Genomic DNA, 72,089 nt, shown 5'->3' with positions numbered 1-72,089 from the left:
GTCCAACACAATCAATCCCCCATTTTGCAAAGGCTCTTGCTACCATCATTGGTCTAAGCGGCATATCATCTCTTTTCAATGGTACTTTTGTCCGCTGACAATCATCACATCGTTTTACGTATTCCTCAGTGTCCATGTGTAATGTCGGCCACCATATTCCTGCCGCTAAGACAGTTTTTGTTGTCTTATCACCTGAGAAATGGCCTCCACCTACTCCTCCATGAGCCTGCTCTAGGATTATCACATACGCTGACTTTGATGCACATATCCTAAGCTAGTTGTCCTTTCCTCTCTTATAGAGTTGATTTCCTATTAAAGCGTAATCCCGCGCTTCTATCTGTACAGCTCTCTGACGCGCTTTTGAGGTTCCCTCTGGAAAATTTCTGTTTGTTGTGAGATATTCAACAATATAATGACTCCATTCAGGAGAGATCATTATCTGATACAATGTTGAATACTTAGTGGGCGGTTTTGACGAACATGTAATACATACTGTGACATATTCATGTACACTCTCTTTCATTCCATCCTAGTAGACTCCCAGTTGTAACAGATTCCTGTACGTGTTTCTTCTTGAAGAATGAAATGCACAATCGTGAACATGTGCTTCTCGCAGATATATGTTATATTCTTCAGGATTGATGCATAACCTTAAAATGTTATCGGTTTCTAAGTGATACTTGTACCTTCGTGCAATCAACTGAAGATTTTTGGATTGCTGAATAATAACTTGTTTCTGGTTGTATTCTTTTCAATCAAACTCTCCTCCACAGGTTAATAGATTAACAACATCCTGAGACCACTTTGGTATCATTTCTATGTTGAATAAGTACGCATCGCGCATGTCGTAATCTACACCTATAGGGTCTTTTCTATCCGTCAACCTTGAAAGGTGATCAGCTCTGAGATTTTTCTTTCCTTTCTTTACTACTACCGTGAAGTCAAATTCTAATAAGATGATGAACCATCTTACTATCCATCCCGTATTGCATGGTTTGTTCACTAGGTAGAGCAAGGCTTGATGATCTGTGAAAAACACAAACTTATTGGCTAGAAGATAATGCCGAAATTTCTTCACAGCATAAATCATTCCTAATCCCTCTTGCTCCATTGTTGTGTAATTCCTCTCAGCATTGTTGAGCTCAATGCTAGTCGACAGCTCAACAATGCTGAGAGGGATGCATCCTATTGCATATGCCGAAGCATCTATATGCACATGGAATATCTTCTCCCAATCTGGTGATTTCAAGACTGGAGCAGTGATGAGTGCCTCTTTCAGTTTCTTGAAGGATTCCTCACACTCCTCTGTCCATTCATAATTCACTATTAGCCTGTAAATTGGTTGGCCTATTATAGCGTACATGTAAATGAATAGTCTATAATACCCACAATGTCCCATAAAGCTCTGCACTTGTTTCACGTTGGCTGGTCTAGGCATATCCACTATTACTTTTATCTTTTCCATATACGTGGATATTCCGTTATGTGAGACAATATGTCCCACAATTCTGCCTTGTCGGACCATAAACACACACTTCTCAGGATTGAGACAAATGCGATATGTCCTACATTTCTCGAATACCTTTCTTAGGTGTTCTAGATGCTCATCTCTCAGAAGAGAGTGTACACACAAATCATCCATGTATATTTCTAGAAACAACCTCAAGTACTCTTTGAAAGCATGAGTCATCAGCCTTTGGAATGTTGTAGGAGCATTAGTTAAACCAAACGGCATAACTCGATACGCAAAAATTTCCCACTCCGTTGCAAAAGCTATTTTGTGTTGATCCTCTGGCGCAATGGCAAGCTGATTATATCCTAAAAATCCATCTAGAAAGGAATATTCTCTTTTCCCCGATACACGTTCTAGAACATGATCAGTTATTGGAAAGGGATAATTGTCCCTGATTGTCACAGCATTTACTTTCTTCAAATTGACACACACTCGGAGTTTCCCATTTTTCTTAGGTACTACCACAATCGGAGATACCCAGTCCGTGTATTCAATCTCATATATGAATTCAGTTTCCATTGGCTTGTCTATTTCCCTTTGATTCGCTTAGCAAACGTGTCATTATACATGTACGGTCTCTATCTGCTAGACTTAATGTCTTGTTTCAAAGGAATTGTATGTGGGCATATTGATGGATCAACTCCTTTCAAGCCCTTGTACGACCATGCAAACGCATCCTTGTATTCTCTGAGAAGACTCAAAAGTATCTCTTCTTCTTCCGGAGACAAATCTGTAACTATGTATACAGGTCTCTGTTCCTCTCCTGGAGCTGCTAAATAAACATTTTTTGCGTCCTCCGGTCTATCATATGATTCCTTCTCCTTTCTTTCTCTGATAGACTGGGTTAATATCACCTTCCTATCTTCTATCGTAAATTTCCTGTAGTGAGAGGGAACATCCATGTTCCCCTTGACATTGGCCTTTTCGTCCTCGCCACTCTCGATTTTAGTCATCCAAACTTCTTTCAGAGTTTTCTTTAACTCTCTGTACTTGTTTTGGCGTTCTAATTTGGACTCTTTGTTTTACTTGTTTCTAATGTTCTTTTCCGCTTTCTCTGTTTCAGTTTTTGTCCCACCGGGTTGAGCTCAATGTCTTGAGCTTCGTTTTTCTTTCCGTGAGCTCGTTTCCACATTTCCTCTCATTCTTCTGGAAATCTTGTCATCTTCCGCCTTTACTAGCATTAGGAATTGGTTTTTACCTTTTATCCTAGGCATCGGAGTGTTTCTAACTCCTTTCGTTTTTCTCTTTTCTCTGTAGAGTTTCTGGCGTTTTTCAGTCTGATTTGGAAAGTCATAGAATCTGACATCCTTTATGGTTTCCTCGTTCTCGCTTGAGTTGTCTATGGACTCGTTGTCAGCTTCATTTTCCCATTCTGGATGATCGGGAATGTCGTGAAACATCTCCTCTTCCTCTCTGTTGTCTGGTGTATCAATCTTTTTAGTATCCTTTTCGAGTACCGCTCTCATCATGAAGTACGGAACCACATCATATCCATCTTTATCATAGAACTTCGTTGTGGGACCATCTTGAATTGCACGGGTTTTACAAGATGGCGAGTGAGTTTTCTCGAGCGACCAAAAAAACGAGCAAGTCCCTCATTAAAGTTATTTGTGAATTAGAGAGATTTGCAAATGTGATAAGGAAATACAGACATGATAATTGTGATAACTCTGTGATAAGCGATCAATTACTTGTTCTCTTAAGGGTAAACAAAACTTACAAGTCTGTGTGGTTTTGTTAGATGGAAGAGGATGGGAGGGTGGATTGGCAAGATCCACGAGAAAGGACAGAGGGATATATGTCAACAATGCTCCCCTAAACTGCAGATCATCTCTCTCTCTCTCTCTCTCTCTCTCTCTCTCTCTCTCTCTCTCTCTCTCTCTCTCTCTCTCTCTCTCTCTCTCTCTCTCTCTCTCTCTCTCTCTCTCTCTCTCTCTCTCTCTCTCTCTCTCTCTCTCTCTCAGCTATTGACACAACCTGGACTCACATCGTTCGGAGGAAGTCTCTCTCTCTCTCTCTCTCTCTCAATTTTATAGCACAAGAGAAATGGAATCCAAATCTGTAATTTCAACATGCAAAATTCATCAAGTTGAACATAACACCCTTTACAGAGTCCAGAAGCTGGGAGCTCTTAGCAGAAAGAAACTGTAAATGGAAAAATCATTAAATCTCTCCATTTGACCATGAAACTCGACTACAAATGCATGCAAGATCTCTAGCTTGTGACCATGTAGTCCGCTACTAAGAAGCCCTTAGGCTCTCCAATCAAACATTCTTCTATGGTTCTCCAATCAAGCTTATTTTGAAGGGCTCATTGCCCTTATTTCATCTTCACGGTTCAGTGAAGAGAACCTGCTTCTTGACAATAGGATTGTACTTGCGAAACTCAAGCTTATGTTGAATCCTGCAGGGTTTCTTGGGCAGTAGAGCCAGTGCATCCTGCAAAGAAGAAGAAGACCCCAAACTTAAATACACATATGCAGCTATGTGGGCAGCCAGCACAGGTCGGAGGGAGGGGAATCTGTGTGTGTGTGTGTGTGTGTGTGTGTGACACACACACACACGTGCCCTCTATATGCCCAGTCATTCTTCATGGAGGTAATAAAAGAAATCGCCACCGCCTACCTGCTGGTACAGGTTCGATCGGCACGGAAGTGAGGGAGAGGGAGAGTTGACTATAGTTTGAAGAGGCAGTGTACGTTGTGTAGCTCTATCCATCACTCTTTTTTTTCACGTTAGTAGGCTAGGTGTCTGGGAATCTCTCTCTCTCTCTCTCTCTCTCTCTCTCTCTCTCTCTCTCTCTCTCTCTCTCTCTCTCTCTCTCTCTCTCTCTCTCTCTCTCTCTCTCTCTCTCTCTCTCTCTCTCTCATCACCCTTGCAGAGGCCATCTCTCCCCGGATTTCTCCCCTGCTTCTGTCATCACCCACGTGATCTCTCTCTCCCGCGGCACCTTTGGTGTCCTAGATTTTGCATTGCTCTTCTGCTCGACTCTGATTTGACTTGCCATATGCAGGGTTTCCATTAGCAATCTCACGGGCCTCCTCTAGTTCAGGAGCGTCATAATCATCTTCATGGTCATCGTTACGTTTGTGCTGCTCACTACGCTCTCGACTCATCGTTGTTTTGGTATGCTGGCCATCATCGCGGTTTTAGCATACCTTGTGAAACCTGCTAGAACCAGTCCGCGCCGGCGCGGACTGGTTTCAACAAGTTTTGGTTTTCAAAGACAAAGCCTCCATGCAAGCCTTTTTGTTTTTGTTTTTTTATAAAAGCGCATCTCTCACTTTGTCTTTGCACTCTATTTTAGCATGCTGAACCTATTCAGAACCGGTTCGCGCCGGCGTGGACTGGTTTCGATAGGTTTTAGTAGAAAGAGTCAAAGTGAGGCTTAAAAAACCTCCCAAAAGCAATACAGCAGACACAAAAGGCTCCGACAACATAACTTGTATTTCACTGATTGCCAATGCGTATTCAGGCACTCAAAGAGGAGATGCATAGGATCCCGATGTGTATAGGCCAGTGGAAGATTCTAATCAGAGGTCTGACCAGGATTACTAATTAGTTGCTACAACTTACGGTCGAATCTTCTAAATTGCCTGAGGTGGCCAACTTTATTAAGTAGCGCAGGAAAGCTGAGGCGGAGGCCAGAACAGTGGACCTGACGGCAGTCCGAGATGATTAAGTTCCACTTATTCAGGTGGACTACAAGGTTAGGAAGCAGTGGAAACCTCTCTCAAGTGTTATCTTGGATGGAGGAGCAGGAGTCAACATAATGGGAGTCCATCTCCAACAAAGAATGGGTATCACTAATATGAAACCAGCACCATTCAAAGTACGAATGGAAGATCATAGAGTCGTACAGGCGACGGGTATGATTGAAAATATGCAGATAAGAGTTGGGAGGGAGAAATTCAAAACCAGTTTCCTAGTTCTGGATGTGCAAGGGGCATATGGGATGCTACTAGGGCGCCCATGGTTGAGAACAACACATGCTGTTCATGACTATGCAAACCAAACATTAACCATAGAAGGGGCAAGTGGCAGAATCCAAATCCAGACAAACAATACTAGGAGCTAGAGATAGGAACTAAGGCCAAAGGAGTTATGTCAGAAGTACAGGTCCAAGAAGATCGAGCGAATGCTAGCGGCCATGAACATATTCCCTTTGACAGAGATTGACTTGAATGCAGTCTTGCTGAATAAAGAGCAGACTGACAAGTAGAAAATACAATTCCCTGATCAGTTTACTGAAGTCAATACAGGGGAAAGAACAGTTCAGCTAACTGGAAGGATGGTGGAACCAGCTGATACTAGTATGGTAGAGGAACCAGTACGTTCTGAAGAGTACCCTGTAGATTAGAATACTGATTCAGAAATGAATGGACCATCCTGGGATTACGCTGAAGAATCGACCAAACGAAAAGGAGGCGGGCCTAATTGGTTGTTTCCAAACGACCAAGAAGTGGAAGAGTGGAACCTAGGATCGGAGGATAATCCTAGGATGATCAAGGTCAACAAGCACCTCAACCCGACAAACAATATGTCAGCACCCAATATCGCTGAAACTAGATGCTAGGCCAATACGATTGCAGAGATACCGGATGAACCCCAACTATGCAAAGAAGGTAAAGGAGGAGATTGATAATCTTCTCAAGGCTGGGTTCATCACAGAAGTGGCAAGCAGTGATTGGCTATTTCCCATAGTCGTCGTTCCCAAGAAGAATGGAAAATTGAGAGTTTGTGTCGACTATAAGAAACTAAACACCCAAACTATTAAAGATCCATTTCCCTTGCCTTTTACTGACATGTTGCTTGATGAGATTGCAGGATATGAAATGTATAGCTTCATGGATGGTTATAGTGGCTATAACCAGTTACAGATCTCTCGTGAATATAGAGCCCAGACCACTTTTATCACACTGAGTGGGGAGCTTTCATGTATCTGGTGATGCCTTTTGGCATGTGCAATGCACCAACTACCTTTCAGTGGTGTATGATGGAGATGTTTAATGAATTCCTTCATCGGTTCCTCGCTATTTTCATGGATGACTTTACTGTCTTTTCAGATGAGGAACAGCACCTCCTATTCCTAGAAATGGTTTTCAAACGCTGTCAAGAGAAGCAGATTTGTTTGAAAATCCGCTTCTCCTGACAGCGTTTGAAAACCATTTCTAGGAATAGGAAGTGTTGTGCCTCATCTGAATAGACAGTAAAGTCATCCATGAAAATAGCAAGGAACTGATGAAGGAATTCATTAAACATCTCCATCATACACCGCTGAAAGGTAGCTAGTGCATTGCATAGGCCAAAAGGCATCACCAGATACATGAAAGCTCCCCACTCAGTGATGAAAGTGGTCTTGGCTCTATATTCAGGAGAGATCTGTAACTGGTTATAGCCACTATAACCATCCATGAAGCTATACATTTCATATCATGCGATCTCATCAAGCAACATGCCAGTAAAAGACAAGGGAAACGGATCTTTAATAGTTTGGGCGTTTAGTTTCCTATAGTCGACACAAACTCTCAATTTTCCATTCTTCTTGGGAACGACGACTATGGCAAATAGCCAATCACTGCTTTCCACTTCTGTGATGAACCCAGCCCTTGAGAAGATTATCAATCTCCTCCTTGACCTTCTTTGCATAGTTGGGGTTCATCCGGTATCTCTGCAATCGTACTGGCCTAGCATTTGGTTTCAGCGGTATTCGGTGCTGACATACTTCAGGATATACTCCCTTCAGATCTGTATGTTCTCAGGCAAACAAATCTTTATAGTTCTGTAACATTTTCCGTGCCTTTTCCTTCATTGCCAGGTTGAGGTGCTTGTTGACCTTGATCATCCTAGAATTATCCTCCAATCCTAGGTTCCACTCTTCCACTTCTTGGTTGTCTGGAAACAACCAATTAGGCCCGCCTCCTTTTCGTTTGGTGGATTCTTCAGCATAATCCCAAGATGGTCCATTCATTTCTGAATCAGTATTCTGATCTACTGGGTACTCTTCAAAACGTACTTGTTCCTCTACCATACCAGTATCAGCTGGTTCCACCATCCTTCTAGTTAGCTGAACTGTTCTTTCCCCTGTATTGACTTTAGTTAACTGATCAGGGAATTGTCTTTTCTGCTTGTTAGCCTGCTCTTTATTCAGCACGACTACATTCAAGTCAATCTCTGCTAAAGGGAATATGTCCGTGGCCGCTAGCATTCGCTCGATCTTCTTGGCCCTGTACTTCTGACATAACTCCTTCGGCCTCAGTTCCTTTCTCCAGTTCCTAGTATTGTTTGTCTAGATTTGGATTCTTCCATTGGCCCCTTCTATGGTTAATGTTTGGTTTGCATAGTCATGAATAGCATGTGATGTTCTCAACCATGGGCGCCCTAGTAGCATCCCATATGCCCCTTGCACATCCAGAACTAGGAAACTGGTTTTGAATTTCTCCCTCCCAACTCTTATCTGCATATTTTCAATCATACCCGTCACTTGTACGACTCTATGATCTGCCATTTGTACTTTGAATGGTGCTGGTTTCATATTAGTGATACCCATTCTTTGCTGGAGATGGACTCCCATTATGTTGACTCCTGCTCCTCCATCCAAGATAACACTTGAGAGAGGTTCCCACTGCTTCCTAACCTTGTAGTCCACCTGAATAAGTGGAACTTCATCATCTCCGACTACTGTGAGGTCCACTGTTCTAGCCTCCGCCTCAGCTTTCCTGCGCTGCCTGATAAAGTTGGCCACCTTAGGCAAGGTTTTTCTAATATCCTCTAGCTCTACAATTAGCTGCTGAATTCTATCACAAATTTTCACATGAATTTCTTCTCTCTCTTGGTCAGACTGATTGTCAGAGCTTGAAGAACTGGTATCTTCACACTGCCATTTCTCTTTTGCAGTGCTTCCACTCTCAGTTCATCAGCTAATCCATGTACCACAGCCAACAGGGTCTCATTTATGGCCGGTACTGATTGATCTTTATCAGTCGATTGGGATGGTATCCTCTGAATGACTCTAGCTTCAAAACTTTCTGGCTGCTCTGGCAGCTTCTTGGCTAAATCCTCCGTGATTTTAGCCGCTAGTTCCCTCTACTCTTGCCACTCATCTACCGCCTTCTCTTTACCTTTGGCCTTCCAAATTTCTCTTTGTTGAGCCCACTTGCTGTTGGTAGGATTGACTTGTGTTTCTGAAGTGTCTAGAATTTCTTCAATGACTACACCCTTGCTTCTAGTAACTACCCTGACTGGGACTGGCTCTGGTGCCTTAGCCTCAGTAGTAGTAGTTGCACATGCATCTGGGCATTGGGCTGCAAAATGGCCATACTTCCCACAAGTGTAGCAATTCATGCTCCTATTCTGAAAGTTGCCTCGTGCTCTGTCTCTGCCCATACCTGGTTGGAATCAGACACGTCCCTGACCAGTACCACCAGTACCTGGTCTCTCCTCTTGAGCTACTTTGACTGTTTCTACCTTCACTGGTTCAGTGTAGGCAACCACTGACAGATCTTTGCCTTTCTTAAAGTGGTGGATTGTGATGCCACAATTGTTCCATAGATGACCAAAAGCCTTACAGTAGGTACATTGTGGACATTCATTGGAGATATGGTCCTTGGATTTGGATTTCAAACACCAAGTCTCCATCTTCCGAACTGGCTGTCTTGTGTGGCTAATTTCGGCAATCTATCTAGCCATTTCTTCAATTTTCTTGGTCCAAGATCCGTTCTTTGACTTCTCCTTGGCTCGTTCATTAGAGCTGCTCTCAGAGCTACTGGACATCTCACTAGAATCAGAGCTTTCAGTAGTAGAGCTACTGCTACTAGTCCTTTGCTTCTTGTGGCTCTTTTCCTTCTTGGCCTGTTGTTCCAGCTTTAATGCTCTTTGGACTAGATCATTTAATTTCTTGGTAAAGGCTGGTACCTCTTGTTCCCTAAGCTTTTTTCTTCTGAACCCATTCAGAAACCATGCCCTCAACCTCTTCTCAGATGGCGGTTCCTATAACTGCCTGGTTAGATCCTTGATCTTTTCCACATAACTACGGACTGATAAATTTCTCTGTTTGATCTTATCTAGTTCACAGAGAATATCTTCGTCTCCTCTATTGTCGGAATATTCCAACCTGAAGGCTTTAAGAAAATTGTTGTATGATCTGAGTTGGCAGGCAGGGTACTGGTAATACCATTTCCTCGCTGCCTCCTTCAAGGTTTGTGGAAAATATTCCCCCCAATCATCTTCATCAATATTTTTTAGTTCAACATACTACTCGAAATCTTGTATGTGAACGTCTGGATCATCCTTCTTCCCTCCCTTGAATATTGGAAAATAAATATTCAGGTAAGCTATGTAATCATTCTGATTACTACTGATCCTGCCACTTCTCTTCTTGGATTCAGAATGGCATTTCGGAGTCTTCTTGAAATTGTCAGTGTCAGTATCCCAATCAACCTCTTCTCAGTTTCAGTGTCTTCTTTGGTTTTTCTGCTAGAAGTACGGTGACTACCTTTACTTCCCTTGGTACCCTCATCTCTTTGCCGGGACCGAGAACTCTTGGAACTCTTAGCTTTCCGTGCTTCCTGTTTTGCTTGTCGTCGGCATCGAGAATGAATGGAGTGATGTGAGTCCTGTGGCTCATCAGCCTGACTATGCTTCTTCTGAGCCTTAGTGTCAGTCATCTTCTCTTGCTTCGGGTCAGACTCTCTTCCTGACTCCTCAGGAATGGGATCAAAACGAATGGTGGATTTCCGGCCACGACTGGATTTTTGGCGCCATTGCTGAAAACTTCCAACTGGGAGAAGAGTCTTTCAGTCTCAATGAGCTTCAACTCAAGCCACCGTGATCGCCAAAATGAAATTGGAGCTGATCTCTTGAGACAGCTAATTTCAGTGTTAGAAGATTTCACCTACTAGTGTAGGAAGATTTCAAACAGTAGACTAGACAGGAATCAGAAACTAGACTGGAATTTGGATATTGAAATAAGAATCAAAGTTATGTATTGAAAATAAGGTTCAGATTCAGATTCACAAGACTGGACAAGAAGTAAATGTAACTGGAATATATGCCATGATTGGACTTACAGATCAAGATTACAACGAATATGATTTACAAAGAGAGAGTATAGCCGACAATACTGCCAATGATTCTCAAGTACAAGTGTAGCCAAAGCGCTAACCCAAATGATAACAATTGCCAACCCGATTACAATGTAATGGGCCCTATTTATACACTTCGGGTTTACTGTTGTAATTACCATAGTAACTACTAAGTAATTCGTTACCTATCTCCTAAGAAGACGTTCCCACATAGTGAACTATCCAGCCGTCTACATTCACACACATCACTACCACATGTATATGGTAACATTAACCACTACTCTATCAGTACAAAAGAACCAAGCACAACTCTATGTAATGCCTCTTTGATCAAGCAGCATTTCTAAGACAGATAAGAGAAAACCCAGCTATAGCCTCAATCAAGGGAACAAATGAAGTCTACAAGACTTGAGAAAAGAGGAACAAGGACCTTGAGCTTGAGCTGAAGCTGGAACAAACGCAAAGATGAGACCTTGAATTGATGCCGGTCCAAAGAGAAGAGAATTTTCTCAAAGAAATAGAGGAATTGAAAAGAGTTAATCAGCTGCTAAGAGAGGGACAAACAAAAACTCAGGATGAAGCAAGAACCTCTAAACAACCAACCATTGACATACCCTCAGTCTCTTTTGCTGATATGGAAACACAGTCGTCAGAAGGAGTTGCAGGAGAATAAAATTTTCAAGTACCAATCACGGAAGCCGAGCAAGTGACAATGGTCTAGCTTTCTAAAGGTGAGGAAGATGCACTAAAAGATCAGATTGTCCAAGAAGCCAATGATGAATGGAAAGCAACAATGGATTGGGAGTTGAGAGTTCTCCACTCAGTAAATGTAACTCAGCTCACTCCCAACCAAATCAATGCTAGTGTCATCAGCAATCACTACCCTACCCATTGATAAAGGTGGAGCTACTACAGGTTAAGGAAAGATTGTACAAGGATATGCAGGCAAAAGGCACAGAGGATATCCACTCCAAGTGGAGAAATGACTGGTTGAACAAAAAATCCAGATATCTAGTTCTGTTCACAAGATCACCTGCAGCGCTACAAAAGGACCCTACATTCTATCCTATGTCAAGGGTAAGGACATGGTAGGCACACAATGCACTGAAGAAGAAGAGGCCAACGTGGCTGAATTATCCACGACTACCAGCTCCATAGCAGGGACCAACAATGAAAGAATACATGGTGAAAACCGTAATGGGCGCCATTACCTTCTTCAAGAGCCTCCCTGACCTCTCATATGCAATGATTCGTAAGATTTGCAAGAATGCTTCTCACTTGCATTCAAACTTTTCACGAGCCTGAGCAAGCAGGAGCACCATGAATGTCTTTCCTCAAAGGCAACAAAGGTCTATGTTATGATTTAAGTGGACATCCTTCAAAAGATGTCCTCTATGCCATCTAGCCATATGCTGGCATTTGAAGAGGCATTCTATACAAGTTTCTTCACATGGAGAACGAAGATATTTGGGCGAGTGATAAGCAACCTTACATCAAGATTTGTTGGTTATTCAGCCGTTGAACTTAAGAACAAAGTCACCACAAAAGTTTTGCAAGTCCGAGACAAAGAAAGAAGAATCAAATATGAAACATTCCTACACACGCTTAAAGACCGCCTTGCTAGTCGTCAACACGAAGACTAATTCAGTCCATGAAGGTGTGTCAAGGGATGACACAATCGAGGAGGGGGAAATGTTAGCAGCAAGCTAACTCGGATAACATTTTTTGGAGCTTTTATTGTAAAAACAATTATTATTTTGAGGAATTGGGATTGTTGTAACTCCTACTTTTCAGATAAACAGTGTAATTGATGAGTCACGGATACAAGCTTCCAAATTGTATCAACCTATCTTTAGTTTGAGCTCCCACATTATTAGTTTTGACCACAAAAACCTTGGCTAATGTATAAAAGCCAAGTCTTGTAAGTATTTTGCAAGTTTTTGGAAAATGAAATACAGTGTGAGCTAATGACGCTCCCTTCTCTCCTTCGCACGCTTCCTACTCCCTTCTCGGTTGTCACATTGTAGTGCCGTCTATTACGTTGCAATCACATGTAAGAGCTCTACGCATTTACGTAAGCATTTCATGGTAATACATAGATTTTGGCATTGCCAACCCACAGCCTAGTTTCACTATAAGAAGGAATTTAATCTTAAAATCATAAATAGGCAGGTTATTGGGGCATCATTGCTAAGCATTTAGATGCATTTTGGGTTGAAAACGACTAGGTCAAAAACTCATTGCTATTAATAATTGTGAATTTTGCACTTGACCTAAAGTGAGATTTGAGACCATAAGCAGGTGTGCTTAGGTCTTATTAACATGTCCTAGAAGTTTTTGGACATTTGGATGTCATTGGATGATGTAACTGTTATGATTTGTTTACCGATTAGAGACGAGCTTTTGGTGATTTCTTTCATTTGAGTTAGATGCAAGTTGTTTGTTGTTTTCAAAGAGATTGACACTCTTTTAGCCTTTATGCACTAGTTGAGTCAGCTTTGTCCCATGGATTGACAGTTATATTCGTGGTTCTTGTTATGTCTGCAATAAGATAGGAGTGAGGTTAGACACCCGTCCCACACCCCTGCATGATGGGCTATGGAGAGGTCCAATGATCTTCAATCATGAGCTACAAGGGGGGGTCAACCAAAGCAATGTAGGGGGTTTCTTAAGGGGTATACTCTTCCACACACACTCACACACACTCTTATTTTGCGAAGTGCAAAGTGCAAGAGCTCCATGTCCTTCTCCAAGCTAGTAGAAAAGTTGAGAGCCTACACCAACACTCTTGGCTATGGAATGCAAATCCAACCAAGAGCTATGATTCAATGCTTAAGCTTGCCATGTTTTCCATCTTCATTACTATGCTATTATGTGTGCTACCAAGAGGATTGATGATAAATAAGGAACTAATTCTTTCTCCTATGAAATGTTTCTTCTTCCTCTTCCCTACCCTCATTCCACGCTAGCTCTCTCCACCTTCAAAGGTGTTTGAGGCCTTGGGACTGAGGCTTGAGATAGTTACTGCTTTTGTCAAAGTTTATGTTATGCTCATGATGCATGAAGCTTTCCATATTCATTGCATCACCTAGGTCATAAGGAACACAAAAATGTGGCTCACTTGGGGGGTATACCCCCCCCCCCCCAACACACACACACACACACACATGTTAAGTATGGAGCCTGATTTACCCTTGTAATTTTCTATGGTAAAAGCGCACATTTGTAAGGCCCCCATTATGAGGAGAAGCCATCGTGCGTGAAGGAAAATCACTCACCGGAAACCAAAATTTTCACGGACAAGAATCAAGGGCAACTTTAAAGGCCTCGGGGGCGGAGGCCCCCGAGACTTTTTTTTCGCTGGAATATGATGGCCGGACGGCGGCCGAAAAGTGGTCGGAAAACAACCGGTCGGTTGGCCGGTGGCTGGTAGTCAATGGCCGATGGCCAGTGGTCGGAAGTCAATGGCCGGTGGCCGGTGGTCGGAAGTCAATGGCCGGTGGCCGGTGGCCGAATTCAAAAGCGGACTTGTCTTCTCAAGGGCGGCCACACATGGGTGGATTGGAGGGTTCGATTTGGACTTATTCGCACAAGGGCGGCTACACATGGCTGTCTCTCATAAGAGAGGGCATCCCTTTTGGCCTATAAAAGGAGGCCATTTCTACACACATTTCATAGTGTAAAGTTGATGCAACAAGGTGAGTGTGAGGTGGTGAGAGTGAAGCAAGGCGGGAGCTCCATTAAGGGTATAATCCCTTTGTAAACTACTTCTTGTTTTGAAGACTAAAGCCATTGGGTGGCTGCTTTCCCGTGGACGTAGCCCACATTGGGTGAACCACGTATATCATGTGTACTCTCTCTCTCTCTCTCTACTCTATAATCTCGTGTATATAAATCTGTCTCTCTCCATTAAGTAATCTACTCAATTATCTATTTAGCTACGTCTTATTTCCTAACAACACACTCATTGTGTGAAGTGCAAAGTGCAAAATATCCATCTCCTTCTCCAAGCTAGTAGAGAATTTGAGAGCCTATACCAACACTCTTGTCTATGGAATGCAAATCCAACCAAGATCCATGCTCCAATGCTTAAGTTTTCCATATTCATTACTATGCTATCATGTATGCTAGCAAGAAGAGTGATGACAAGTGAGGACCTATTTCATTCTCCTATGAATGTTTCTTCTTCCTCTTCCTTACCCTCATTCCCTGCTAGCTCTCTCCACCTTTGAAGGTGTTTGAGGTCTTGGGCCTGAGGCTGGGGATGGATAATGCTTTTTACAAAGTCTATGTTATGCCCGTGATGCATGAAGATTTCCATCTTCATTGCATCACCTAGGTCACAAGGAACACAAAGATTGTATTGTACCAAGTCTCTCTTGATGGGAGAATCTATAATACAAAAGGCTATTGGAGGGGGGGATTGGCTCCACAGAATACCGGTCCTCAATTGTTGTCAAGTTCTCTAAACTCTCTCTCTTGCAAAAGTATTGTTCATGCCAAGTTAATGAAGTATTATGGTTAAGTTGCTACCGCTAAATAAGTTCACTCTATGTTCTCAAAGTAGCCTCACAAAACTGCTCACTCTAATTTTATTAATTCCATTATTCTCAAAGTTCATAGGCCATTTCCATTACATGGACCATTTTCTGCACGGCTTATCACGAACAATTTTAGTAGCCAAAAATTGTCAAATATTGAGAACGACTTGTTAAGGTTACAACTGTTGTGAAACAACATTAACGAATGGTTGTTTATGCATATAGAAAGGATATGTGTTGTTTATGAAAAAGTTTCATTGTTTGTACCTAGAAGTGAATTATGTTTCACCTTCTATTATGGTTGAAACGTTTCAACAAGGCTTTGTAATCATGGATTTCAAATGATTACAGTAGAAAGTATTTAGTCTCATTTGAGATCTATTTACACTCCCCTTTCATGTGTGGTAGGAGCATCAAATTGTCCATAAGTATTGGCAAGTATGATTATGGATATACATGTTTGGATTTGTTTAACCTAAATGCATGCACACTAGGTGTTATGGGCCCTAGTGTTTAACAAAGACTAATTTGGAGTGGCATGCATATTCATCACATTCGCTGCTTATGAAGTATTTTTCACTCTTTGTGCAATATCTCTATGAGATTACTTTTAGATCTACCAATCACCAATTGAGGTCATGGCTCAATCTTGGTGCTTGCGGATCTTTCAAGTCAACCAAGATGGTTATTCATGACATTGATGATTCCTCAACAATTTTGTATGAATTGTGATCCCCATTTACCAATCACTTTGGAAGACTGTCTAGAAACCATGGGAAAACACACCTCTCAAAACTGTCATTTTTCCAAAGAGGATAGTGTCATGCCAAGGGTAAGACCAGGTAGGGCCAAAAAGTGCAAAGTCCAAAAAGTGTTTCTTCATTGGCTATGGAGAAGGTGAATTTGGGTATCGCCTATGGAATCCTGAAGATGGTAAAATCTTAAGGAGTAGGGATGTAATTTTTAACGAACAAAATATGTACAAAGATTACTTGGAAAGAAAACAAACAAAAGAAACAGGTGATGAGTACATGGAGCTTGAGGACGGTGAAGACTCAAGGACTACAAATGGCGACAATGTCAACCAAATGAGGAGCCTCAACCTATTCCCCGAAGATCTACAAGAGCAAGTAGACCTCCAGAAAGGTTTGTTCCTTTCTTCAACCATCTCTTGATCTCAGATTCTGGAGAGCCAGAATCATACGAAGAAGCTATGCAACATGAATCCAAAGAAGAATGGACGAAGAGCATGCAAGTGGAGATGGACTCACTACATCACAACCAAACATGGGAGTTGGTTGAGTTGCCTAAAGGTAAGCGGGCACTTCAAAACAAATGGGTGTACAAGCTGAAGGAAGAAGAAGGTGGGAAGAAAAGGTACAAGTCTAGGCTTGTGGTAAAAGGGTTTTCTCAAAAGAAAGGTATTGACTTCAATGAAATATTTTCTCCTGTTGTAAAAATGAACTCAATTAGGCTTGTCTTAAGCCTTGTGGATGCTCATGATTTAAATTTCGAGCAAATGGATGTAAATACGGCATTCCCTCACGGTGACTTAGAGGAGGAAATCTACATGCTTCAACCAAAGGGGTATGAAGTAAAAGATAAGGAGAAAATGGTTTGCAGATTAAAGAAGAGCTTGTATGGTTTAAAGCAAGCATCAAGACAATGGTACTTGAAGTTTTATCGATGGATGTTGGATCATGGATTCACAAGATGCAACTCGGATCACTGCGTCTACACGAAGAATTTGGGAGATGGGAAATTCATCATCCTAATGTTGTATGTTGATGACATGTTGATTGCAAGTGCTAACATGCAGGACATCAAAGACCTAAAAGAGGAGATGTCCAAATCTTTTTCAATGAAAGATTTAGGTGCTCCAAAGAGGATACTTGGTATGAAAATATCAAGGGACAGGACGAAGAAGATATTAAAGCTATCTCAAGAATATTACATCAAGAAGGTACTAGAAAGGTTTGCAATGCAAAATGAAAAACCAGTTTCTACACCTTTGGCTAGTCATTTTAAACTAACGAAGGATATGTGTCCAAAGACACAAGAGGAGATAGCATATATGTCTAAAGTTCCATATGTTGCAGCGGTAGGTTCTCTAATGTATGCTATGGTCTGGACAAGGCCAGACATTGCACATGCAGTGGGAGTTGTGAGTAGGTTCATGGACAACCCAGGTAAAGAGCATTGGCAATCTGTGAAGTGGATACTTAGGTATCTAAAAGGGACAACAACAAATGCTTTGTATTTTGGAGAAACTGATATTTTTCTAGAAGGGTACGTTGATGCAGATATGGCAGGTGACAAAGATACTCGAAGGAGCACTACTGGCTATGTGTTCACGGTTGGAGGCACAACAGTAAGCTGGGCTTCAAAGCTGCATAAAGTGGTTTCACTTTCTACCACGGAAGCAGAGTATGTAGCAATGACGGAGGCAAGCAAAGAAATTCTGTGGCTTCACAGATTCTTAGAAGAGCTTGGATTCAAACAAGACAATTGTGTCTTGTACAGTGATAGCCAAAGCGCTATCCATCTTGCGAAGAACTCAGCCTTTCATTCAAGGAAAAAGCACATTGAGGTGAGATATCACTTCATACACACTCTTTTGGAAGAGGGACAACTAAAGCTAGGAAAGGTGTATACAAGTGAAAATCCTGCAGACATGTTTACAAAGGTGGTCAACAAGGAGAAGTTGAGCTTTTGCTCATCTTCAATTGGCATTCAAGGATAAGAAGCCAGAATGGAAAGCAGTCACAGGTTTGGTTTGGAGATCAGTCTCCAAGTGGGAGATTGTTAAGTATGGAGCCTGATTTACCCTTGTAATTTTCTCTGGTAAAAGCGCACATTTGTAAGGCCCCCATTATGAGGAGAAGCCATTGTGCGTGAAGGAAAATCACTCACTGGAAACCAAAATTTTCACGGACAAGAATCAGGGGCAACTTTAGAGGCCTCCCGCCGGAATATTATGGCCAGACGGCGGCCGGAAAGTGGTCGAAAAACAACCGGTCAGTTGGCCGGTGGCCGGTATTCAATGGCCGATGGCCGGTGGTCGGAAGTCAATGGCCGGTGGCCGGTGGCCGAATTCAAAAGCGGAATTGTCTTCTCAAGGGTGGCCACACATGGGCAGATTGGAGGGTCTGATTTGGACTTATTCGCACAAGGGCGGCTACACATGGCTGTCTCTCATAAGCAGGGATATTAAAATGACGTGATCACACTATAATTTTAGGTTAATAACAATAGATATGCAAAATAACAAATATTTTGTTAATTGACATTCATCTTTTTTGACCTCCAAGGAGACCTAGAGACCGGCTCGTACCCCGCCGGGCTAATTAGTTGGCCCGTCGGGCCCGCCGGGCTAGTGAGTCTTCCCGACGGTCACGCCGGGTACAACTATTTGCCCGCTGGGCCCGCTGTAGCTCAATATGCTATCTCTTCTCTCAAGTATTATTCAAACCAAACATTAGTGTTATAATCAATATCACACACAAGCGTAGTAGTGAAGCCTGAAGGGAATAAACCTCAATCTACTCAAACATGAGCAAGCAAATACAACGGTGAATCAAATATGTGATCAGTCCATCCCAAAAGTAGAGATATCGACCCAAAGATTCACCTTCCTACCTCCTTTCATGAATCAGTCTAGTCCAAAAAAGAACTAATGACCCATGATTGGAGCTCTAATCGAAATAGCAAGCAAATATAGCGGTGAATCAAACATGTGATCAGTCCATCCCAGAAGTAGAGATATCGACCCAAAGATTCACCTTCCTACCTCTTTTCATGAATCAGTCCAGTCCAAAAAAGAACTAATGACCCATGATTGGAGCTCTAATCGGAATAGCAAGCAAATACAGCGGTGAATCAAACATGTGATCAGTCCATTCCAAAAGTAGAGATATCGACCCAAAGATTCACCTTTCTACCTCCTTTCATGAATCAGTCCAGTCCAAAAAAGAACTAATGACCCATGATTGGAGCTCTAATCGGAATAGCAAGCAAATGCGGTGAATCAAACATGTAATCAGTCCATCCCAAAAGTAGAGATATCGACCCAAAGATTCACCTTTCTATCTCTTTTCAAGAATCAGTTCAGTCCAAAAAAGAACTAATGACCCATGATAGAAGTTTTAATCAATATAGCAATCAATTTAGCAAATATAACGGTGAACCAAACATGAGATCAATCCATCCGAAATGTAGAGATACCAACCCAAAGATTCACCTTTCTACCTCCTTTCAAGAATCAGTTCAGTCCAAAAAAGAACTAATGATCCATGATCAGAGTTACATTAAGTTTTAATTTTTTTAAAAGACTATTCATTTTTTTACCTTTAGTTTTTCTTCTAAATTTTAAAGGATGACCAAATTTAGAGGAAGAGGTGATGTGATGTGATGTCTATTGCAGGGTTATATAGAGCCGCCAAATATGGAGGGGGTACACGATGGGCCCGGCGGGATTCTTGCTTGTCCCGCCAGGTTTAATATGAAACCCGGCGGGCCTGCCGGGATTGTTGGTTGTCCCGCCGGTTCTACGTTTTCTACCGGTTTTCATAGGTCATGACATTAGATATGTTATTAACATGAAAAAAATAGTGATAATAACAACAATAATTAACATTTAACAAAATGCGTCATCGCGTAATTAAAATCCCTGCTCATAAGAGAGGGCAGCCCTTTTGGCCTATAAAAGGAGGCCATTTCTACACACATTTCATAGTGTGAAGTTAATGCAACAAGGTGAGTGGAGGTGGTGAGAGTGAAGCAAGGCGGGAGCTCTATCAAGGGTTTAATCCCTTTATAAACTACTTCTTCTTTTGAAGTGCTAAAGCCATTGAGTGTCTGCTTTCCCGTGGACGTAGCCCACATTGGGTGAACCACGTATATCGTGTGTACTCTCTCTCTCTCTCTCTACTCTATAATCTCTTGTGTGTGAAATCTATCTCTCTCCATTAAGTAATCTACTCAAAAATCTATTTAGCTACGTCTTATTTCCTAACATCTATGAGGGCGTGGTCCAAGTACACAGTTGTTTGCTTATACAATAAGATACATCTATCTCTATGAGGGCGTGTATTTGCACTCTTATAGGCTAAGCTACGACACAGACATGGTCTACACGGGCATACACCACATTCAAATAACGAGTTTTCCTCAGCCCAGCATTCTCTCTGTTTCTCTCTTCCCAACTTCTACGTGGGAAAGGTAAACTAGGCATGATTTTATTGAAATATTTCTATGTCAATATGCCAACAAGAAAGGCTAAGAGCCATCTATTACCACCTATTTTGGAATGGCTAAGAGACATCGGCTTTTCATCCATCAGTGATTGCTTTCAAGATCGAACAATTCTATTCGGCTGAGTACCACTCAATGGACAAGCAAGAGTCTTTCCATTAGCAATTTTTTGGATGTTATTTTAGCACTACACACTTTGAGTGTGAAAATCAAGTTGAGTTTTTGAACGTCTTAAACTCGTACGGGCTTATCTCTACCAAGGTGTATAGATGAAGCCAACATTTCAGACAGCACGGCTGTTCACAAAAACCCAAGCTTATGGATTTTACGGTCCAAAAAAGCTCTAGTTGTGAATACGATTCCAACTTGAGTGGATCTCTTATTTTATCAATAGCACTAAGAGTGTCTATATGAGTCCAGTCTTGGGGGTAAGACCAGCTCGTGATTACTAAATCACTTATTAAGTGTGATGGTCAATTCTTGAATCTTCACACTTGCACTTTCAAGGAAATAAGTCCATAAGTTTCCAAGGGCTTGTGGTGGATAATTTCAACTTCCAAAGTTGAATTAAGATATTGTTGGCTGCTAGTTGAGTAGTTTTTATACAAAAGTCTAACCAAGCGGTTTGGCAATGATCGAGGGGTTTGGATTGCAACGGAAACACCCAAGGTTACATGTGCAACATTACTTACATTTTAATTAGTGCTTCCAGGCCTTTGCAAGTGGGAAATTTAGGTAGGTACCTTTGACTACAGGTAAGTGAACACTATGTCCAACCTCTAGGTACACATATGATTTGGTTTCTTTCCATTTTTGGCATATGCTATGGTATCAATTTTTTTGGATTTGGACCTCTAGAATGGAAATTAGGTCAATCCTTGTACTTTCACAAAGTACTTTACTTTTGGCTTGGGTTTTGATGTCCAAATTCTATTTTAAAAAGACCAGAAGAATCCTTGTGACCTGATCTAGCTATGATGCAAGTTTGGTATCAGTCTACGGTAGGAGGACATGGATCGTCCCGATTTTTTTTGAATTTGTATGAGTGTTGCTCAATCAAAAGTGAATTATATAGTCTGTTGCGATAGTTTTGACAATAATTTTTTTATGTTTTCATCCATTTTTTCTCTTCAACAAGATGACAAGGTCACATAAGAGTCAATAAATTTGGAATGTAGTGTCCAACATAAGTTTCTGCATTATGCAGTTATAGACCCACTTGTAGGGTTTCTTTGGCACATGTTGTCACATGGGATACAACATGGTATAGGAACTCAAGGAGTTTGGTTTAGCGAGTGTGGAGCATGGATAATGAGGGTCTCTCTCATGCATGTTGCCTGCGTGTTTACAGTTACCTCCACACCCAAGTACATATTGTACTTGCAGGATGTTCTTTTTTCGGACATCCTTACCTGAGACATATTCCACATGTGGAGAATATGAGTATTTGGGACTGAAATTGGTGCCTCTACTTCAATTATGTGTTGGATGATGTCCTCGATGCTGGTCAAATTCATTTTCTAGACCATTTTTTGCACGTCGTGTCAGGAAAAAGTTCAGTGGCCAAAAATTGTCGAGTACTTAGAACGACTTGTTAAGATTACAAGTGTTACTAAAACAACATTAACAGATGGTTGTTTAGGTATATAGCAAGTCTGTGTGTTGTTTATGAAATAGTTTCATTGTTTGTACCTAGAAGTGATTAATGTTTCACCTTCTATTATTGTTCAAATGTTTCAGCACGGCTTGCAAATGATTGCAACAGAAAGTATTTACTTTCTCTCCCCAACTATTTACATTCCTTTTCAATGTGTGCTAGGAGCATCACATTTGCCATAAATATTGACAAGGATGGTCATGAATATACATGTCTTAATCTATTTTTACTAAATGCATGCACACTAGGTGTTATGGGTCGTAGTGTTTAGCAAAGGCTGATTTGGAGCGGCATGTATGTTCATCACATTAATTGTTTATGAAGCATTTTGCACTCTATATGCAGCATCTCTATGAGATAACCTTTGGATCTAGCAATCACCAATAGAGGTCATGGCTCAGTTTGGGTGCTTGTGGATCTTTCAAGTTAACCACAATGGTTATTCCAACCATCGGTGATGCTTCAACAATGTTGTACGATCTTGTGAGCCCCATTTACCAGCCATCTTGGAAGACTGTCTGTAAATGGGGGGAAAAACACCTTAGTACTGTTAGTTATCCAAGGGGATGGGCATATTACCAAGTGCGTACGTTAGCACCAAATAGTCCAATTAGCAACATTTATTTCTCAACTTTGAGTTTACTTACCATAAGTTAAAGCATGTTTGCAACTAGGTGTAGTGTCTTCATGTATAAGTTAGGTTCTCAACCTTGAACACTAGTTATGGTGGGGGTGTTTACTGATGAAATTGGAAAACAAGTCAAGGACTTAAGCTTGGCTGATGAGTCATGTCAGCAAGTTACTTTCATGGAAAGTGAAAAGAGGTACTCTTTTGAGTACATCTTTGTGTGATAACTCGTTTAGCATACTCATGTGTGTTCGAAATGGAGTCTATACACTATGATTGAATAGGAATCGGTAACACAAGATGGTTACAAATGGACAACAATGTGGAAAATTAAGATGTTACTCTTGGTTTCATTGAATCTCGTGCTAAACTATGTTCCAGTCAAACAAATAGCCTTATCCATGAAGGATGCCACTATGGAAAACATTAGTGTATCATCAATCTTGTTTTCAACGACGAAAGGGGGGAGTAATGTCATGCCAAGGGTAGGACCAAGCAAGGCCAGGATGGACATGAAGTCAAGGGGGTCTCTATGTTTAGCAGGCCAAGGGCCTATATAGAGCATGGCTGGGTGGAGATTAGCATGTTCGAGTTCCCTATTCCTTTCAGATAAATATATTATAAGTGTAATCTTGTGCTAAAGGATATGTGAAGTGCGCACATTATCACCAAGCAATCCAATGAGGAAGCATATATTTCTCTAGTTGGAGTTTGCTTACTATAAGGTAAAGCATGTTTATGACGCAATTTAGTTCCTTCACGTTTAGGTCAGGTTCTCAACCTTGAACGATAGTTATGATGGGGTTATTTACTGATGAAAAAAGAGAACAAGTCAAGGACTTAAATTTTGCTGATAAGTTACGTCAGCCAATTACTTTCATGGAAAGTGGAAAGAGTTACTCTTTTGGGTACATCTTTGTTGTGATAACTCATTTAGCATGCTTCCGTGCATTCTAAATGGAGTCTACACACTATGTTCGATAGGATCCGATAACGCAAGACAGTTGCAAATGGACAACAATGTGGAAAATCAAGATGTTACTCTTGGTTTCATTGAGCCTCCTACTAAACCATGCTCCAGTCAAGCGAGCAGTTGGATCCATGAAGGATGCCACTATGAAAAACACTAGTGTATCACCACTCTTGTTTTTTATTACAAAAACACTTCTCCAAGGGTGAGTAATGCCATGCCAATGGTAGAACTGGGCAAGGCCAAGGGTCAAGATGGACATGCAGTCAAGGGGGTCCCTATGTTTAGCAAGCCAAGGGCCTATATAGGGCATGGTTGGGTGGAGATTAGCATGTTTCAGTGCCCAGTATTCATAGCAAGTGTGTGCATTTGACACTTTAATTTGTCGTCCTCAAGCTCGTCTTTCAATAGAAACTTTCAAAATTCAATTCTGATAACTTATGCTCACCTAGCATAATTAAATCCTTATTCTAATGTTACAAGAATTATTTTATAGTTCTAAGGTATGTGTGTGTATTCATGTGTATGGGCATGTATGTGCGTGTGTATGTATGTATGTCCATGATTGCCCATGGATGACCCATAGCCATGTACCCATCTCTTATGGAATGGTTGAATATAAGCATGGGAGCCTACATGAGGTGTATCATCTAAAGTGGTGAAGAAGAGCACATTGAGTGGTAAATGAGAGGCTTGTGACACCTCCACATTCCCAATTAGCAAGAGGGGGCAAGTAGAGAAGGGATGGGCAATCCTTGGGCAAGAAGGTACTTCAAAAATCTATATAAGGAGCAATTCTCACTCATTTTGTGCACACACAAAGACACACACTTGGCATAAGGAAGCTTTGTTGCTATTGGCAAACAACTTGGTGACTATCACATCAAAGCTTTGAGATATCAATAACTCCAAACCACATTTGGGTAATGTAAATCTATTGTTTAATCAAGTTATTATCAATCTCTTCTCTCATTCAATTGAAATCCTTCCAATTGTTGTCATATTATCCTTCAATTGGAATCCTTTGCAATTGATACTATTTAATGCTATACTCCTATTTACCTATGCTCAACTCGGAATCAACAGCTATTATACCTATTTTATGGTAATTTCTCTACATTATAAAGTGATGAAGGTCTCACTAGTTGATTACATAATCATTTGTGTTGACTACATGCGTAATTCTTAATCAATGTAACCTAGATGCTTGCATGAATTAGCTAATTGAATTCAATAATTTTGTCCATCTAAAATGATGGATTGTTCTTGCAAGCATATATAAGTGATTAGTTATGTGATTAGTGCATAAACAAATAGTGTGAATGTGTATGTCTCTTAGACCTTACATAAGTTTTTTCCTACCATAAGCAAAAATCAATAGAATAGAAGTGTAAGAATCAATGTAATTAACATTCCATGAACCTTATTATCAAATTGGTTTCGACACAATTAGATATTACACATTTTCAAGTTAGATATTAGAGGTGAGATGGTCCCAAAAAGGACCCGTGTTAGCGAGACTCACAATGATGAGGCTTGCACTAGCCCAGAAGATGACTTAAGGGAAGGAGAATGTTCCACAAAACTCACCAGGCATTGGTCCTACATGAGACAAGGTTAGAATTAATTTAGTTAATTATTTGCATTCATTGCACAGAAGATAATGTAGGAAAATAAAATACAATCTCAATGGATCATAAAACCATCACAAATTACGGCATATGTTATATATAATTTTCTTTGTAGTGTATGATTGTTTGGAAAGTAGTTTGTTTGCTCATAGGAAAGAAAAGTTTTCCTAGTAGGAAAACTCTCATATCTTCTTCATTCAAAAGTCCTATATTGATATAGTCAAAAGGCTTAGTGGAATGAACTCTAAAGCAGTGCATATGGGTGCACATATCTTGTGGGTTTGTGCCCAGAATGCAAGATAGTATTTGCAGGTTTATGCCCAAACTGCAAGTTAGTCACTACGGGGTTGTGCCTCGATTGCAGGATAATTTAGTTGTATAGGCAACTAAAGACAACGGGAGCAATAGACTCTTGCCAAGAGGAGTGAACTCTGAGGGTTTGGATATTTAAATAAACAAGAGTTATATGTTGTTTTTCTTCTAAAAGGATTGTCTTGCTGCCGCTTTGATAATTCTTGAAGGGCTGTTTTAATGAATTTGTGATGGGATTCTTAAAAAGGAATTGTGTGTATGAGCAATCGAGTGGGGTAGTAATTAGAAAACAAGTAAAAAGTGCAAGTGCAAGGGTGGAAAGTGGGGACTGGCTTAGGTTGCTAGTCAAGGATGGGTGGTCTTGATTAGTCGAGATACTCTCCACTCCCTCTTGTTAGGAGAATCAAAACTAGAGACTCATTGTGCCAAGAGTCGAGAAGTCCCAAATGTACATGCCTCTAAAATCTATGGGGAAAAAGGCATTTTGGGGTCTCTCTCTTTTGGAAGGTGAGAATTAGGGATGTCTAGATTCTTGTATTAGTTTATGCTTTCCCTACAAGACAAGGCTAGGAACCCTCTTCAATGGTTTGGACTCAAGTTACTTGGTCACAAGAGGCCGTCCATTGGAAATCAATTCCTTCTTGATTATGTTTTCTCAAGTGATTAGGGTCTAGCGACCTGTCAGGTACCCTCTAGTTTCCAAAAGGTTATGGTAATGGGGTGGGAACCTGACACGTGGTATCAAATTCTAGGTTAGGAAACTGAAAAAATGGTATTGTTTGAATGAATTGGAGAATTAAGTTTGAGAACCTACCAGCATCGATGTTTCAGGAAGATGCCAACGATGAGTATCACAAGTTCAAGACCTTTGAGATAGTGTATTTTGAAGCTTGTCTCTCTTCAAAATTTTCTTTTTGATGCAACATGATGAATATTTTGATGAATGCTTTATCTCCTCCATCAACAAGAATCCAAAGGATATGGGAACTTGTGTGGAACTACAAAGGTGGCATCTTCTACATCAATGTGAGGAAGCTCGGATGCCTCTCCTTTTATCTAAAGAAGCTTCGGTGGGGGGAAGAGCTATGAGTTATCCAACTTTATTACTTCCTTGGTACTACTAGGGATGACTACACTGTTATCTTTGATGATGGAATTAACATAAACTTAAATAAATGGGCTTTCAATCAAGCGGTCAAAGTGATCCCTACTTACAAGATCAAACCCATTTTTGTCCTTGACATTTTTTGCCAAAATAAGAGCCTTGTATTCTATGATCCTCTCAAGGATGTGTACAAGAGCTATTACTCAAATGAAACAGTAGATTGCAAAAACTTATCCACAAATACCTATTGATTGTACCACTATGTCCCTGGGAGTCCGGCTCTGAGAACTATCTAGCTTTTTGGCCAAGCCAACCTTTGTATATATTATGATAAAATAAAAAGATGCTCATCGAGCTTCTTAGTGAGATCTCAATTTTGTACATATCTTGATATAAATAAAGCTATGGCATCTTGAATTCAATAAATTTAGTTTCTTTCTAAAAAAATTATCTTGAGTTGTGGAAGTTTAAAGCACTTGATATTTTGTTAATTCTTAAATCAATCCATCAACAAGCGTATTATTGCATAGGTACCATCAGATACCATATACACTACCATACAGGATAAAAAACTTCTCGTGAAACAAGCCCAACCACCCACATTCAAAGGCAAGTGAGCTCATATTGAGCATGATGCAGAAGCTTGGATTGAGGCTATGGAGGACTATTTTGAAGCTACAAGGACTCGGTTTGTAAATCAAATTGTGCTTGCAATGTTTCGTCTTACTAGGATGCAAAAATATGGTGGGAAAAAGCATTGCAAGGACTTGGGAGTTACAGGGTCTTCCTAGTCTTGGGAGGATATTAAAGAACGAGTATAACACAATATCTTCCACCCGCTCATCAGGACACCAAAATGAATGAGTTCTTTGCTCTAAAACAATTATCCTTATTGGTGGGGGAGTATTACTCCAAATTTGTAACCTTGCGAAGATATGCCCCAAAATGTCCTTTGAGTAGCAGATAGCTCGGTTATGTCAAGGTTTGAATCAAACTTTGGATATTCTTCTTGAAGCAATGAGACCCATATCACTCCAGGATGCTCTCTTAAGGGCAACACCTATAGCCAAAGAAATAGCTAGGAATCAAAGAAGAGAAAAATTTAGAAATCAAAGGGCTAGGTCCAACAATTGGAGCCCCAAACCCGCTAATCAACCTTATCAACCTTGCCCTATAGCAGAGAAACTACAATTAACTCAACTGCAACATCCAAATATTTTGTGCTTTGAGTATAATGAGTTAGCATCTTGCTAAAAGGCTAATTGTAGATCTAGAAAACGGAAAGGAAGTCCTAACTCAATGTACAATAGGACATGTAGAATTTGAACTAGGGGGATTCTCTACTTTTTCTCACTTTCACACATTGCCTCTAGGGATTTATGATGGAATATTAGGGATGGAATAGCTGAAACAAAACCAAGCTCATATTCACTATGCAGAATGGACTTTTACCTTTATAGACGAACTAGGGAACGAAGTTCTAGTTCAAGGAAAGAATGGAAAACCTAAAGCTCACCTAGTCAAGGCTAGTAGACTTCTTCAGGGTTTCTAGAAGGGTCAATAGATCTATGCAGTTAAACTCAACAAGGTAGAAGACACAGATTCAAACTTTCAACCTGATTGGTCGAGAGAGTATTATGATGTGTTCCCTAAGGATCTTACAAGTCTTCCACCACCTAGAGAAGTTGATCATGAAATTGAGACTATCCGTGGTTGTGAACCCGTTGGAGAGGGGGAATAGGGAACACACCTAGCACACCAAATGTCTGTCTCTCTATAGCCGAGAGATTCCACAACACCCCTAACCTCTCAAATAACACCTTCAAATTGGCTATTTTGCACTAACAATCCCACCGTAACACACCAAGATAACGCTTCGCACTTTGCAAGAAACACCCTTCAATGTGTACACACCCACACTACTCAACTCACCCTTTACTCACAAAACACCCCAACTTTGCCCTCCTAGTGGCACCCCTCAAGCTGCAGGCAAACCCTCTGCAAACACCGGCAAAGTACACAAGGAACAAGGAAAAGAAAGGGGAATGGGGAGAAGCAATACAAGATGTAGGTGCCAACACTTGGTTTCATTGCATGGGGGGGGTAATACAGTAGGATATGCAACTCCAATGGCAAGCTTTGCACTACACAGGCTTGCAACTTTCACTCACACCCTCAAGTTTAAAAGCCCCCAAATTTTCACATTTACATTCTTTTATATGGGTGTCTTTAGGAGGTTTTAAAGAAATAATGGGTGAGCTTTCATCCCGTGCACTTCACTTGTAGCTTCATTTAGCATTTCCTTGCATTGCCACCACTTGGCACATTTGATTCTTTTGGTATATGCATGATGGTGAAAACCTCTTGAATCCTTTAGCCTCTCAAACCTAAAGCCGTGCAAACCTCTCCACATTCCGACTCCCCTAAGTCCGCTATCCAAGGCCACAAAAAACAAAAAAAATCATCTGCAACCTTTCACTGCCCATGGCTCCCAATTTCATCTTTCTGTATCTGGCAGACCAAGCATCTGATTGACGCGCCGTTGATTCATGCTATCTCCACATGACGCGCACTTTCATCGAGAACTTTGGCGAGGCCCAAAAGATGCCAGATGGCACATCCTTTAATGCAGCCAAGTGGGCTCAGACCCGATCCTCGAAAAAAATTCAATTGGCCATAAAATGCAAACCATGGCTCTGATCCGCAATCTAAAAGGACGGGTAGGCTCCATAAATTGATCTCTAGCACCTGTACCTTGAATTTCACTTGGACCACCTGTCCCTAGCTGCCCTGTCCGGCAAGAATCTGCAATTTATTGAAACTTCAACCTTCAATAACTTGGGCTCCATACCTCGGTTTGATGAGCCATCTGGACCTGCTCCTTCAGCACTTCAAGCTCTACATTCCTGGACCCAAAGGCTGCACTTTGCATCTCCTTCATCTCCTACCCAAATTAGCCCCTCATGGAGCCTTCCTTAGCCTATAAGTTGCATCAATCATACAATTCCGCTGCTACCTGTCATCCCATGATTTTCCTAGCTATGACAGCCCCTTGCCATGCCTCTGCTCGCCTGCTGCACTTTGCATCTCCTTCATCTCCTACCCAAATTAGCCCCTCATGGAGCCTTCCTTGGCCTATAAGTTGCATTAGTCATACAATTCCGCTGCTAACCTGTCATCCCATGATTTTCCTAGCTATGACAGCCCCTTTCCATGCTTTTACTCGCCTGCATATATCTACCCATGCCACCTTCTAGAGCCGGCACACTTTGGTTGCACCATCATTGCCCACCCCCCAGTTGAGCATCAATGTTCAACCACATAAGAGCTTTTATTCCACTACTAACTACAAAACCTAGCACACACTATGAGAAAACTAAAACCATATTGACATAGTTTTATTGCATCCTACTGCCAAACCTTCAAGTGGGTTGCCCCACCCCCCGCATAAGAATCTAATGCACTACTGGCACCAACTCCCTTTCAAAATATAGCTTGAGATGCTGACCATTTACCCTGTGTTTGAGGAACCGACCATCCATCCTTATTAGTGCATAAGTACCATTGGAAAAAACTTGATGAACCTTGTAAGGTCCCGTCCACTTTTTTTTAACTTCTTTTGAAAGGTGAACTAAAGATAACTCTCGTACTTCATCACTAGATCACCCTTCTCAATCTGCTTTGCTGGAAAATGTTGGTTGAAGTTTGCTACTCTTCTCTCTAATTGCTTCACATAAAAATTGGCCGCTGCCTCATGATCCATCTTCAAAGTTTCAAGACTTGTAATCCTATCCTGCAAAACATCTTGATGAGTCTTATCGATTCGCCACAAACCTTTGAGAACCCTTAATTGCACATGCACAGGTAGGACCGCTTCCTTGCCATATACCAACTCATATGGAGTAAAGTTGGTTGCCACCTTATATGAAGTCCTCTAAGCCCAAAAACATTTTTCAAGGTTAGATTAACACCCTTCAACCTGCTGGTATATATACTTTGTAAGCATCTTGACTATCTGCCCATTAGCACTCTCTACCAAACCATTACACTGTGGATGGTATGGAGATGAAAATCGGTGTTGAATCCCCAATTTGTCCACTAGGGCATGCACCAACTTACTTTTGAACCCTTGTCCTCTATCAGATATAAGCACCCAAGGCACTTTAAAGAGACAACATATGCAATCAAATACAAACTGAGCAACAGTATGTGCATTTACCTCTTTGACTGCTTTAGCCTCGACCCACTGGGTAAGGTAGTCTATGGCCACTACCACATATTTCTTACCGCTCGCTGACTTGGGAAATGGACCAAGTGCATCCAAAACCCATTTTTCAAAGGCATCATGTGCGATGATAGCCCCTTGCTGCTCGGCTACTAGTCGTCTTTCACCCATCACTTGGCATTGATGACACGTCTTGCACCAATAATGCACATCATGCACAACAAAAGGCCACCAGAACCCACTTCTTAAGATACAAAAAAAGATTTGAATCTTACCCTGATGACCACTTTCCTTGTGGCATTGATCCAATACCATACCGATCTCTTCCTTGTAAAGGACACGACGTAGCACCCCATCTCTACCGTGCATCATAAGATCTTCTCCAATCAGAGTGAACCTTTTAGCCTTTTGAACAACCCTCCTCTTTTGTGGCTTGGAAATCCCGTCGGAACATTCACTTGTGACTCAAGAAATCATCAATATTCTTCAAATTCTCTCTACCTACATAAGTGGCCGGTCCCACATACAAACTGACACTTGAGTCTGAACACGACTACTAGCCAACGGATTTGCTTCCTGGTTTTGTTATCTTCTCACATGTTTGAACTGCATTGCTTCAAAAAACTTCAACAGTTTCTTTATGGAAAAAAACCAATTTTTGAGGGAATCCCTCTTTACCTGCCATTGGCCCAAAAGTTGTTTGACAACTAGTAGACCATCACCTTTAACTACTAACCTTGATATGCCAAATTTAATGCATTGCTTGAGTCCCAGGTGTAAAGTAAGATATTCCACTTCATTGTTGGTATGCACCTCCTCCAAGTCGTAAGCTTTGGAAAAAATAATTGTGCCGTGTGGATCTTGAATGACTACACCTCCACCTGCTTTCTATGTTACTCGTCTGTAAGTTCCATCAAACCACATCGTGAAAGCCCCTTCCAAGTCAGGTTCCTTCTTATCCTCCTCGCATACCACCCTTGGATAAATTGGTAACTCAACCTCCTTGTTGACCCACTTCAGGCAAAAGATTGTTAGCAGTCAATACATAAAACTTTCGAATGACCAAATATACTTTGAACTTTCCACAGGCAAAGACCAAAGCCATCACCCACTGTTCTGCCTCCGTATAAGTAGCTTCCCCCGGACTAATGACCCTGCTTCCGAAGTAAATAGGCTTATAACTCCTTCCCACCTTTTGTAGAAATACTGCTCTGATAGCCACCGTTTCCACTGCCATAGCAATATAAAAATCATCTTCATGATTATGTGAACATATTGTAGGTAACTGACATCGAATACCTTTCACTTTATCAAATGCCTCTTGAGATTCCTCATCCCATTGAAATCCATGCAGTTGTTGATCCTTTTTCTGAAGAGGGTAGACATATTGAGACAACATCCAAAAGAAGCAGGATAAATACTTTATCTTTATGCACGAATGATGCCAATACCGTTGCACTGGTTGGAGGCTCCATAAGAATCAATGCTTTCACCTTCTCTCGGTCTACTTCAATTCCGTTCTGTGATACCACATGACCCAACAATTGAACCCTTGGTTGTGCTAGCTTGCAATTCTTTGGATTCAATTGACCTCCTTCTTCATCTAGCCTTTGAAAACATAGCCTTAACTTGGACAAATGTTCTGCCCTGGAGCTATAGCAACCAATATCATCCATAAACACTCTAATGAACTTACCCAAGTATGGCCTGAACACCTTGTTCATCCAATCTTGAAATGTTGCATACGCATTCACCAGTCCAAAAGGCATCCTGCGATAGGCAAAGCAACCCCACGTAGAAATGAAGGTAGTCTTTAACTGGTCCTCCAAAGCAATATCAATCTGAAAATATCCTAAAAAACCATCCATAATGGAATAGCGTTCATGTCCGGCCACCTGATTTAAAATATCATCTTGAAATGGCAAGGGTAATGATTTCTCTTGGTTGCAGCATTCAAAGGCTTATAATCTACACATACTCGCCATTCTCAATTTTTCTTTGGGGTAATGACAACAGGAGAGACCCACTCAGACTCCTTTACTGGGTATATAATACCTACCTCAAGCAACTTGTTGATCTCCTGCCATAGAGATTCCTTTTGAATATTTCCCAACCTCCTGAGCTTCTGTGCTTTTGGCCTGTATCCTTTTTTAAGTAGAATCTGATGCTCCACTCATTTAGCTCCCCTCAGATCCTTAAACTCTGTTGCAAATAAGTCAAGGTAGGATGCACATAGGTTCATATAGCCTTCCTTCTCCTGCTTTGTTAAATCTGTACTTAGCATATCTTCCACCTCTTTCGCCTACAGACTACAAACAGGAACTTGCATACCTCTCATCGCAGTGGTAGAGTCTACTGTGACTCCGACTAAATCCGTATCCTGCTTCAATAAATCCTCGTCACTCTCTTCCTCTTTGACACTGGTCAACCCTTCATCATAAGTAGACTCCATTTCATACTCATAACTGGTACTGAACTCTCGATTATCTCCACCAGCTGAGGGATGAAAACAACTTTCCTTGGTCTTTAGGTCCAACACAATCTGTCCTTCATTTTCCCGATCCGGCAAGGTAAACACCCCGGTCTCCCAATCTTGCTTGGCTCCAATTGCCAACATCCGTGGACTCTCCAATATAATTGGATAAGCATTTTCTCCTGCTTTCATGACAAAAAAATCAATTAAGCATTCAATTCCCATAACCTTTACCTTCACATCCTGTGCCATTCCTAAACAACGAGCTTTGGCATGATTAGCCATCCTCATTCGCACATTGGACCTGACAACCGCTTTAATGCCAATATCCCTCATAGAAAATTCAGTAATAACACAGGCAAAAAAGCCCCCAAATTTTCACGTTTACATTCTTTTATAGGGGTGTCTTTAGGAGGTTTAAAAGAAATAATGGGTGAGCTTTCATCCTATGCACCTCACTTGTAGCTTCATTTAGAATTTCTTTGCATTGCCACCACTTGGCACATTTGATTCTTTTGGTATCTGCATGGTGCAAACCTCTTGACTCCTTTAGCCTCTCAATTTGGCCGCCCGACTTACTTCTCTTGGGCCTTTATATTCTCTCTTTTTCTTTGCTTGATCTCGGTTCTCCACTTTCCCTTGCTAGATCTTTGAACGGCCTCGGCCTCACCTCCCTTCACTATGGGATCACCTTCTTCCATGAGGGGGGGAGGCAATAGCGAGGTCGCTATTGCACTCCCTCTCCTTCTCAAAACTTTGGGGCCCCAAGGGCCGCGGGACTCGCCTCTAGTCGGGTGCCACATCATCAACCACTCCGGTTGCAGCCGCTTTACCCCCACGCGGGTGCATTGCCCCTGGCATCGCCCCACCGGCCAAAAATCCGCCACCTACGCCCTGCGCAGCGCCCACGGGCCGCCTGCAAGTACGCCACAGAGGAATGCCATAGCCAACGGGAGAGATACCCTCTCTCTTCCCTTCTGTGTCCATTAGAGGGCTCACGACTCACCATATATACTGCGCCTCCCAACCCCGCTGTTGCGCATATAGGTTCTTCCCTTGACACATGGTAGCCCGTGAAGTGGTAGTCCTTGGGGCTCTCCAAACTCCTCCCAAAAACCTCCTATTTCAATTAAAAAAACCTGTTTTTCCCCTGGCTTTACTCTACCGCCCCGGGGTCAGATCTTCAAACCTCAAAGCTATGCCTGGTCTCCTCTATAATGGATCCCGAGCCGTGCAAACCTCTCCACATTCCGACTCCCCTGAGTCCACTATCCAAGGCCACAAAAAACGGGAAAAATCATCTGCAACCTTTCACTGTCGACAGCTCCCAATTCCATCTTTCTGTATCTGGCAGACCAAGCATCGGATTGACGCACCGTTGATTCGTGCTAGCTCCACATGACTCAAACTTTCATTGAGAAATTTGGCGAGGCCCAAAAGATGCCACATGGCACACCCTTCAATGCAGCCAAGTGGGCTCAGACCCGGCCCCAGGAAAAAATTCAATTGGCCATAAAATGCAAACCATGGCTCTGATCCACAATATCAAAAGACGGGTAGGCTCCATAAATTGAGATCTACACACCTGTACCTCGACTTCCACTTGGACCACCTTTCCCCTGCTGCCCTGTCCGGCAAGAATCTGCAATTCAATGAAACTTCAACCTTCAATAACTTGGGCTTCGTACCTCGGTTTGATGAGCCGTCTGGACCTGCTCCTTCAGCACTTCAAGCTCTACATTCCTGAACCCAAAAGGTGCACTTTGCATCTCCTTTATCTGCTTCCCAAATTAGCTCCTCATGGAGCCTTCCTTGGCCTATAAGGCGCATCACTTATACAATTTTGCTGCTACCTGTCATCCCATGATTTTCCTAGCTGCTCTAGCCCTTTACCATGCTTCTGCTCGCCTGCATATATCTTCCCATGCAAACCTTCTAGATTTGACACACTTTGGCTGCACCACCGTTTCAAAGAGAACACACAAAATGTCACTGTTGATCGGCGGGTCAACCACGACATAACTGAATTTCCGTACCAAATACTTATTCTCTGAGAGTTATGAAATGCTATGGATTATGGTTAGAAACATCAATTGTAATAATTAGGTAGGCTAGTTGCAGAAGCCGGGGTGCAATGGTACTTCTAAATTGTAAATATCAAGCCATTTGACCCCTGAAACTTTGTTTTTGGTTAACCTAAGGTAGCCTTAGTATATGAGGTACCTAGGTCACTTTTGTAAATACAACTTAACCACAATCTAAGTTTTAGCACTATCGTCTACTATGTGTGAGAGAGGAAGAAAGTGAGCGTGAGCTTCATCCTGATGCTAGTCCCTGCTCGTTCATCACATTGGAGATCGCCCGACTTCACCATCCCGCTAGTGTGGGCAAGAGCTACGTGACAACGTTAAGCATTCCTTGCGGAACAGAGCGAATGCGCTCACACATCTACGAGCTATTTGTAGTTGTAAGTATATCAAACAATGTCTATTTTTTGCTTGCAGGTAGTCATTAGAATTGTGGTGACATGATCTACGCATATATACTCATAGACTTCAGTTTTGGGCACTTATGAAATCGGGCTCTATCTTTATAAGCGTTTTTTGCAGATGGGTGGTTTAGAGCTAGGGTTTTGAGTGTAGAGGATTTGGGACATGTGTATTCTAGTGAGTGGATGGTCTTCCATAAGTTTCGTACGATTCTGACATGGTTTAGTGAGTTTCCTTTTGTTTGTGTGTATGTGGGTAGGTGGTGTAGTTGAGAGCAGTGAGATTCTAGATTGTGGTTTAGTTGGCCTTCTATAGTGTTGTATGTGTAGGATGGTCTCAGCATTACAAGCTAAAAAGATTTCCTCCATGTGCCTATCATGTCATTTGTGTCCTCCATTGACATTATGTTGATCTAGGTTGTGTTGCATGCACTTTATAGGTGGTGTGATTTGCTCCCACAACATTGGCGCCGTTGTCGGGGATACAAGGACTTAGGTAGGTATTCCTACTAACACTCGTGTGATGGATTCTTGCTTTAGTTTCGGCTAAAGAAAGCATTTTTCTTAAGTGGATCCGGAAGAGGTTGTTCCGAGATCAAGTGGATAGCTAGGAAGTGTGTGTCTTACCGAGGGTCTCCGACTAGGTAGATTTACTTAGGATTTGTAGATTAGAGTAGTTGTTAGTGGTCGAGTGATTTGTGAGGTGATAAAAGTGTTTGCTAGTCTGTGTGTGGCATTGAAGCGCTTTTCTACTCATAGATGCAAAACCCCATATGATTTGTAGGAGTGGCTTTAGGTAAGTAATCTAGTTTTGATCTAGAGCTATTCATCGTCTCGCTGAATTATTTGCTCCAGTGCTTGTTTGCTTTCATGATCGCGAAAAAGTCTAGTTTTGAGAAAAAAAAGCAATAAATAGCTTTTTGTTGACATTTTTGCACGGTGTAATTTTGTAAACTTGGACATCATACACGTATAATGTCTCAGGGGCTTCTGGAGACCAAATTTGAAAATTTTGACTGCAACAGTGTTCAGAAGGGGTTTTTAACCCGAAGTACACATTGAAACTAGAATTTTGACCAACTCTTGACACCCAAAATGCAAAAGATGGAGTGTCTAAAAAAGATAAAAGAGAAACTTGTGATTCTGAGCACATTTTTGCATGAAAATTGGTAGAAATTCTCAAAAACCATTGTTAGAGACTTGGGGATGCTTGTGGATGAAAACTGTCTAAAAATTCAGCACCAGACATCATATACGTATGATGTTTGAGGGTTGATTTTGGTAGCAATTTTTGAGCTTTTGACATTATACTCATCTTTTGCATGTTTTGTTGAGCACATACACCAAATTTCATATCATTTGGGCATGTAGATTGAGAGTTAAGGGGATTTGAAGCTTTCAGGGGATTTCTTTGTCAAAAAGTGGTGATTCTGAGCAATTTTGACATTCAAAATTTGATGTGAGCACAAATTCTTGTTGTACACATCAAGGGGCACCTTGGGTAGAAATAGAATTCCACTCTGACCACTTGGACATCATGCGCGTCTGATGTCTTAAACGCCAGATATGAGGTCCAAAGCTACAACTGAGTGTACCCTTGTGATCTACAGCATCTAGGGATCCTATAGGTCAAATTTCATCAAATTTGAAGCATTTTTGGGCTTGCAAAGACCATAAGACGCATCTAGACAAGTGAATGCTTGTATTGGCCATAACCTGCTCAAAAAGTGTTAAAATTCAGTTTTGAAACTTGCTATGAGTTGCTAGTATAGAGAGGAACCTCTGGAGTAAAACTCACTTTATTCTGACCAGTTAGACATCATACACATATGATTTCTAAAGGGCACTTTTAGAGACCAAAATTGAAATTTGAGCATACCAAGGTGATAAGCACCACAAGACAAGCTCAGAGACCGAATTTTGCAAAAATCTGAGCACATAGACATCATACACGTATAATATCTCACACTAAGACCTGAAAGTCAAATTTCACTTTTGACCACATAGGAGGGTTGGAATTGATGTTTTAAGCCTGTTTGCAAAATTTCATGTCATTTTGAGCCAAAAGACATTATACGCATATAATTCTTAGTGGCCAGATCTGGGTCAAAACAAACATTTGAGTATATCCAAGTGTTCTAGAGCATAAAAAAAGTCCCTAGCCAAAATTTCATTGAATTTGGATCTCATTTGAGCTTGTAAAGGCCAAAAGACAGATCTGGACAGAGTCATGCTTGTATTGATCATAACCTGCCCAAAAAATGTCCAAATTGAATTCTAAAATTTGCTGAGAGTTTCCCAAGTGATAAAGATCCCCTGGAGTAAAAATCACTTCATTTGGCCAAATTAGACATCATACGCGTATGATGTCTCTAGCCCTAATTTCGAGGTGAAAAATCACATTGAGCTTGTAGAAATGTTAAGCACTGTAAGGTAAGCCTAATGACCAAGTTTCAAAAAATTTGGGTCACATTTGGTCAAGATACTAGAAAAAATCCTTGGTCTTCAAACTATTTTGAGTGTTGTTTCAAGTGCATTCACTAAAATTGCTCTGACTTTTAATAGACAACTCCAAATTGAGTCAAGTACAGCAAGAAGAAAAGCTTGCGGGCAATAGAACCAAGTTTCCTAAGTCTACAATTTTAGGGTACCTAGAACCAGTATCCAAAGGTCAGAAGACCACCCAAACTTAACTTTTAGGGACTTGAGAAAGGGCCAAAAGTGCTTATTTAGGACTATCAAAGTAGAGAGTGGGGTGTAGATATGACCAAAGGTATGGCAAGCCAAGTTAAAAGTGATGAAATGCCCATCTACCCACATTTTGACACAAGCCCATCTACATTACCACCATGGCTGTACCCACATGCAACCCTAGAACATGACTTTTATAGAGTTGGACATTTGGTCAAGCCCATCTACATTACCACCATGGTTGTACCCACATGCAACCCTAGAACATGACTTTTATAGAGTTGGACGTTTTGTCAATGAAGGACCACAGTTATCTCCACCAAGCATGAGAATTCCTACATGAATTCCAAAAAGGGATCCACCTGGATTCACTTTTAGAGCGATAACGAGAAATGAAATGATCAGAAAAATGGCAGACATGCCTCCTCAAGTGAATCTGCCTAATGGACCATGGTTGTACCCAGATGCAACCATATAACATGACTTTTATAGAGGTGGAATTATGGTCAAAGCTGGACCATATTTACCATCCCCACCCCTTATAGCTTACTCATATCCAAATCAGGACAAAACCTTGAGAAGATATGATACTGAGAGTGAGAGTAACACATCTTCTCAGAGGAGTGATTCACCAAGAATCCAACCCATGTTAAAGCCAGAGGTATCTAGTGAGAAAATGAATCTTATAGAAGGATTAGCTTAAAGACTTGCTCCTCTAGTCAAATCTGACCTCCAAGAACCTCTATGGTGCAAAATTGAGAGAAAATGGATAAACCATATGAGGGAAGAATTCTACTAAAGCATGGCGTATGCTAGTGGTAGGTATGTACAAAATGTTCTAGTATCACCTCCTCTAGCTAGATACACAATGTGGAATGCGCCAGGACCAGTAGGATTTGCAAGACCACAAACTGTCTTAGGACAACAACCTCCACTACCAGGTGCTAGTATGCCTATAGACATGAGATATATGCCGATGATGGAACCATCCACTAACCAAGCACTAGTACCAACTACAATATATCATAACAACCAAAGTGGGTACTTTCCTTCAAAGCAATAGCTAGAAACACGTGGAATGGTGAGGCTGGTACAACCTCCACCTCTTGCGTTTCGACCTAAAGAAAGAAGATACAAGATGGATGAAAGGACATCACAGTGCGTTGAAAATAGAGGCTTAGGTCAAAGCCTGTTTACAGCCAAGAGGAATTCAAAGAAGAAGCTCCTCAACCAGAGGCAGATTGTCACAAAATCCATAGCAACCACTTTTCCACAAACAATGTCCTCAAATGGAGATCACAGAAGTAAATGCCTATTGTTTAGACTGTGGTTCCATTCACTTGATCCTCGACTGTCCAAAAAACCTAAACTGAGTCAGAAAGATCATGACAATTGTCTCACGAATGTTCAGCTATCCAATAGCTCAAAAAATGAAAACTCCATACTAGCTCAAGTAGTTACAAGAGTGCAAGCTCAAAAGGAAGCTAATGAGAACCCAGAGACAGAGCAAATAGAAACTGGCGTGAGTCTAGAGACGGGACCGATGCACCTAGTCAAAAAATCAAGAGGAAACAAAATAGTTGGAAAGCTAGAAAGTCTAGGATGAAAGTAAGTAGGGAACGAGACCAAAAATCCCTGGCTGAGAAGCTCACCAATTTGAAGAGAAGATAAGGCAACATGAGGAATTGGTTGCACCTTCTCTTATGCAGACATTCCAACCTCTAGAAGAACCATCCACAGATGAGAAACCAAGAAGTGCTAGTTCGGGAGGATCAATATTGGTAGAAAAGATTAATGAGCCATTAGAGGCCCTTCAAAAAACCTATGAAACACATCTCAAAAACACCCAAACCCAAGAACAAAGGTGGATAACATATCCATATTCGGAACTAGAAAAGGATAGGCTTGAAATGTGCAAGAAAGTGATTCATACAACCCAAGATTTACTAAAACCACCACTAAGAAAACCTGAGGGTGTACTCCTTGCCCCACCTACACCAGTAATCCCACCAAGCCGGGAATGAAAAGAGCAAGATTCTAGTCATGATCACGGATCAAAGCTCAAGAATTCAACATTAGAGACAAGGATAGTGTTGAATACAACGGATAAATCTTCGAAGGATTTTACATAGATATACCTGACAGCTATAAAGAAATAGATGGTCCTGACGCAAGTGAGATAAGAAGACAAGTAACTAGACGGGTGATGGAAGAGGAGTGTCTCTTCCACCAATAGAGGAACTTGAGGCTGGATCTCAAATTAATCTAGAAGTGGAATTGTATTGGGGAGAGGCAAAGGATCTGTACAGTCTATGGACAATCAACCCCATTTGCTAAGAACATGAGGCCAAGTCAGATGTTATTCTAGTCCCATCACAGAGACTGTCTCTCAACAAATTCATTATTTTGAAAGGGTTGATAGATAGTCTATCTACACCATTCAATTGTACGATAACATTAGCCGAGTTTCTCAGAATACGACCAAACATGTGGACAATTTTGGGAAAATGCCTAAAGAAATTTGGTGTTAAGAAACCAATGACTCAAATCAAGGAAGGGATTAAAGAGTTGGAAATTCCTCAACTAAACACTAGGCCAGTGCCTTTAAACAAGGTAGGTGAGTACTATGAGGGAGAAGATGGGAACGCCACTCTTCCTGTGAAATTCCAAGGTGTAAACACCATGGCAATCCTTGACAGTGGAGCTGGTGTTTCCGTCGCAACAAAAGAGGTCTGGAAAAAATGGGAACAACCAACAGTAAGGGCTACAAGGATGAAACTACAACTTGCAGATGGACACGTGGCAAGGCCCATAGGACTGTTAGAAAAAACAGTTGTTACTCCTTGTGGAATTGAATATGAGCAAACCTTTGCTATTGTTGACTTTGGCAAGAAGAACAACTATGATATCATTCTAGGAAGACCATTTATGTGACAATTGAAAATGGTCCAAGATTGGGGATATGACAATATCTACGTGAGACATATGGAAACCATGACAAGGATAAATCTGAAGGACCATAGTTACATGGATGTGACAAGAACACCTATGGAGGAGTATGATTTCGCTAGTGTAGCAGGATCAGAACTTCTAGCATGGTTGTGTAAGCCTAAAAAACTGTGGATGTATGGAGCTTTGCAATGCAGAAGCTTAAAGCAAGAGGAAGAAATCCTAGAAAGGGCAATTGAAGATAAGGATTATATCCTAGAATCCTTTCTTTAGGAAGAATTAGAGCCACTTGAATGGGAACACATCTTGTCTACTCTAGCTGTGTGTGCTATTCAAGACGATCCAACAACAACAATTTCTGATGAAGTGCAACGAAAGTGGATTCCAGAATCCCCGATGGAAATGCAACCGCAACAAGCATTTACCAAAGTCATCCCAAAAACAACAACCCGAGAGCAAACAGACAATAACTTTCCATAACCAACCAAACCACAAAGGGAAAGTGCTAGAATGCAATCTTGTGGAGGATAGCAGCGACAGTGATGATGATTCTTATGACATCCCTTACCAGAAACTCGGGTCATCACCATCACTAGAAGCTTCAGCAACAACCAAGGATGTCCAAAAGCAAAGAACAACAAGTCAGAACCAAAAACTTTGACAAATCTAGATACCAAAGAGCCAGATTGGTCAAAAGCAGGTACGGATCAAGAAGACGAAGATCTCTGATGAAAAATCACAAGATCCAACACCAAAAAGAAAACAGTTGAAGCATGCAAGAATAGTGAAGCAAATCCCAAAGTTGCAAGCTATTGTAAATCAGATTTGGGTTCCAAAGAAGTTTATTCAAGCACAAAGAGGTCAAAGATTCATTTGGATTCCAAAAAAGTTAGAGCATCAACTCCCAGAGTCTGAATCTCGTCATCAACCAAGAGTACAAAAGCTGAAGCAAAGATCACTGAAGACTCACATAAAGACAAGGTGGATCCCAAAGGAGTCTCTTCAAATACAAACAAAACAGGGACAAGTATGGGTTCCCAAACAAGCAGCATCAATAAAATTGCCCGCAATCACAAAGAAGTGGGTCCCAAAGGAAATCAATAAAACTACTATTACTGTATTGCCACTTAAATTCTTTCAATTCCTCCTACAATTACAGTTTAGTTAGAAGAGAACCTACTCTCAGGAACAATGTCAAATACGACAACCAACAACAAGGCTAACTCAATTCCAAAGAAGCATCAAAGAGATAAGTAAGCCTTCAAAAAAGCTCTACAACCTTCCATCAAGAAAATGGCACAGGAGCTTCAACAAAAATCACATTGCTTAGAACAGGGAGCCTCGTCAGCAAATTCCAATAGGCAAATTTCTTATACCCACATCTTGAATAGCATAAATCTTTTCCATGCATTGACTGTGTATGCATAATAGGGCTACATTACAAGGCTTGCATAGGCACACTTTTTGATTGCCCAAGCACAACACATATCCTTGGCTCTATTCTACATGTGTGTAGTAGTATGTCTTTCTCTCTTTCTAGCACACCCATGAGAAACCATTTGAATTTAAAGAAGTCTCACCAGCATTCCTTCCCTTTCTTTCCTTCACAACATCATCCAAATCTCATGTCTTTAAGTTTTGTCTAGTTCTTTCCTCCATAGTCAACATCCTCTACTTGTAGTTGGTCCATTGTAAATCACCATTGAACCTTCTCTCTTTCATTAGCTTGATCAAGGTCACTCTAAATGTCATTCAATACCCTTTTGTTTCAATACGTTACTAACAACAATACAAAATAGTATCTTATTAATGCTAGTTTAGAGCAAGAATATGCAACCATTCTAGTTGACACATCTAATACCAATGTTGTAGATCAACTATGGATCATCGAGTACATAGAAATCAATTTATGGATTTTTAACCATATTTATTTGAGGAATTATTTAACCAATGAATCACCACCATTTCAAGATGTCATTGAGCTATTATGTTTTGCAGCAGGTGATGGAAAATAAAGCATATTTGGCTATTGCAAAAGATTGTATTCTATATGTTTTGATGAAATGGAAGCAAGAAAGAAACTCTTTGCTACAAGAGAAGTATGTCAAGGACAATCAGCAGGTCCATAAGGAAGCCAGTGAGAAGACCAAGAAGCTCAACAAGGAAATGGTGAAGCTCAAACAAAAATTTGACCAATCAAAATGGGAGCAAGAGTGATAGTTGGACAACTAGTACATTCAACTACATCAAACTGCACATAATACGTAGCATCCAATCAATAGTTTCATACACATTTCCCTTAGCTTCTACATTTGCAAATGCAAGATACAAGCAATGTCCATATTGTCTTTAGGTGGTGAAGCATGAAATAAATGTATTCATTAAACAAGGTACTGGCAAGGGTGCATGCTTTTGACATCTATTCTATAGCTTGTACAGGACAATAAAATTTATTTCAACTTGTAAGAATTTTGCATGAATGATTATGGGAATTGATTTCAATGCTCAAGCAATAGATCATACTCTATTGTAACAAACCATCAAACCAAAAGATCTTGTGGAGGAATTAGATGACTCATCCAATTCTAGGATTTCCAAAGTTCCATGACATGAGTATTTTGGTGAATTGAAGAACATTGTGTCACCTCAAGAGACTATGGATGTATGTGACAGTGTTCCTTGTACAAAAATGTCATGCTAGGACACAAGGCAAAGGGACTATTTAGATTTCTACAAACACCTTATAGTGCAATCTTTGCAAATAAATATGCCAATAATGATGTTGTCCACTTATTAAGTGGGTTTCAATATGTGGATGATGTCATGCCCATGGAAGATAGCAAATCCTTCTCTACAATGAGTTCAACAATGTGTATGTTGACTTGTTGAAGCTTCAAGAGTCAATGATCAGGTTTTATGGGTTGATAGCAGAAGAGTGTGATGGTAAAGTTATCTTCCTTATGCAGCTTGACAAGTGCCAAGTTGTGAAAGGTAAACTTCTTGAAAGGGTCTATATTATCTTGAAATATAGGGCCTTGGATGGAAGTTGATGTCAATTTGAATACCAATGAGAAGAAAAACACGTGTCTTGGGGTTAAATTGGAGAAGAATATTTGGTGTCTAGAATCTTTTCATCTCTCGCATCAAATACATGAGTCTCTCAAGTGGTATTTCAATCATACTTCATTGTTGATGTCATTTGGCAGTAAGAAGAAGGACAAGGATCGTAGGTTTCACGTTTGGGTACATTCCAACCTGAATGGCACTTGACAAGAGACTTGAAAAATATGAAGCCTATGTTAGAGAGAAAGAAAGGTGCATGACCCTCTTTCTATGCATCTATTGTTGCCATAATAAAGTCTTGATGATCATTGAAAGCAAGGATACAAAGTCCAACAAGTCAAAGGGTGGAAAGGAAAAGAGTAGCCAAGCTGGATCCAACTCTTTAAATGGTGTGGCCAACACAAAAATAGTGACTAAATCACTACAAAAATGATTTCAAGGGATCCTTAGTTGTGAGTAGAGTGTACCCCCTTGTCCAGATCCAAATGGGGATCCTATTCTATACATTACCAATGATAAATATACATGGGTGCATTACCATTTAATAATTATTAACAAGTTCCTAATGCTCCACATTAATTATTCTTGGAATATGGAGCTTCAAAATAAAGGGAAGAGTGTATAAGATAACTTGAGGCGATTATACCAAGTGTTGGTCTTCATGATGGTGTGGTTGTGCTAAGAAAAAACAAGAAGGCATTTAGAACTACACAAGATCATCCCCATAAGATATGTATGGGTGGTAGTAAAGTGAGGCATCTACTTTCAAACTATTATGACTCCCAAATTTCCGATGAGTTTTAGTTATGGAAAAATGTGTGTGGCATAATCACCTCTACAGGTAACAAAAAACAATCATTGTAATTAAGCACGCTTTTATGTGACAGTCTGTTGATGATGTTTTTAGTCTTCTTTAAAAGGCAAAGCTAACTTGTAATGAGATCTCCACCTTCAATTTTGCAATCAATAGTTTCATTGGTTGATGCCTAGGGAGAAACACACATAACACATTACATGATGGGTTGAACACGTAATCTACAATTGAATTGCTTGTGTGTTTGAACTACAATCATTTATACCTACTAGTAGTACATACTTTTTGTATATGGTTCTTTTATCCTCGACACGTATGGTTCATTGGGTGTTTGGAATAGCCAAGAAATGGAGCACTAACAATATCAAGAAAAAGTAGTTACTTAAGACATACACTTCGGAAGTGGAAGGAAAAGGAGCAATGCTCTACATGAGATGTTCAATTGGCTATATAGAGTTATAGTGGTGAGAGAGAGGAAGATAAACGTAGAGGCAAAGAAGAAGGTTGTCCAGGATAGGGCTTGAGCCGCCCAACCAGAAGGTACAACTAGGAGCTCTAAGCCTTCCATGTTTTCACTACGTGCAAAAATGTGCCAAGAAGAATAAAAACAAGTTGACACCTGAAGAGTAAAGTAGAGAAAAAAGTACAAGAATGACCCTTCTCAATGGGCCTAGTAGCCAACTCCTCCACCACTACCACAACAACACAAAAAAATGGAGATGGAGGCTAGGAACAGTAGCTCTGATGGAGATAAAAAGAAATCAAAAGAGCACCAATATCATCATTCCAAAGTGGCCTTGTCTTGAGTGGTGAGAGAGATTATCAAAGAATACAATGATTCGATAATAAAGATACTTTTTTTGTCCTATCGGCCATGCAAAATGCCTCGGAAGATATTTTGGTGCAACTATTCCAAGATGGTGTTTCTTGTATGATGCACACAAAGAAAAACAAGATTTATTCTATCCATCAACTTCCAAAACGAGGGTTGTTGTCATAAGAAATAGAATAGTCCCATGCAACCTCTCTTTTGAGGATTGTAATCTTGTCGTATAATATCAACGAGTCAATTTCTATCATTTGGTGCATTTGTACAATTATTTTTCTTGATTGTGTGTCTTTAGTAATTGTACATCTTAAGTTGTTTAATTTAAGGGCCGACTACAAAAGAGACTGTCATTAGAAGAGCAAGGCCATAGGGAACTAGGAAAAGGGTACGAGTGGCTCGCAGTGCATTGTGGCAACCGACAAGGCCAAGAAAACCCTTACATGGTGTGGCACACAAGAGATGTTTTCCCCTCCTTGGCCGTATAGTGTGGGGTTTATTGTGGGGCCACACATAATCTCCATCAAGGCCCCTCATGGCCCAATTTTGCTGATTTTTCTTGATAGTGTCTCGTGGCCACTTAGATTATGTATTCACAGTTGGGGGTTTTGTGGAAGTCATTCCATCCACAGATAGTTTTACTGACAAAATGAAAAAATGAGAAAAATATATAGTACAAAATGAACTAAAAAGACAATACAAAAGATCAAAATTTTCGATCTTGTTTTTTAAATTACATCATAGATTTTTTAAATTTTGGTGAAATACATATGTTGGTGTGGAACAAATTGCAGGCGTCAAGCCAAGAGTTTTTGAAAAATCTTCAATATTTGTCACCCTTGACCTAGGCTTAAGGCACAGTTGGAGAGGACTGACCCAGGACGCTTTCTTGTAAAGGCATACAGATGGACTTGCAATCCACTAATATATATTTATTTGCATTAAGAGTGAAGGAATATTTGGTAGGATGAAACTCAATGCTTTGCACTTGATTATCTATGTGTGAGAAATTCAAAGAATGGATGGTTGCAGGTGGCTTAGGTAGTGCCACGAGGAGCTATCCATACTAGCAAGCACATTGAAAGAACCTTCAACTTACATTCTAAACTTATCAACATGGTATGCAACCTATAGAACATTCTAAAGGGAACTACCACTAATTGTAAGAAAAGTGTAAACAATTGTTTAAGTTTAAGAGTGTTAACCTCATTATATCATTATCCATTTCTTCAAGAGAGTTTTTTGTAAGCTTGATGATGAAATAATCATCTCCACCCATTGGAATCAGTGATTTGTGTGGGTGGAAATAACTTTTCAAAACACTTTCATAAAAGAAAGCACAAGATTTTATCTTCAGGTGCTTGAACCAAATTTTGTTTATTCTCATTGGGGAGGTAGGAGATTCTTGTCGAGAGACTGTGGTCTTCAAAGTCAATTTAAGGTTTGGCTGGTTTCACCTTTCAACTTGGATCCTTCATGCTCACACAAATAGCAAGCACCAAGCATGACTCGTATTCTTTGAGGCCAAATGTCCTAGCAATGTCACAGGAGGAACAAAAATTGATGACCCTCCACCACCACTGCATGCAAAGTGAGTAATTGGAGTTCGGGGACTTCCTCCAACACTTCATATCTCTCTATCATCCGATCTTTGTCCTTGGTTGAGTTGGGCTCTTGTAAGAGGACGAGTGACATGGATGCTTCCATCTACTCATTAACCTCTTTGAAAAAGTCATTTGACTCCTCCACAATGATTACAGCGGGTTTCTTACTGGTCATTTCCTTTGAATTTTCCGTGTCCATGACCTTGAGCAGAAGTAAAACCAAAACCATACCACAAGCTATGAATTGGGTGCCTATACACCCCATGCCCAAGTCCATGAGTTCATCCTCATCCTATGTCTTAAAGTCTCATTTGGTGAGTCCTTTGACAAACCTCAATAACCAAAAGAAATTTTTTTTGTCAGTCGTGTAGAGGTGTCTGAGAAAATCCACTAGCAATCTCACCATGTCAAATCCCTCAAACACAATGTTATATTCTTCTATGTGCTTCTCCATGTAATCACAAAAAATATTTGAACAGCACCAACATGCAAGTCGACAGTGGGGCATGTGTGTCAATAGATCCCTGAAACACACTCATAGGGTCATGTGCTCAATCTACAAGGTCAACCTTTTCCAACTATGCGAGGTGTGCACCACATGAGGTTTCCTTGTGTTCGTTTGCAAGAAAGATTCCAAGTGAGCTTAGAGCTAGAGTTCTGTGAAAGTTAAAAAAAAAAACCTTAAAATCATTTACAAATTATAGATTTTAAATAAGACACGTGACAAAATAACACAAGACACCAAGACAACGCATTAATACTACCAATCAACGAAGTTGAACATTTTGGTTGAAAAATTGTCAAAAAATAAAATGCTCCAAAAAATGAAAAATAAAATAAAAATGCTTAGAGATGAGATTCAAAACACCATATTTATTAATGGGAGAAAAATTTACATGAGCTACAAGCTTTTACAATAATACATCAAAGTAATGTAGGCTATATACACATGTTGCACCTTTCCTAGCCGCTTACCATCTTGGGTTTGCTTGAACTCCATGATTCTTCCCTTCCAATAGTGTGCTTAAGGAGCTATATGTCTCCTTGAGACCTTGTGTGCACCTCTTGAAATTTTTGCATTGTACCTCCCATCAATCGTTTTTAGTCAATAGTAACCCAACAACCACTATCTTCTTGTACATTCCTACAAGAACTCTCCTAGGTCATCGATCAACTATTGATGCAATGGAAGGAAGTACCACCACCTTCACACAAAAATTTATGATTAGTCTATGCTTATACATGGCCTCAGTTTCATAAAGAGCAAGGTTCAAAGGTATAAGAAGTCAATCAATGCCACCACTATGGTCCTCTACCTATAAGTTGGCTAAATGGAGAAGGTGTAAAAAGAAGTTGTTGAGGAAAGTAGATCCACTTTAGAGATCTAAATGGAGAAGAAGGAGTAGGAAGTTGTTGAGGAAAGTAAATACATGTAGTAGAGAAGTTCTAAGAGTAGGATATGCTACAGATTGTGAGTTTTTTGGGAGAGGTGTGAAGTGAGGCTCATAGAGAAATAGGCAGCTTGAATAGGCGGTAAGCTTGAGAAGGTAAAGGAGGTTCAAACCTCTTTCATTAGGACCAATTTGGATGAAATAAGGGCTGTTTAGGGTTTCTCTATTCTTGATCTAAGGGTCAAGGAGGAGCCACATTTCCAAAAGTATGACACTTTTGTACACGTGTCAAGATCTCCTTCACTTTCTTTTGGAATATTTTGCACTATTTTAGCCATAACTTTTTCATATGAACTCCAAATCTAGCACTCAAATGGTCCATGTGTGGCGCTTGATGAGCTCTATCCAATGAGTACCCATGTTGAATAGTTTTGGTAAGATCTTCATGGTATTTTTTAGGTTGCCCCTTTTCAGATCCTTACACAGCCCTTTTTTCATCCAAATTGGCCCTAATGTTGTGAGAGCTTTTTTAGAGGGAAAAGTGGTAGGCTTGAGAAGGTAAAGGAGGTTGAAACCTCTTTTGTGGGAGCTTTTTTAGAGGGAAAAATGGCATTGAAGAAAGAGATGTAATTTGCAAGGTGGAGTGAAGAGAAGTTAGAGATTTTAGGGGGGGTGGGATTGGTAGTCATTAGAGAGAGAGAAGATTGGTTTTTATCCTTTTAGAAAAAGGTTCAATTTCTTGATTTCATAAAATATTTCTCTTTAAAGTTTTTTAAAAAGTATCTATGTCTACAAGTTTTGATCACTCACTTTTAGATCATGTCATGCCCACCATTTCAATCCCCATGTCATCCATTCATTTGCCCATTCCATGATCCCATTTTTAATCTTATGGAAAATAAAGAGGCCCTCTTAGACCCCATTCCTTTCCTAATGTCTTGCCAACAATGGTCCAACACAGAAGAGGAGGATTTTGGATGCTAAATCCAGAGAGATGATACTTTGTGGATATGACTCTCACACCAAAGGATTTTGATTTTCTGATCCTTCATTGGAGAATATTTTTGTGTCTCGTGACCCTTGGTTTGATGAGTCAAATTTGGTCTTGAATTTGTTATGGATTTTCTTCATTCTATATTGATATTGAATCATTCTCACCTATTGAGATGGTTTAGCCTTTACAAGACCTCCACCTCTTGTTACGACCATGACCCCTCTTACCCTTGTTATTGATTCCTCTTCATTGCCTCCACCATCAACAACCTCTCCCTCTACATATATCTCCACACATTTTGTGCAAGTTGATAATGGTGGTAGTTTTACTTTGGTATCCTTGGCCACACATGTGAAGCTCAAAGTTCCTCTTGAATGGATTACGCTCTTCTTCAAGATTATGTGCTACTACTTTATCACATAATCCTACAGTTCATGGGAGACAGATATACCTTTCATGTTAATATTACTTTTTGATATGCTAATCTTGTGCATTTGCTATATATAGCTCCTTCTGAGATGACTATCTACTCATTTGATGATGTCTTTGCACAAAAGAGTAGGTCCCATTCCTTCCAAATTATGATGCTGCAAAAGATCAAGTCAATGAGAATTGCAAAAGTTATATCAATAATTTCAAGGGAAGAATGTTAAAAATCACGTCTATAAAAGGGAAACGCATGGAAGTGATCCACAACATGCCACATGTTCTTATGGTTTCAATGTTATGGTATTGAAGGGCATTCATGCATCCCGCATATGGTCTACTATACATTGTTTTTGGCCTACACGAGAAGGCCTTAGTGCAAGGTCAAAATTTTGGTGCAATTATTGGTCATGCAATGGAGCCCCTAGATGGTTGACACCTAGGTAATTTTTAGGTCTAGGTGGTGTTTCTTCTAGTGTGAAGTCTGCAAGGATGTGCTCTGCCAGAAGCGCATGGAAGGAGGCGTTATGGATGTTTGTGTTGGATTACAGAGGAGTTTGTGCCTGCTTAATGTTGTGGGTGAGTTGTTAATGAAGGTCATTTTGGTATGTGCTGATTCGTAGGGAAGATGGTGCATTAGACGCCTTTTGCAAGATGTGAACCAAGGCATTAAGAGGATGGTGGGATCTAGAACAAGGCATGGAGGACTCAGTGAGAGCTAGTAGGCTACATTTCTTGGCGTAGCTAGCCATTATTCTCTATGTTGAGTGCCATGTAGTGGGGATGTTGTGAGACGTGATGCTTTTGGAGGAGAGGAATTTTCATGTATATAAATTGTGGGTAGTGTTTTGTAGTGCATCTTCAAGGTCAAGTGCTACATGGTGTAGAGGAGTTTTGAAGCTATTGCGTGCTTTGAAATGGTATCGAATTCTGATCTTGTAGCAGACAACTTTGATGTTGATGAGTACATTGGTGTTGATTCCATGAGTACAAGTGAGGAGATGGACTTTGAGAAAGGTGTTTTGTGATCGTTAATTTTGAGTTCCTTGATTTTTTTGATGGTTATGCACGTTAATGTGTTGTTTTTACTAAGCTCTATTGGTCGCTTTTGACAAAATTGAAGAGTGTCGCCAACAAGGGTTCTAGTTGAGTTGTCCATGCCACTGCGATTGGCAGTCACAAGCTGTGTCCTAACCTTACATGGCTCTAAAGCACTGCAAGAGGGTCACACGGAACCGAATGGCTGCTGGGAGTTTGATTTGTGATGAGACAAACGACAACATGGAGGGTGAGAAGAAACGTTACACATTCATTGTGTTGTTGTTGTGAATGCCAACGATGTTTTAGATTTCTTGAGGTATTGAGATTCTGTGGCTACTATTAGTTTCTATTTTGGATTAATTATCCTAGTGAACATTGCCTTTTATCCTCTGTGTCATGGGTGTGAGGCAATGTAGGGACTGTAGTTGTTGAGGCTACGTGATGACTCCCTTTTGTCCATTGTTGTTAGTCTCTATTCCAATTTCATATGTCACTGAGCATGGTATTTTTATCCTCCCCTCAAGGCTGTCAGGGAATGCAAGAGCTACGCTTGTTGAGGTTATGTAATGTGGGTGATTGTTTTCCTGCCATCGTAGATGTGAATGTTATAGCTACCCATATAATGGAGTGTACTTGCAAATTTCCATGATTGCGTTTGCCACCAGGTGCTTGAATGTAATGGCTAGTGATGTGATGCAGTATGCATGCAAAGTTGCATCAATTTTGCACCCATGTTACTTGATGTGTATCGAAGGAATTGCAGACATTACTGCTATGTTTTCCACGTAGGGTGAGACAAGTCCCTATTGCCACGTTGTTTCCTAATCCCATATTGTCTTCTATTAGGAGGTCTTCTAGATTGACCATTAGTGGCTAGAAGTTTCTATCCAAGTCCTTAGAGAGCTCACCAACTGACTACCAATTGATTCAATCAAACGCAAGGAAAGATTTGGGACATCATTCAAGATAGGAAATTTCCATGTGAGTGCTTGGAGACCTTTGCCAACTGACTGCCAAAATCGATTTGAGTGATTGTAAGAAAAACGACTAGCTGGAAGTTTCCATTAAAGTGCTAGAGTGCATTCTCCAACTAACTATTCTAGCTAATTCAATCAAACACAAGGCAAAATCTAGGGTGTCATTCAACCTAGGAAATTTCCATGTGAGTGCGGCTTAGAAATCCTTCACCAAAACTGGCTACCAATTGATTTGACCGAGTGCAATGCAAAATCTAGGATGTCAATCTAGGCAGGCTTCTTGCTAAGTTTTGTGCCTTTAACGTCAAATCCTTCACACCACTTGAACTGGAAAATGGGTGTGTTTCAAATAATCCTCTGAGCTTGGGAACTCTTATCTCAGGCTTATCAAAAATTTGTCCTAGAGCTAATCATATCGAGCTATAAAGTCTCTAATGATGACTTCTCTTGACAAAGCTAATTCATTATTTTTGTCTACATGTGTACTCTAAGTGTGTTTAGAACAACCTCTTTAAGTGTTTACTTCCTCAAGGGCAGGGTTGTTTGCAGGAACTACAAGGGGAGCAAGGGGTCTTTACTCACCGAATATTAAGGTTGCCTAAATCTACCATATGTTGCAGTGACAAAATCAGTCCAAGCAATGCTTCATATGGGGAGCACATCATTGGGATGCTTGTGGGTATACTTCACATGAAACCCTTCAGAAAATGGCTATTGTATTTGTTGACAAGCCCCATAAGAAATGCACAAGACATTGTCGCTAGATACCTTGAAACCAACCCATGCAGCAACTACAATAACCACAAAAATCAAGAGAATAAGTATGACTTGAATTACAATGTCCCAAGCAGCAAAACAAAAAAATGTATAGACAAGCATGTCGCCTTCTAAATTAAAAATATCAATGACACGTCTACATTTGCATCCCATAAATGTGCACATTTTCTATTCCACTCAAGATGTTGTGTGAGCAACAAAACCTTGGTTGCAACAAAAGTAAAATGCATGCATTATTTTTCATTTTTCACCTTTGCGCTAGAGATATGAAAATAGGAAATGATGTTTACATGCTTGAACACAGCCGGCCTTAACAGCCCCCAACCTAAGGTGCTAGCACTAAATTTGATTGAACCACGATTAATTGTGATACAAGTTCCTTTTGCAAAACTTTGTGAGCTTACTTTCAATGGGCAATATGGCTTAAGTGGTGGCATAATCTCCTAGGAAACCTTTGAAAGAGACACCAGGCTCTACCTCGGTTCTTGAATGACAAAGCATCAATCTTGGGTGGCATAAAATGCAAACTCAAATACAGGCATTCATATTTGAGTGGTGTAGTGCGCCCTTTGGCGACCATTAAGGAAACTCAAAAATTTCTTGATGCATCATTTTCCCAGGACACACAAACACCAATCACCATGGAGAATACAAACACTGATGGGGATGAACACACCCATGTGAAGTTCCACGGGATAAACACAACTGCTCAAGTAGTGGACTTCAATGAAAAATTATATACCTAGCACCAAGAAAGGGTAATAGTCCATTGAGCCTTTTTTATGCTGAATATCGCAAAGAATTATCATTTCCAAATCTTTTATTTGGTGAACCAAGGAAATACCATGAGCACAATTCTTTTGAGTACCAAACGGTCGCAAAATGGAAACTCATGCATAAAGATAGATGCTTTGTTCTTCACATAGAGAACATGTTCTTCAAAATAATGAAGATAAGGACACAAAAAGTTCTTGGATCTATTTGGGTGAGATTACGCAAAAGAGCATTAAAAACAAACAAGCATGAATGCACAACAAGTAGCGAATAACACAAACATTGAAAAGTTGTTAAATTCACAGATGGGCTACCGTGACTTTGAGTGCTTACGAACATCACCCAAGTACAAGGTAAAGATGAAAAAGATGCCTTTGCCATGATACGTCAACTGGGCTCTCCAAACATTTTCATTTGTTGAACGTCAGTGGCCACCCCTCATAGACGCACTAAAGAACATATCGGGAACAAGCAGAGTGGTTAATAAAATAGAAGCGTCATTTCTCAGATGCATCATGTGAGCATATCCAATCACCACAGCCTCATATTATGTTCCTTGATTCCTCTCAATGAAGAGCCAAATTTTTTTATCACTTAATTAATAAACAAGCACTACAAGAGGTACTTAACATTAGCAACGTTCACAGTGCGATGCTCAAAAGTGAAAATAGTGATGCTTATAGCGACGCCGACAAAGAGTAAAAAATAAACCGAGAGCGCCAAAACGCAAATCTCAGATCTGAGGTTTTGATGCTCAAGCAAAGAGGTAACCCGCGCTCTCCCTCTCTCTCTCTTTCTCCCCCCCCCCCCCCCCCCCCCCCCCCCCCCCCCCCCCCCCCCCACACACACACATGAGGAGAGGAAGGAGAGCCATGTATGCTCCTTCCCTCTCCTCTCTCTCATGTTCACTTCCCCTCTTTCTCTCTCTATCTCCCTCTCTCTCTCTCTCTCTCTCTCTCTCTCTCTCTCTCACACACACACACACACACACACACACATTGTGTCTTTGAGAGAAAGAAAGAGAGAGAGAGAGAGAGAGAGAGAGAGAGAGAGAGAGAGAGAGAGAGAGAGAGAGCATATGCATAAACAAAAAACACACATACACACATGCATAAACAAATAATGCATACACACACACATTGAGAGAGAGAGAGAGAGAGAGAGGAGAAAACAAAGAGAAAGAGAGAGAGAATAAAAAATCAAAGAGAGAGAGAGAGGGGGAGAAGACGAAAGAGAGAGGTAACGGGAGAAAACAAAGAGAGAGAGAAAGATTAGGTTAAGATCTAAATTAGATTAGGTTAGATTACATTTAGATTTATGTCTATGTTGAGTTTAAGATTAGGTTAGATTTAGATTTATGCTAGATTAAGATTAGGGTAGATTTAAAATTAGAAAAGTATTAAAGATTAGCTAGCTATGTTAGATTTAAGTTAAATTACATTTAGGTTTAAGATTTAAGATTGGATTAGATTTAGGTCTATGGTGAGTTTAATATTAAATTAGATGTAGATTTAAGATTAAGACAAGATTTAAAATTAACTAGATTAAATATAGATTTAAGTTAGATTACATTTAGTTTTAGGTTAGATTTAAGATTAGAGTAGATTTAGGTTTATTTTGAGTTTAAGATTAGATTAGATCTAGATATATGTTCAATGGAATAGCTTTTTTTATATTTAGGTTATATTTTAGTGCATGTCAATGAAGGCACGCTTTGCCCAAAGCGCAAACACTAGTTACACAACAATATGTATATTCCCATCAGAATCTGACACCTATTAACTCACACACTAACCATATTCAATTAGCCACGAATCACCACATGTTCAATTAGGTTAGATTTAATATTAGATTTTGGATTTATTTTTTATATTAGAGTGTACCTTCGGGATTACGATTAAAAAAATAGAGTTAGACGATTAACAGTGATCCCTCTCTTCCTCTCTACGGATGCGACCTTAAGTTGGAAAGCTTTCAATGGCAAGATACTCAGATTGGAGGCCAACATGTAATGTGCTAAGTAATCCCTCGAACAAAGATCTACTGTGAAAAGACGTTAAGATGCTGTGAAATGCTACAGCTAGAGAAGAGGCAAAGGGGTTTTGTCCACTAGATGCACTATCATGTAGAGGTGGGTGTGTAGATTTCTCGTACCCACAAATATAGGCATTGACCAATAAAGACGAGATTATAACCCGGTGGTTCTGATCTTCATGCACCTCTAGACCGAGGTGTGCGGGGATTGGACATGACTAGAGAATGTGAGTTAGTTTACAGTGTAAACAAAGAGAGAGAGAGAGGGAGAGAGAGAGAGAGAGACAGAGAGAGATAAAAGACGAAGGATGTCCATAGAAGATTAAATTTATGTCCAGGTTATAAGGTTTTTACCCTCATTATGAGTAGTAACAAGGATGTGGGGCCGTCCAACCGAAACACCTATCCCTCAACAAGGATCTTATGTCCTTGTAATCAATGCAAGCATGCTGTGCGATGGACAAGACGTGTTTCTTTGCAGCATGTTTGCGAATTTGGCCGGTTCGATCCATCTATTATAGATCGAGTTGTTGCCAATTATAACTCATCGGACTCTGACGCTGGCCAACAAGCAGCAATCTTGCAGTCCAATCGACGTGTTCGCAGGTGCTTTGGTCAAGCAACATATGTGAGGCCACAAAATGTAGCCTCTGACAGCTCGGGGGATGATCATGCAGACCACATTCCCAATGAGGCAATGTTTGAGCCCGAGATCGATGAAATGATCGAAACGATCATGGATTGAGAAAGGCTTATCTATGATGATATGAAAAGTGAAGCTGATACGCCATTGTATGATGTAGCACATGTGTCTAGATTGAAAGCGCTCTTGGTTCTTCTCAACATGCAAGCAAAGTTTGGATGGAGTGACACTAGCGTCACAGTTCTTTTCAGGTGATCTATTACAATGTGTTTACTTTAATAAAAAACTCTAGATGTATAATGATATGATAGTTTACTTACACAATTGTACCGCATTTATTTTGCTGTGTAGATTGCTCAAAGAGCACATACTACCAGATAATGTGATGCCAGATTCCAGAGAGGAAGAAGAAAGATCTTGCAGAACTTGGGGATGGATTACAATTCGATCCACGATTTTCCTAACGATTGCATTCTTTTCAGAGGGAAAAACATAGACATGGAGAAGTGTCGGAAATGTGATTCCGAGAGATATCAAGTAGATCTCCATGGAACAAAAATTCCACAAAAGGTTTTGCAACATTTTCCTCTGCTTCCTCGCATCAAGAATTTCTTCAAATGTAAGTCCATGGCCGCCCTAGCATCATTGCATGAGGAGAATAAATCTTTGGATGGTGTGCTACGGATTCCTGCAAATTGCGCAGCCTGGAAACATATAGATGAAACATGGTCGGATTTTTTTAGGGAAGCTCAAAATTTGCGCTTAGGCCTGGCTATGGATGGCATAAATCTATTTGGTCAAAGATGAACATCTTACAGTGTATGGCCCGTTGTCATTGTCAACTATAACATTCCCCCGTGGTTGACTACAAAGAAGGGGCACCTATGGCTAAGCTTGATTGTGCTGGGGTGGTATAAAGTGAAGAATATGGATGTGTATTTTTGTCCACTATTTCTAGAGCTACAACAATTGTGGATTGGAATAGAAGTGGTGGATATGAGTCGACACACAGGTTGACGGAATGCTTTGATCAGATGCATTCTAATGTGGACCATGCATGACTATCCCGGACTAACAGAATGCTCAGGGGATTTACACTCAAACTCAAACATTGTAAATCTTGGTTTTTCTCAAGCTTATCTATTATCATGTGTATACATGTAGGGCTTCAAACAAGCGGATACAGAGCATGTGCCACATGTGGACCTAGACTGAATGCACGTTGGGCGCCCTCATTGAAGAAGAAAATCTATGAAGGTCATCAAGCGTATCTTCTAGAGAATCATGTGTTACACGATGGCTTTTTGGGAAGAGAGCCATCGAGAATGTCTGCACAAGCATGGCTAGAGCAGAAGGAGATGTGTGATGACGGTTTGCCCCCAGGAATGAAGAGACTCTCTCTATGATACGAGTTACCATATTGGCCCCGACTCATGATCAATCACTTGCTCGATCCAATGCACATATTCCAGAATGTGGGTAATCTGCTATGGGACCATCTGACCGGCAAGAAAGATACTTTGGGAGCCAGGGTTGACCTTAAAAATGTGGATCGTATGGAGCAATATTGGCTACAAACCGATGGATCGATAAAACTCCCTAAAGCGCCATGGATTTTCACAGGAGCCCAAGAACACAAAGTAAAAGAGACATTCGATATGTGCGGATCCCCACTGGCGTAATGCACTCGCTCCAAACGTGTTTTACTAAAGAAGGAAAGCTTATCGGTTTGAAGTCACACGACTGGCATAAACTGTTTCACGTATGTTTGAAGTGGAATATATCATAGTGGGAACTGTGTAACAAATTCGTGTGTGGACTTTAATATCATTGCTGCACATGTTTTGCAGTTTTTTTTACGGGTGTACATTGAGGGACGTTGGTGCAATGGATCTCACAAAAGGAGATCTACATAGACTCCATACCATTTGCCAAACTAAGCACTGCGAAGGTTGTGTGCATGTTTGAGAAACACTTTCCTACTACCATGCTAACCATTCAGGTGCATCTTCTTGTTCACATAGCTGACGAGGTGGAAATAGTTGGCACAATACATTCCAGATGGATGTTCTTTAGAACTTTTCATGAAAACGCTCAAGGGATATGTGCATCAGAAGGCACGTCCGGAGGGTAGCATGGTATCACTGAGGAGGAGTGGGAATACTCTCGAGGTTGCGCGACCAAGGTAAGTTTTCAATGTATGACTAGTGACTTTCTAGATGTTTGATTGTAGTATAATTCATACACAACAGCATGGTGTAAAGGTCAACATTTTAGGGTGGAACGGATCGACAAAAAATGTTTTACTTAAGATTGTGGAATCATGGCAAAATTTGAACAGTCTAGTCGATGACGGTCCTCTGATGCAGATCCTATGGTAGTGGAACTCACTTGCTTCGGCACTCTACAAGAGATTTTGAGGATCGATTATAGAGGATTTTTTGTCGACTTTTTCGACGTGCAATGGTTCAAGATAATCATGGAGGGTTGCAACACTACTGTGCGTAGAGGAGAGTTTGGTTTCCTTGAGGTGGATTCAACTAAGAAATGGACTGACCTAAGAGACACTTTTGTACTACCCAAGCATTGTGAACAAATAAGTATGTAAATAGTTGACATCCAATTTTAGAAGTTATGTGCTTGGAAGCTCTCTTGTAATTTATGTGGCTCTAGCAAGTGATATTTGATCCTACAAAGTCTACATCAAACTGGTGGTACGTCATAGAGGTAGCCCCTTGTAGTGCATGGATGTACGAGGGCTACCATGTGCCAATCACATCGGCATCAATGGAGGAGATCCAAGAAGATGCTCAGTCAGAAGCTGCTGAGGTGGTGCCGGACAAGCATCAAGCTTCTACTCTCTATGGGGTGCATGCAGAGGATCTACAAAATAAAACGAAGGACATCTGTCTAAACGGAGAGCTCTATAGAGATATGGGAAGTTATTCTCAGCAATGCGAGGATGAGAGAGAGACCTCTTAAAGCCATAAATATTGTATTTGAACAATTTTGCTCCGTTTTATAATATATATTGTATTCACGTGGCTTTTTGTCCATTCCTATCTATATGAGTCATTGTGTCATTGTATTTAATGGTCTTTGCGTCCACTCTACGTACGTATGCTCTAGGTATGTTTTCACAAGCAGGGATGACGAGCACTGCGCTCCGAGTGCAATGGAGACTGAAGCTGCAATCACGAAGAAAGTGATATGTCTCTGCTCATAGATGCTGCTTGTCCCACCACTAGATCTAGTTGATCGGGTGAAATATACGCTAAGAAGCACTACTATTGCTTCTTAGCGTCTCTTTCACCTGATCAACTAGATCTAATGGTGGGGCAAGTAGCATCTATGAGCAGAGACAGATCATCTTTGCGATTGCAGCTTCAGTCTCCATCGCACCCAGAGTGTAGTGCTTTTACAAATTCACAAGAACTTCAACAAATCCGTCCCCCTTTATGAGTCCTCTGTGTGTGTGTGTGTGTGTGTACTTGTCCATGTTTTCTGCTCCATTCATTCAATATTAAGATTAAATGTTCGTATGTTTAATGCAGGTATGGATGATGATGGGTTTCTTTCTTCTTTGTCACCCCAACAGAGGTAGTGCTACGAGGATCATCATCGCTCTGGAGCACCATCACACCTTCCTACGCCTTTAGTATCTCCCTCTGTTTTGGAGCATTCAGCACGCTCCAAAGCTTCAGTGTTGACGAGGCGATCTTCACACTCGTCTAGGCATCGATGCTCTAGTGATGGTGACGGTGGTTGTTGTGGGGATGTCGCCGCCAATTCCTCAACACTGCCTCGTGTTCGATGAGTCTATTTACCCTCCCCTTCTTTGTCCACCCCCACACCAGCCACAGAATCGCCATCTACGCTAGGTTTTGCACGGCTGACGGTTGTTTCTAGCAGCTACACACCACTATCTACTCCTTTGGGAGTCACCCTAGTCAACACTCCTCGCTTCCGGGCCCATACTCCAGTGGAGACACCTAACGTCCGTACCCCCATCGACACGCCGCTAGAAACCCCTGTCGGGACACCCAAATTCACACGTCACCGATGAGAGGGCTTGCCTTAGTCCCGTCGACTTCAGTGGCGGCATCATCTTGGATGATGAAGGCAAGAAGGCAATCTTGTGCATATGCAGTCTTTGCTCTCATGTGTTTAGACACTACATACTAAAAACCTGGAGTGAAGTGTTAAGTGATTTAAAAGACAAAGTCATCAGCATGCTGCATGACGAGTTTTCCGTTTCAACACAGGATGACCGCTTCAATGAAGACCCGATGAAGGTTCGAATGCGCGAATACTGCAAGCACAAGAGTTTTAAAGTGCAAAATGCAATAAAGCATGGGTGGAACAGACTAGATTGGCTGGCCAAAGAAGTTTAGAAGAATGCAAAGAAAGCAGCATGCGAGAATTCTGACAAGTGGAAGCAACCAAAGGAGGCATCCAAAGCGCGAGTAGAGGTAGGGAGCTTGCACCACTTGGGGAGCGACGGGTGGGCATCATTTGAGGGCAATTTTGTAAGTGTTTTTGCATTGCTCTTTAGGTTTGATAGTTTAGGGTTTAGGGGTTTTTAAATTCTAACATAATGGATTCTTTGTATGTTTTGACACTGGTCGATGACAGGACGTGACCCCACACCGTACGAGCACGAGTAAGGCAGGAAGGGCTTAAACGCTCCGATGGACATTCTGAGTTCTCACGGCGGCATCGTTAGTATTAGGGTTTAATCTTTACTATTGTTGTATTGTTTTGTAAATTATATGTTTATACTACAGAAAGATGTCTTGTTGTTTTTATTTTGCAGAATCTGACAGATACGTTGTGAGAGACGGAAGTGAAAAAATAGACCCGGTGGCCTCTACATCAAGACTATGCACAATGGCCTCATCATGGGGAATACACAATAGGGGCACCACCTAGCAAGATATGCGGCTAGGACGCATACATATACACAATGAAGCATGCATGGAAAACAATTTCAAGATCCACACCCAAATGTGGAATGGGGTGGTCGGAGAATAAGGTGAGAGGAGTGGTGAGTGAGTGAGAATGGGCTCGCTACGCGTGCATGTAGTAAGGAAGATAACGAGGTCACGGATACATGCAAGTATGCTCACTTCTCATACAAAAGGTGGCAAATCCGCACACCTTAAGATGGAGGTAGCAAGATGATAGGAATATGAGAGGGAGAGAGAGTGTGTGTGTGTGGTGGCGAATCCGCACACCTTAACATAAGCAGAAAAAAAATGGCAAGGAACAAGCATATACCATACTCACAATGAGATGTATCCAAAGCGACACAAAGTATGGCACCAAGATGGAGTGTGTTGATTTCTTGCAAAAGATGAATACAATAGGTAGCGTATGGCAGGAAAATGAGAAGGGAACAAGATCGTAGGAGGCATAATGGAGAGATGGGAGTTGATGGCGAGGAATATCATGAGTGTGTCCACCCTTCTTCTTCTTGAAATTGTGCCTTCAACCCTTAATTACAAGTGGTGTGGAGGTGTGGTGCTCATCTTTTGTGCATGGTGATGGTGATGATGATGGTGTTGTGATTATGTGATTAGGGTTCATGCTACAAGCATGTAGCACAAGAGTGTGTATGGATAGGTGTGTGTGTGTGTGTGTGTGTTCTCTCCCCCAAGTGAGCTCTCATGGCCTCCTTATATAGGGAAGGAGGGAAGGATTTAGCAATATTTCTATTTGAGGTGAGTGTCCCACTTTGGTGACTAGGAAAATGGGGTGCATGTGACTGTGGCTCCCATCTTGTCTCCTCATTATTTAAAATACCAGAGTCAATAGAGAGAGAAAAAAAGAGAATGTGGGTAGGATGTAGAGGATAGGAAATCATTTACAATAGTCTAGCTTTGGATAGACATAAGCTTATTAGGGAGAGAAGAGAGAGGTAAAAAAATTATAAGAGAGGTTGTCGAAGGTCGATATTTGTTGATGAGGATGGATCCTCCAAAAATGGTGATAGAATTACTCTAGACTAGCCAAGACCTCATTAAAAGAGCCTTGTCTCTTGTAATCATGCTTGAAGACTTGTAGAACCATAGCCATTCTAGAAGGAAGAAAAGTGGGAATGGTCTGTGTCACCATTACACGAGAAAACTGGGGTCCACTACAAAAATCATATCTCCGTGTTCATAACTCCAAAAATTCTGAAAACAATTGAGCTAAAAGTTGAGATCACGAGCTACATCTTTCATGTTGAACGCTCCTTCAGATTCGGGTTTCTTCTTTACTTAAAAAATTCAGCCAAATAATGTATTATTTGTGGCTGCAAAAGTCTTTTGGTGGTCCCCTTTGAGTGGACTTCTCTCTTGCCTTCAAGTGTAAGCTCCTTCATGTGTATGAAAACATGACCTAGAGTGTTGAAAAGATTGGCAATCATCTAGATGGAGGTATTATTGAAATTTGAAAGTGGGGTTGAGGTTTAAAAATGAAAACTAGTGAATAAAATATTTGGTAGAGTGGAATAATATATATACATGAAAAAAATATATTAGAAAATACTAGAATATATATATTTAATATTTAAGGTCAAAAGAGAGATCAACAAAGAAAGCTTACTTATTATGCTACATCGTGATTGATTAGCATAAGTATTATTTATTTAATAAAGGCTAAAACGTTAGTGAAAAAGGGAAGAAAAATCAAAAGTAACTTATATAATAGGAAATATTTTTGGTAAAAGAGAAAAAAATATGGGGGGGGCTCCCATGCATGGAAAAGCTTGCCTCATTAGCCCTCCCCCTAAGGCTAGAGGTATTCGTGCCTCTAGCTCTGTTCTTGAGCATGTTGAAATAGAGTAGTAGCCCACCATGTACAAAAGATAAACTGCAAACCACATTTTGAAAAATGACTCCATGTTACCACTAGTATGCAAAACCATTCTTCCTTGATTGGTGTGTCCTAGATTGATTCCACTGGTAGTTGATGTCAATCCTTCCACTCTTGTCGCAACCCAACTTAAAGAGCTTCCCAAATTAATGTTACACTCAATGTTCACAGTTAGAAAGGCAAACTTAAAGTGCCAGTAGACCTCAATTGCATTTCTCTGCATGAGTCTTTCACCAATCTCGTGCCATAGGGGTAGTTGAAGTGTCTTCACCACTTTCACATGTGGTTGCAAATTTGAAGGGTCCACCTTGTTGTGGTTGAATGTGAGGCCCATTACCTCAATGGAGCTATCACTTCCTTCACTCACTGTTGACTCCTCCTCTGAAGTGGTTGAAGATTCACCACTAGAAAACTCATCCTCGGAGGTTTCTAGATCCATGTCGCGTTGTTGACCTATCTTCATGTCGTAAAGTATTGGCCTTCCTTTTGCATCCTTCATCTGGATTATGCCTGTGTCCCAGTCCTGCTTAGCTCTCATAGCCATAAGCCAAGGACTCCCTAGAATGATAGGATAGCCCTCCCCTTTGTGTGGCATGACAAAGATGTCCACATCTACCTCGGTGTTGAATGCCTTTATCCTAACTGCATTTATGACACCAACACATTGAACTTTTAAATTATTTGCCATTTTGGCTCGGCATGGTGCCGGCCGACTCACCTCTAAACCCAAACGGTGCATCATTTTTTCACTCATGACGCATATTTGTGCGCCACCATCGATGTAGATATTGGAGATGTGTTGCCCTTTGATGTAAGCATCCATCACTGGTAGTATGTCGTCTAGATTCCTCCCGGAGATAGCGCCAGCTATCTTTGGCTTTGGTCGCCTCGTGTTAACCATCTTTGTCCATTGTCTCCTCACCCTAGGTGCTAGGTGGAGTAACTGGGGCCAGGTGATTTTTGGGCCCTGCACATAAACATCTTGAACCAAATCATATGGTTTAGAACATTCACCCAAAGAGAAATCTACAATGTCAATTTTACGTCGTGACTTGGACGGCTTTTTGCTAGATTCCCCTTTATTCTTCATCTTTTCTTCCTTTTGAGAAGATTCACCATGCCTAGCGCGTTTTACACCAATGGCATCTACTCCTTTAACCTTGGTCTTATCCTCCTCCACTTTCTCCTTTCCCTTACCTTCAAGACTGATGACGCTTACTGTTTGATTGCCAATAGGTGGTGGGGGTAAGGGTGGAATGAGAGGTTGTGGTGGTGGTGGTGGTGGTTGTGGTTGAATCGGTGGTTGTAAGATTTGCACGGGTGGTGCTTGTCGTGGTGCCCTCGGTGGTGGTGGTCTTGCTCTTGGTGGTGAAACCTGGTTTTGTCTGGCTCCTCTGTTGAAATTCTGCCTCCTTGGTTGTGGACAGTAGTACATGCCATGACCATCCTCCCCACAATTGTAGCAATGGTATTCTTGGTTTTGCCTTCGTTGTCCTCTCCCTTGCTCTTGGTTGCGATTGTGTGCATGCCCTTGTTGTATCAAATGGACTGAGAGATTCTCAAGTTGATTGGTGATTCGGTTGAGCAGGTCTTGCTGATCTTCAATTGGTTCTTGTGGTTGAATCCTCTGGCGACTGTTGTAGGTGGTGCTAGAGGTGGTGGGGTCCTAACGGATTCCTCTCCATCGATGTTCCTGGCTTGTAGGCGCAACTTCTTGTCTTTAAGGCGGGCCACTTCAACTGCTAGCTCATACGTAGCAGGAAACCTTCCCTTCACCTTCTCTTTAAGAGTTGGCCATAACCCAGCCACAAACCGATCCTTCTTTAGGAAATCAAGTGCCCCCTCATCCTCTCTTAGCGATGCAACCCATCGCCCCCATAAATCTACAAACTTTGACTCATATGATGTGTATTCCAGCATACTGCCCTGCTTCAACTCTGTCAACAATTGCCATAGCTTCTCTGATGTTGTGCCCTCTCCAAAACGCTTGACAAAGGCTGCCCTTAATAAGTCCCACCGTTCCTTGGTTTCTTGTGCCAAGGCATTGTACCATGATCTTGCCTCCACCTTCATTAGAAGTGGGAAGATGCGCAAGCATGAAGCATCATCATCTCTCGTAGAGACGACACATGCTATTTCCAAGTTGTCTAGAAAGTCTGCAGCATCCTCGCCCACCTTACCAGTAAAGGTTGGAAATGCTACACTTGCCATGATTAATGAGAGAGAGCTAGAAAGACACACTTCTTAACTTGCAAAAATTTTTTCTTCTTTACAAGGAGGCGTGTATACCCCCATTATACTAGGACATAGATTAAAACTTCAAACGGTACATTGCCTTGTACCAAAGGTAAAACAAATGGCTGATCTGATGCCAGAACCTCAAAAAACCGCTCCCCACCCGGCATGGTGTCAATGACGTGCTGGTAGTGAATCTTCAAGTCCAATATTACCTTGATTGAGCGTACACGTATTGGTATGTGTGATCTGTCTTGAGGTAGGTTGTCCTGATTCATGTGAAGCTTAGAGGTGCTTAGTCACTGTCCAAGCTTGTAGGAGAGGGTGGTGTTCTTTCCTAAAACAAACTCAGTAGATCCCTAGTTTCTCTAGTGAGAGTGTGTGCGTTTGTGCCAAATGTCAACATCAGCCACAACACCTGTGCCCTATGCAAATAATGCAGCTTTTACCTCAGGCATGTCTACATTCATCGTAAACATTCTGCCCACACATTTGCCCTCTATGATCAGCTTACAGCCATTCTGGAAATCTTCTACATAATAGCCATTCGGATTGAAGCGAACCTGCAAACCCTGCTCAACCATTTGTCCCAACAGAAACAAGATTCTTTGTAATGTTTGGGACATGAAGTACATATGCTAAGTACTTTGATTTCCCATTCTTTGTATTTAGAGGTCTGTCCCCTACATGAGCAATGTGGTGAGCTGTGTCATCTCCTGTCTACACATGGCCTAACACATCTGGTTTGCACATATCTCTAAACCACTCTCCATGAGACGTCATGTGATTAGAGGCACCTGAATCCACATACCAAACATCATCTTGGGTGGAATTCTCTGCAGTCATTGCATTCATTACATGCTGCATAACAAACATGCGCTCGCTTCTGCTGTCATCTGCATCTTTGCTAGTAGATGCATAGTTTTCCTGTTCTCTCTTTCCACTTGCTTTTCCCTTTGGACAGTCACGTGACATGTGACCTTTTTCACCACAAGTCCAACATTCTCTGCTATCTGCAGTATGTTGCTGCTTGCACCACGACCTCTTTGACTCCCCCTGCCTTGAGACTGGTTTCCCCTGCCACCTGTATTTTTTTAATTTGATTGACCTTCTCGAGATTGGCCCCTGCAACCACTTGGGCCTCAACCACGACCTCTACCTCTATTGGGGTTAGAATAGAAGACCTGTTCAGACCTATTTATGCCACGATAAGAAGATGTGTCAAGAGGTCAAGGTTCTTCTCCATCCAAGCATGCACGGACAATGTCATCGTCTTCCACTGAGACTTTAATAGATCCAAGATCCTCAATGATACTCTTGATCTTCAAGGCATAATCATTGATGGAGAGGTTGTTCCTCTTAACCTGATTTAGCTCGGACTTTAGTTGAAGCTTCCTGGCCTTGGTGTTCACCTCGAACACTCTACCTAGGTTTTCCCATGCAATGGCGGGGGTTTCAGCATCCTGTAGATAGACCATCATGCCATTTGTGATTCTCATAGAAAGCCAATACATCACTTTGCTCTGGCCTTGTTGCCAGTCTCTCAAAGCTTTTCTTTGCTCTGCCGTAGCATTTGCCTCAGGAATCTTTGATTCCTTGTCATTGTCTCCTTCTACGTAGTCCCAATAACCTTTTCCTTTTAGGAAATTAATCATTCTGAACTTCCATGTAGGGTAGTTATTTTTCTCAAGCTTCTCTTGACAATCTGACTGAAACCGTCAGACATCTTGAAGCACTAAGACAAAATAGCTGCAATGTGCAAAAACTTGCATATCTGCAGAACCTGCTATCGTGGTACTGTAACACTTTCTACACTCAACGAGTGTCCACAATCAAGCGTACATACAACCACTGTACTTGTACAATAAATCTCTGTATACTGCACTCTGGAGACCTATTCAAAAACCTGTATGAAAACCCCAAAAAAAAAAGGCTGCGCGGGACGCCTTCGGCATCTGGTATGTGGACTACGAACAAAGAGATTATGATGCTCTTTTCTCTTAGCCTCTTCTTGCCTGCACCAGGCTCTGATACCATGTAAAGAATGAGGATGCAAGAGAGCTACACAAGAAAAGCACAAAGCACACAGAGATGGAAAGCTTCTTCTTCTTCTTCGCTTAGAAAAGAGAGTACAAAATGACTAAATGCTAAAGCTGAAAAGTAGCATATATGTACATGTGGTCACTAAGTGTGAACTCTCTAGAAGCGTACTAGGTTGGCACTATAAGTGTAGTCTAGCTGTAGAATCATTGGCAGAGATCCTCCGTGTCGGTCACCTAACGCGCCAGTGAGTAAATGCCGTAAGCGGCCAAGACCCATAGTGGATGCTAGCTCAAGATGTAGAGCACGACATCTCAACATTCATGTGTCTCCTCTTTTGAGCTTTTGTGAATCCCTCTAGAAACTCGCCCTCTAAAATGTATCTTACAACGGGAGCCAATGACTCCAATCCCTGGTATCTTGGTTGTTTGACAGCCGCCGCTGCTACCATGATGAACTGCACTTCTTTCTCAACACATGTAACTGCTTATTGTGCAAGTAAATTGGCATCTTCATTTTGTTTCCTAGGAATATGATATAGTTGCACTTCTTCAAATTGATTAAACAACCTAATGGAATGAACTTTTGTCCTTAGGCTTTCATCTTGCATACCCAAATGCCTAAAATTTTCTCCATAATGAGAAGTGCATCCCCGTTTACCATGAGACGTTGTATACCTTGGCCAATGCACATATTTAAATCATAAAGTACTGTGTTGTATTTTGCTTCATTGTTGCTAGTTGAACTTGGAAGATTGACATTCTCTTTCATGAACACCTCTCCACTTGGGTTGAGCAACACTATCCCTCCCCCTGCTTTTCCTATGGCTAATAAAAACGCTCCATCAAAGAACAAGGTAAAAGAAATAGGAATACTTTTTGGTGGTGACAATGGTAGGGTCTTTACTTCAAGCACCTTAATTTCCTTCTCATGTACCCTATAAGTGAGAATCCCTGCCAATTGTGCACACACACTATCTTCTACATTGAAAAAGTATTGAAACTCTTGCAACTCCATAATCCACTTTCAGATTCTAGTACTAAGATTCATTTGAGATGACACCCAAGGGATCAAATTTTCTGCACAGTGAGAATTACGAAAGGTTTTGGTAGCAAGTAGGATCTAAACTTTTTCACCGCAAACATGAGAAAAAGCATCATGAGTTTTGCCTCCGTTTAGCCTCTCTCCAAGGCATTCATGACCCTACTAGCAAAGTAGATGGGTCGCAGCCTGGTACAATGGGGATCTTGTTGTAACAAAACAACACCAATTGTTTCTTTCCCAACACTAGAGCTAACAAAGAATGTGTACTCCCAACGAGGAGGCATGAGTATTGGTAGCTCTGACAGAATGACTTTAATGTTACAAAAATACTCTTCAAGCTCATCAGACCATGCAAATTCTACTTGTTGTGTCAACTTTTGCAAAGGGTGAAGTAACTGCGAGGCTAAGTGAATGAAGCGTGACATATACTTCACCTTTTGAATGAATGAGATGACCTCCTTAAGGCACTTGGGTGATGGTAGCTCAATAAGATCCTTTGCCTTTGAAGGATCCACCTCAATACCTTTATAGGAAACCTTGTAACCAAGCAAGATCACTTCATCCTCACCTATGTGGCACTTGTCGGAGTTGAGTTGACCTCCCATGTTGTAAAGTTTTTTTAGACCTTCTTCTACCTTTTGTAGATGCAATGATTTTGATCTATAACTGCAAAAATCATCAATGAACACCCTAATTGACTTTCCAAAGAATGCTTGAAACACCATGTTCATGAAACGTTGGAAAGTTGCAGGAGCATTTGTCATGCCAAATGGCATAACTCTAAAAGCATAACAACCCCAAGGAGTGATGAAGGTTGTTTTAAATTGGTCCTCCAATGCAATCCCTATTTGAAAGTAAACTGAGTAGCAATCACACACAGTGTAATTCTCATGACCAGCTACCTCATGTAGTATGGGGAAAGTGATCTCTTTTTGTTGCCTCATTGAGTGGACGATAATCCACACATACCCTCCACTTGCCGTTTTTCTTGGGAGTGACAATAACGGGAGAGACACACTCTGAATTCTCCACTGGATAAATGAAACCTGCTGCTAGAACCTTTCTTACCTCCTTGAGTAGAGCCTGCTCCTTGATGACTCCTAGCCTGCGTAGCTTTTGAGCCTTAGGTGGGCCTCTGGCTTTAACTCAATCTTGTGTTGAACAACATCTACTCGATGCACATCGGGGTAGTCTTTAGCAAAAAGCCTAGCGAGCTTCCTTAGCACACATTTGAACTCCTCTCTTTCGTCCTTTGTAAGTGTTGTAGACAACATACCTTCTAACATTCCTTCATCTTCCACATTTTCGTTTTCTTGGGAACCTACCTCCTCCAAACCTTGACAAGAGGTCTCTTGGTTGGTTGGCTTAAACCTTATCCCCATGACTTCGATGGAAGACTCCTCTTCAATAATGCTGCCGCTACTTTCTTATTTTGAAGTGTTATCGGTCCAATCTTCTTCCATCTCACTTTGAGATGATTCTTCATGGAGCTCCTCTTGGTGTTGCTCCTTCATGTCAAAGACAACCTTCTTATAATTGTCATTTCTTCAGATTAATTTTCCACTCTCCCAATCTTGCAAAGCTCACATTTTCATTAGCCATGGTCTTCCTAGGATAAATGGGTAACCATTTCCTTTGGTAGACATAACATAGAAATCCATTGCCTTCTTAATGCCAAAGGCCTCCACAAAAACATTTTTGCAAATGCCTACGCACCTAGCCTTGCTATTGTTTGCCATTTTCACTCTAATTTCAGGTGTCTCATGGATGTGCATACCTAGTATTTGCATGACTTCCTTTGTCATGATGCAAATTTGTGCACCCCCATCCACTAAACCTTTCCTAACCAATCTTCCTTTGATGTAACAATCTAGCATAGTTGTAATATCCTCATTCATTTTAGCATGTGCAATTTTTACAACAGGCACACTCTCTTTTATCTTTCTCCTAGTGCTAACTGCTTTCATTAAATCTCTCCTAACTTGTGAAAATAATGCAAGAAACTGAGACCATGAGATATCAGGACCCTTACCTCTCATGTCTTACAACAAGTTGTATGGAGCCATACCATGTCCAAGACAAAAGTCTTGGAGATTGATACGCTGTCGAGGCCTCTTAGCTTCCTTGGTCTCCTTTTCCTTCTTGCCTCGTCCATGGTCACTCTGTGATGTGACTCCTTCTTTCTCTTTACCTTTTCCTCGGTGACACTTAATGCCATTTTCTTCCATGTCAACCTCATTTCAATTTGTCACCTCTACCACATGTACATTTGGATCTGGCAAAGGTGGAACTCCTTCTACCCCTTATGGAGGTGGTCTTGGTCCATTTGGCCTTTGTAGAATCCTTGGTTGTTGACCAGTTCCTTCACCTACATTCATCACTGGGTAATTCAAATTAGGTCTCCCAAGCTCCCCACAGGGCCAAGGAAAATTATACATCCAATGTCAAGACTCTCCACAATTCCAACATTGCAAGACTCTCCTAGTCTTGGCTCTCTCTCTTCTGACTTCTTTGCTTGTCCCTTTGGACCTACAGCTTGTGCAAGGTGAATTGACAGGCTGCCTAAAGATTCATTTAACTTCTCGATCACTTCAGTTGCTATCTCATGAAGCTCCCTAGGTGTGGATGATTGTGGCTTACTTTTGGGTCTAAGACCTTCTATTGGAACCTCTCCCCTTAAGCACTTGAGTTTCCTATACTTCTCAGCAGCCCTAGTTTTTGTTGCATCAAAGGGTAGGTGCACCCCCCTCAACTTTTACCTTAAGATCAAGAAAGAGTCCAGCTATGAACCTCTCCTTTAAAAATTCTGCACCATTACCAAGATTAGAAACATTTCGTATCCATAGAGCCCAAAGATGTAGAAACTCTTGCTTGTACAAGTAGTAGTCATCTAAGTCTTTTTCCTTATGAGTAACAATGTCTTGCCATAATTTTTGAGTGTTTTGGGGATCAAAGAAGTATTTATTGAAACGATTCAAAACTTTCGTATAATTCCGCTTAACTTTCTCAGAAAAAGAGTCAAACCA

This window comes from Adiantum capillus-veneris, chromosome 6 (genome assembly GCF_014529385.1).
Source record: "Adiantum capillus-veneris isolate H3 chromosome 6, ASM1452938v2, whole genome shotgun sequence".
Lineage (NCBI taxonomy): Eukaryota > Viridiplantae > Streptophyta > Polypodiopsida > Polypodiales > Pteridaceae > Adiantum > Adiantum capillus-veneris.
Note: the sequence above shows the minus strand (reverse complement) of the source record.